Consider the following 72,089-nt stretch of genomic DNA (forward strand, 5'->3'; position numbering starts at 1 on the left):
ATGATTCCGATATCCACTTAGGAGTGTATGTTGGAACAACTGCTGAAGAATGCCTACAAAACAATCACAAAAAACAAAATAAAAGTTGTTATGACTGAGTCGTGGACTAGGTCGCTTTCTTTAAGACGTTTCGCGGCTCTGTCCAAGATTGTGCAACCAATTCTTCCGTGTCGCGTCGTCCTCAGGATTAAACAACCGAGTTAAAATATCTCTTTCACAATCACTCTTGCACCGTGAGGATTGTGATACTATTACACTTCATTCTTGCTCAGAAACTCTTTTAGAAAAATCAAGAATGCTGACACACTTATTTTCTTTCTAGCCAAAATAAAAAATATTTTTCCTTAAAACTCAAGAGACATAAAAACAAAAACTCTCTCTATGGAAAAAGGTTTCAACCACTCTCTAAATTCTTTTCATCAAAATCTGATTTATAATAGTCAAAGAATTAAATAAGATTAAATGAAATACATTAATAAGTTGGTAATTAGGATCATTAACCAATTCAACAAAAAACGGTTTTTGACATTAAAAACAAAATTAATTTATTCTTTAAAGGAAGAATAAATGTCACAATAAAACCATTTAAATGAGACACTAATTAATTGGAGACTAATAATGTTTTTAAAAAATATATAAAACCCCCACTAGGGAATATAAAACCCCCACTACAAAATATATATATATATATATATATATATATATATATATGTCTAGTGAAATCACACACAATCTCAAAAGCATTAGCACTAAACCAAATGAGTGAAAACTAGTTTACGGTCAGACTATATATATTTTTATCTCTTTTAAAATTTTATTTTCATCGAAATGAAATATATCCAAAGAATTTTTTTATTTTTAACACCATACACCATCTTCATTCAAGTCTTTCATGTCAAGTAGTAAACTAAGGATGTTCTCAATTTCATTTTCATCCTATAAGTTAGAACAAAAATTCAACAAATCACCTATGCATACAAAACAAAAAGTATTGTGCATTTCACTTTCATCATTTCTGAAATCATCCGAATAAATCAAGTAAACCATTTATTTCTTTTAAATTGTTTTAAAGTTGTTTTCAGAATATAAACGATAAATTATATGCATTCTTTTATGGTAGTAGCTACACAGTTTTACATGCTTGGTTTACATATATTCTCATCTTTGACTTACACAAAAGTATCTATTTCTGCTTATGACTATAGCAATTCATATATCGTAGAAACAACATCAACAAAACAAGCATGCAAGTTAATTTAGAGACAAGAATGCAAGTTTCAACAATTTTCTGTTTGCTTCTCTAAAGATAATAGGTTCACGAATTTATTTTTTCAAAGATCAAATTTTTAAAGATCAAAGTTACTTTCTACAAGAAGTTATCTTTCAAATTATAAGCAACAAAATATTCATGACTAAAATTTAGTCTCACTGTACTATATGCTTTTCTAGTTTCATTCTTAATGAATTACTTGTCACCTTCATTTTTCTAGTTCCTCTAATTTAAATAAAAGTTTGTAAAACATAAGGTATGGAGCCCCCACTATTTTTTTGACTCAAACAAGAATTTCAAAACAATATCAAAAGACTCCAAGAGTTGTGAAAACTAATGAACCAATGATTTAAACCCAAAATATTTTGCACAAAATAGTGAATAAAAATTCAAACAATTTTTGTGAAAACAACATTGCCTAATTAACTACTCAAAAGATCTTATTTGATATCAAGACAAGTTACTCGAAGCATCTTTATAAAATTCTCAAATGTTTTTTTTCATCCAATATCATGGCAAGTTACGTAAGATTTCAAAAAATTACATACATGTTACTCAAAAAATTCACCAAGTTTATAAGAAAATATAACATGCTCACATTCGTTACTAACTCATTGATTTCTTAAAAGTATGACAAAATCTCATATTTCAATTATTCAAAATTCAATTCCTGTTATGATAAAATTGTAATATAATATTCAAAAAATTTATCCATAACATACTATTTGTATTAGTGCAATGATCAAATTCAACAAATTTCTAATATCAATCTTGTTTATAACAAGATATGCGGAAACTGAATTCTCGCTCATTTCGGAAGTATGAAATATTTAACAAGATTGATGTACCCAAAGTAAACTTTGAGATCGTACCAAGACCGAAAATCCTAGTGATGTGAGTATATCTCACCACCACTTTCTTTCAAACAATTTGGTTCAAATATTGAACCATAACCTATCAAAACAAATATGGTGTAAACCAACATATACCAACCTCTCACCGTATCCATAATTCACATTAACTTAGCTTGAAAAGTGTTGTTAATAACATTTGATATCCTTGCAATTCCGTGCAAGAATAGCAAATAAATTCATAATCAATATGTTCATTTCATGGTGAGAGTTGATATTCACATTAGTTTTGACTAGGTTTCTAATTATTTAGGTTTTTGGTTCGTATAAAATTCCATCTCATAAGTTCCAAACTTACATGAGTCACATGTTTATTGTCATACACAATAATTCTCAATAACTTTTTTCCATTAATTTATTCTAAGATTGAACAACAAATAGTTCATCAAACATACCTTAATTTCTTTTAAAGCTCAATTGGTTATAACCCATTGTCCATTCTTTGCACCAACAAAAATCAGCAAATCCATTACTCCACGCATCGAGTAATCTCCCGCAATTTTTATTTCATTGGAAAATAAAAACTTGCTCAAGTAAGTAAATTTGCACCTGTCACAACCACTTACATGTGAGCATTTGAAATCAAAAAATAAGTAATTTATGCACTTACATAATTACTTAAAAATCAATCGAAATATAGTACTCCAAGTTTCTCTTTAGTGTCAAACAAAAATTTAAATTTATCTAGTTATAAAATCGTACATATAATTATAACTTTCTACTAAGCATAACATCAAACACATATGGTGCATTAGTTTGATTTCTAACAATAATCTTCCTTTTCATTACCAAAACGATAACATAAAGAAATAAAAATCCAAAGATATTTTTAATGTAATTTATTACATTTCTCCAATCTCAAATATCATATCTCCTATTTTAGATAAACATACACAACGATTTTGAAATCACCACATTTCTCAATCTAAAAATTCAAATGGAAAACTTCAAATTGGGTTTCGAAGATTAGTTCCTGATCTATGAGTTTCATGTTACACTATTTCAAAATATCTACACAAATATTGCAAAAACGGATTCAATTAGCAATAAATTTCTGCCCCGCATAATTTTTCAGATACGTTTTTTTAGTATTCTAAAATACTTTAAATTACTTTTAGTTCTTCAAAAATTCTGAATTTCGGCGTGGGTTATCCTCATGATGTTTAGTATATCAAGTAAAAATTTCTAGACCCAATTCATTTTCATGTAGGAGATAAAAATTCATTTTCGTGGGTTATCATCAATAACATTTTCATATCATCCATATTATTATCCTAGTCCATCAAAATTAGTCATAAAATTAACTTTAGGTACCGGGTTACCTAAAATCTCAAGCATCATGTTCAATAGTTAAATTAAAATTATACCGGTTATAATTCTATAAAACGAAACAAACAAAAACAATGATACTTATCACGTTTCAGCAATCGTTTTTCTTTTGATTTCCATGGCAGAATAAACGTCTTAAAATTGTTGGAACAATTGCTGAAGTATGCCTGCAAAACAATCACAAAAAACCAAATAAAAACTGTTATGGCTGAGTCGCGGACTAGGTCACTTTCTTTAAGACGTTTCGCGGCTCTGCCCAAAATTGTGCGAGCAGTTCTTCCATGTCGCGTCGTCCCCAGGATAAAACAGCCGAGTTAAAATATCTCTTTCACAATCACTCTTGCACCGTGAGGATTGTGATACTACTACACTTCATTCTTGCTCAAAAAATCTTTTAGAAAAATCAAGGATGCTCACACACTTATTTTTCTTTCTAACCAAAATAAAAAATATTTTTCCTTAAAACTCAAGAGACATAAAAATGAAAAATTCTCTCTATAGAAAAAGGTTTCAACTACTCTCTAAATTCTTTTCATCAAAATGTGATTTATAATAGTCAAAGAATTAAATAAGATTAAATGAAATACATTAATAAGTTGGTAATTAGCATCATTAACCAATTCAACAAAAAACGGTTTTTGACATTAAAAACAAAATTAATTTATTCTTTAAAGGAAGAATAAATGTCACAATATAACCATTTAAATGAGACACTAATTTACTGGAAACTAATAATATTTTTAAAACATATATTCCCAACAGTGTACACGAACGTAGGGACGTTGCTTCTTTGGTTTCTCGATATTGGCACATTGTTCAGCTTTAAGTGTTAGGAAGTCATGTTCTAAATTCTTATTGATTAAATTGGAAGACTGCTATATTTTGGTAACCCGCTAGCAACCTTGACACGGACTATCTTATGTATTTCCCATAGTAGGGCTTCCTTCCAATAAATTCAATTGACATTGGATTGCTATTGTGTATGTGGAAGAGTCCACGCGTTGATACTTTTCTATTACTAATTACTTTCACTATCACTCTGTCAGCTAGCTATTCAATTATTTTCTCAGTCACTCGATAAGTCCTTATGAATTTGCAAGTCTTTTGGCAGAAGTCAGGATTATTTTTGATTTGAAAAGCTAATGCTTGAATTTTGTTTATGGATCATTGTAATATCCAAATTTTGAAGTTCTTATTTTTCATCCATGGACCAATGCAAAGTGTTGCTTGAACGTCCAAAGGTGCAATTCAAGAGGATTTGTCTGCACCATTATGCACGCCTTAACTCAATTCCTCCGTAGAAATGGACGTGGCGTAGAAAACACTTGACGGGAAACTACTTTTTTTTTGGTAGGCCTGTCAAGACTGTTTGGAAATTTAGTAGATTAGAAAACTGTTACTTGTTTCTAAAATATATCAACCGAAGGACCTAAGTTTTTAGAGTCAATTTAGGAATCCTTATTCCTTTAGAAAAGGTAGTGTGACCAATCTATGTATATAGGTATCCCATGAGAGAATCAAGTTAGATACATCAAAAATATCTTATTATCTGCTAAGAGTTTTGCATATTGCGTGCTTTCTCTTATATGATAATATATAAAATTATTATTGTTTCCTAAGGATTCAATTGCGTTAAATACTTTCTTCTTCTTGTGTGTTCTTCACAATGTTGGGTACCATTGTGCACTACACCAAAATCACTTATTTGCGACCATTATTTTCAGTCTCCAAGCCAGAAACACAAATATCTATTGCGAAAATGGCGTTACAAATACTATGCAACATATATATATATATATGTTGCTTAAGTTATTTAAAGCAACATTTGTATAACTTGCTTAAATTAATTAAAAGAACAGTTATATAAGTTGCTAGTTTAATTAAAGCAACGGATATATGAAATTAATGTAACGAATAAATTAATCAAAGCAACAATTATATCAATTGCGAAATATGTAATGAGATAAAAAATACTCCCTCCGTCCATTTTAGATGAAGGAAAAGGTATTTTCACACAAATTAAGAAAAAGGGAGAAAGACTAACTTTTACCCAAATATATCACTTATTATTTGATTTTTAGAATGTGCAAATCTCCTAATTTTCTGTTCATTGTTTCTAGTGTCAGTTTCCAATGTACTGACAAATAAGGAAAATTCTATTAAAATATGGAAACCTTGTCTAATTTGATACTTGAAAAAAATCCTTCCCCTTCATTTAAAATAGGACGAGGGAGTATAAATTTACAATATCTTTATTTTTATTTTCAAAATTCAATTAGTACAAAACCTGCACTTGTAGAGATTTTAAAAACCTAAATCTAGTCGAATATATAAAAATCTAAATTTAGAAACTCCAAAACTAAGTGATACCGCACAAAATAGGTAAAAGAAAATTTTACCTAACTTGAGATTTGAAGAGACATGTGGAAGCGTAATTTAGATTTGATGCACATTGGGAAAAAAAGTAAGCATGGACAAAAAAAAACTATCTTTTACTCCTTCTGTCCCAAAAAAAATGAAAGTATCTCTTTTCTTGGGACTAGGGAAATATGTTGCAGATATGATTATATTTACATTAGGTATCGAAAGAGATAAATTTTATATGCAATGGTATGGTTTGTGCAAGTTGATATCTAGCGGTTGTGATACCTCACCATCTATTAATGGTAATCTACCTATCGGTGAAGGGTGTTCATACTGTAGTAGTGGAGATGAAGATACCGTTGATGGATCTTGCACTACAAAAATGTCTGGATTAAGCGACTAGGCGTATTTAGCTGCAAAAGCCCATTTCAAATTACTCTAACCCTTAGATTCATTACAAATTGCACCCTCTCACTGGTTGCAAAAGTGGGATTTTGTATAGACCTAGAGCAGCTAGACACCCGTTCTAAATATATTTCAACTACCATCAACGATTACCTAATATCATTGCTTTAAATTTATACCAATTATCCTAAATTGAGTCGCTCTAAATATGCTTCACCTACCATCAGCGGCTGACTAATATTAGTGCTTTAAGTTTATTCCAATTATCTCTAATTAAGTCACTCTAAATATGCTTCAACTACCCCTGCCATTAACCAATATCATTGCTTTAAATTTATTTCCACCATCCTAGTGAGTAATATGTTAGCTTGACAAAGGTTTAGAGCGACTTAACTGACTAATAATCGGTTGCTCAAGGTTTTTGAAGTACAAGATTAGAATCAGTAAAGACTTTTAAACTTGTCCGAGTTAGTTGCTCTTTGTTCACCGATGGAGGATGTTCCAGTATGTTAAAGTGGCTGCCCGACAGATTTTGACTCAGATGAATAAAAATAAAGTTAAAATAAATACAGAACACAAATATGAACAAAATTAAAGGCAGAATTAATTTTACTATATTATTACCAAATTCGATTTACAACATCATTTATTATATCTCGGCTGACTCGGCTGAGTTCGGTTGTTTTCCGGAATTTCCCGAGACAGTATAAACCAAGCTTAAAAGTTGAATTAGATGCAAAATCGTGATAGATACAGAAGAAGATGATGTATAGTGAAGAAGATAGCGTGTTTAATGATCAAATTAGTTGGCTACTTTCCTTTTTAACTTTTACCATATTAGTTGTATCACGAATCTTATAAACTTTTCCCTTTAAAAAATAGAATCTTATAAATATATACACGAACAAGGGGACTCCGTGTTGACCTTAAAGTCAAAATTAAGTTTAAGACACACCATTTACACGGAGGGCTACTTGGTGGTATCGGGAATGATGTAGTTATTTTAGAAGATGATATCCAAGATGATTCAAATTATCTTGATTACAATTGTAATGTTTTTGTTTGATAAACATTTTAGATAATGAACTAAAATTGTATTATTTGTTTCTCTTGTATTCTCATTTATGTTTTTAAAAAGAGACTTCTTTCCATTTTTGTGTTTTCTCAGTGAATATATGTTTATTTTTATGAAACTAATGATATTTTATTAGTCTTATAGCATATATAAAGATTATATACGTAAAACTCGGAAACGAGATTATGCCAAAATTTGGAAATGAAATTTCCACGAGACAATGTTGTACCAGTGTCTCGGTTTCGGCCGAGAGTAACCGGAATTCGAAATCCACTACATTGATTATAACACGTCTTTATGGAAAACATGGGAGATGTATCTAGATGCAGATTAGTATAGTGGAAGAAGAATCGGAAAATGTGAACAAAGAAAAATCATATTAACAAAACCCATACTTTAAATGGATAAACCAAACCAACATTTAAGATCTGAATCATTCGTTTTCGCTTTAACAAGAACTGATAAAAATCTTAAGTAAATCTCGTGCTAAATGAGAAAGATCAACGGAAAATGTAAAATAGCTGCATCACTAAACATAAAGAGATCAATCGATTGATAAGATTAATATACGAACCGTGATTTAGTTTTGTTGAATGGAAGTCTGGATATAATTGACCTTGTTTCTTCATGATCATCAGATGTTGGGTCCTCTTCTGAATCATCATCAGCAGTTGTACTTTCTTTGCTTCATCAGTCAATGATAGCTTCTGGTTGGTCTTATCAAATTTTTTTCAATCAAATTAGGATTTAGATAAACTTAATTGTTCTCTCTATCTGTTTAAAGGATTTCTAGTTTCTATAAACAGAGAAATGAATCATATTTTTTCCAAACTTCAATTAACAATTTTGATCATTAGCACGAAATTTACTAAGACATGGTAAAGATGAGGAAAAAGAAGATGAAAATACTGGGAGAGTGAAAGGTTCAGCTTGTTAGAAGAGGGTGAGAGAGCATAAAGAGAGCCACTAAATGAGTGGGGAAAATTAGAGACCGTAGGATTAGATAGAAGAAAAACCAAATTGACGAATGAGGTTTATCCCATCATTCACGTCACGAAATTTCTAGTCGGTTCTTGCTGCACATGTACCACGAGACATTACTCCACCTTGCTCGTATATCCGCATGAGTTAATATCCGTTGGATTATACATCTTAGTTTTTTATTGGTCGGATTAATGCCACACAGATCGTGATTGTCATCTTTCAAGCAGATTTGGGTTTTACATCCATACGTACATAATTCGTGATAATTTCATATCATAGTGATTTAATTCTAGGGCTGTAAATAATACCCGAAAACACTCTGTCTGTCTATATCTGTAGGAGCCCAAAGCTTATTATAACCAGTTTCGAACAGTCTTGCGTAGTTATCTTAAATGAGCGGGTTCGAGCTTTCACTAAAATTTAATAGTGTACCTGTCCAAATAACCCGACCTGATACGCGTTTGAATTTTCTTAAGAGTTTTAGTTTTATATTGAAGTAAGTTGTTATGTTTTTTTTGTTGTATTTTGCATTAAAGATTTTATTTTTATTTCTATTATAGATTTAGAAGATTGTTTTAAATTACAATCCATTAAATCTTCGAATTCCAAACCGGAGCTAAATTAGTTTTTACATACTTTAGAAGTATAAAAAACCCGTTACTCGTTAGGCCTGTTTGGCCTGGCCTATTATTAGAAGTGAAAATTACAGCCACACCCATTTTCTCAACTTCCACCACTATCAAATCCACGGGCTGAAAAGTTCAGGTGCGCACCCATTTTTACGTCAAAAATTCGTAGCAGACCCATAATTTTCTGAAGTTCTGCTTCTCAGTTTTTAAAAGGCTAAACTACCCTTTTCTTCGAGAGACGAACAGAGAGAAGCGAGAAGAAAACAATGGTGAACTCCGATTTTTCGTTTTTAACATTTGGATCTTTCCCTTTGTCAAATATTTCTCTAGACCACGAAAATACCTTTCTCTTTGTTAAATCTTTTCCCAAATCCTTTTCTGAATAATCTTTTCAATAAAACTAGGGTTTCTGTTTCAAAATCTGCGGTTTAAATCTGGGGAATTTGGGTTTCTGTTGTCTTTGATTTCACATGCATAAGATGTTATGCACATTTTTTTTGTATTGCATAACTAGTTATGCACATTTTCTTTGTATTGCATAACTAGTTATGCATATTTTTTTTACATCTGCAGTGATTTATGATAAGCATAACCTTTGATGCATCTGCATAACTAGTTATGCAAATTGTATTGTACTGCGTAATGTCTTATGCATCTGCACAACTTGTTATGCACATTTATTTTGTGCCACATAACAAGTTATGTACCTGCATAAAAAGTTATGCACATTTTCTTTGTACTGCATAAATAGTTATGCATTTTTTTTGTATTGCGTAACTTGTTATGCATCTGCATAACTGGTTATGCACATTTATTTTGTGCCACATAACAAGTTATGCATCTGTATAACTGGTTATGCACATTTTCTTTGTACTGCATAACTAGTTATGCGCATTTTTTTTGTACTGCATAACTTGTTATACACATTTTCTTTGTACTGCATAACTAGTTATGCATATTTTTTTTGCATCTGCAGTGATTTATGATAAGCATAACCTTTGATGCATCTGCATAACTAGTTATGCACATTGTTTTGTACTGCATAATGTCTTATACATCTGCATAACTGGTTATGCACATTTATTTTGTACTGCATAACTGGTTATGCACATTTCTTTATACTGCATAACTGGTTATGCACATTTTTTTTGTACTGCATAACTAGTTTTTTTTGTACTGCATAACTAGTTATGCACATTTATTTTGTACTGCATAACTGGTTATGCACATTTATTTTGTGCCACATAACTTGTTATTCACATTTATTTTGTACTTGATAACTAGTTATGCATATATTTTTTTCATCTGTAGTGATTTATGATAAGCAAAACCTTTGATGCATCTGCATAGCTAGTTATGTACATTATTTTGTACTGCATAACTTGTTATGCATCTACATAATTGGTTATGCACATTTATTTTGTGCCACATAACAAGTTATGCATCTGCATAACTGGTTATGCACATTTTCTTTGTACTGCATAATTAGTTATGCACTTTTTTTTTGTACTGCATAACTGGTTATGCACATTTATTTTTCGTTAACTGAAAGTGAAAGTATCAAAGGAAAATAAAATGTTGTTAACCTGATTTTGTTTGTGTTTCGTTCATTTTTGTCGAAATATTGTTTCTAGGGTTTGTAAACTGTAAGTAGTTTCTAGGTTGGTTTTTTAGAGTATGAAATTGATTTTCTAGGGTTTAAATGGAGAAGAAATTTACTGTGCAAATCCGTTACAGAGTTTTTGGAGGAGGAGAAAAGAAACCACTGAGGGTAATAGAGTAACTACGCATTTTCTAAAAAACTTTGGGTGCGACCGTATCCAAAATTAATTATGGGCCTGGCGGTAAGAAAATAATTTTTTTGGACCTGCGCCTAATTTTCTCTTATTAGAATGGGGTTTCGGCAAGATTTGGTCCTGCCCGGTCTGGAGGGCTCTATTAAAAAGCGGAACAGGCTACCCGATCTAGCGCAATTTACACCCCTATTTAATTCCCCTTTTTCATATGAAAATTAATTTTATCATGTCTAATTACTCTAACTACTAACCTAATTTTTAAATAAAATAGTTAGAAGTTCGTGGGTGGACTAATTTTCTTTTTTGGACCAAAGTCTTCCTGAATAACTATTTATTTTTCGTCCGACGGATGGTTAACAACTGTATTGTCCATTCTTTTCATTTTCTAATCCATTACCATTCATGTTCTTACTGTTCAATAGTACAATTTTTACATGTTTTATGGATTTTTGGCGATAATAATTCTGGGGTTCATTCACATTCCCCTTCATATATATAGTATTCGACATTTTATCTTGAAAATAGATGACAATTATCAATTTGTTTCTCATCATTCTCTTTCCCAGATACTCTTGGTTTTATGTTGAGCGGATAAACAATTTAAGAATCATAGTCCTTGTTATTTTGTAGTTTACACCATCTTGTATGACCTAAAATATCATTTATATCCTAATTTCGTGATCAAAAAAGTTAGGAACACAAATGTGGAAGAATCCAAAAGCCTTGATTCCTAAGATTTAAAATGAAACCGATTTATGGGATCTACCAAACCGTGAAAATTTTAAAATCAAATCCTTCAAATTACTTGATTATTCGTTTTGTCAAAAAATGAGCGGAACTCGGTTAATTTTACCATTTTACTGATTTGTTCTCGTCTTGGCCGAGGTGAAATTTTGGGCAAGTAATAAATTTTGGACCTCAAACACAATAACCTAAATATATCCTCTTTTTGTACGGTTGTCTATAAGTTTCGTTGAGTGCCCATCTAGCTCGTTACATTTTACTTTTTATCCATCAATTGTACCTGATATCACTCGACCTCATTAGATTTTTTCTTAATTTCTTGTGTTTATACAGTTATCTATCAATTTAAACTGAATTTTCATCGGTTTGACTCAATTTTGATGTAGTTCTTTAATCCTACATTTTGAACATAAATTTCCTTATGATGGGTTTGGATGTAGAATTTTAAAGGTGGAATTAATTGGTCCAAGGATTTAGTGGAATTACATTTCCCTCTGTATGTTTGGTTGTCCGAATCCTCGGAATCATGTTTCTTACGGGATTCAGTTTTCTAGCAGATCCTCCATATGGAGTCCGACCCCTATCCTCTAAAAATTGCTAGGAAACTTATCAAGGGATTTATGGACCCACTTTTTTTTTAACCTTAAATCCTATATATGTGCAATTTTAAGATTTAAGGGTAATGACAAACATGACAAACGGTACAAAGACTTTAATACAAAAAGAAACTCTATAAATCTTAGGAATTTTAATTGAGTTACCAAACACACAAAGAATTACATGAATCCCAAAATTTGTAATCTCATGGGGTTATAAATTTCTGGAAACGATGAATTCTACAAACAAACCCACCGTTAATCTGGCTAGAATGTAACTTTCATTTTCCCATATTCAGGTTCTTCGTGGGCCACTCTCTATGCAAACGGTGTCTAAGGGAATTTGATTTTGCTGGGAGCTTCCAAATTTGCTTCTTAAACATCACTTGAACTCAATTTGTTCTCGTCAAACATCTATATAAGAAACAATTATTCTCCCAATGTCCATCCACCTCACTAAATTTTAACATATATCATTAATTATATATGTTGCCGCTCGATCTTACTAAAACTTTCCTCGATTCCATAGGTTTATATAGTTATACCGAATTTCTATTGTTTTTTACATCATTTCACTTATTTTCCGTCAATCATACTGAATGTCGATCGGCGTCGCTCGATTTCTCACGGATTTCATTGGTTTGGATGGTCATCTCTCAATATAAACTGAATTTCCATTGGCTTTATTTAATTTCAATTGTTATTTGACAATCTTATCCAATATTTATGGGTTTCACTCATTTTCTTTCGTATTTCATCAGTTTCTCTAATTACCAATCATTTTAACCGAGCGTTAATCAACCTTAGTCAATTTCACCAGTTATCTATAAATGTTATCCAATATCACTCATCCGAACTGTTGTAGTCTGAATACTCATAAGTCTGATACCATTTATGTCCAATAGCTTTTAGTCAAATTCATCTGAAATTCATCTCGTTTTCTTCTTCCACTAATCCTAAAAAATTCACAATGATTTACACCAATTCCACTCAAACTCTAATCCAATCGGTACATTTTCGGTTTATCGTCGGCCAAATACCGTAAAAGCGGTCATTTAATTTATAACATTGAAACCAACGCATTTACAGCATTCCTCTGTAAAGAGTTTAATATTATCTTTTGATCATTTTAGAAAAATTATTTTCTGTCAAGAATTTTTTCATTAAGATCATAGTACCTTTGCGAGTCTCTCATAAATAAAAACTTACTTCGTTGATCTATTGTTTGTCATCCGTCAATCTTACCTAATGTCGTTGAGCTCATTCAGTTTTTCCCGAGTTCAATCAATTTCTTCACTTAACTATCATTTCAACCAATTTTCCAACGACCTTAGGAAATTTCACCTATTATCTATCAGTCTTATCCAATATTGCTCGACTTTACTAGATATTACATGGATTCCATTGATTTAATGGTTATCTATTGATTTAAACGGAATTATCATCGACTTCAAGTAGATGTACCATTTTTGAAATTGATTAATGCAAATCCCTAATATATATTCCAATCTCTTACAATCAATATATATAAAACCTCCAGACATCCCCAATTAGATCGAATGGATTATAAGCCAATCTATTATAACTAGTGATCACAAAATATAATTTTGGTCTAATAAAAAAAGCACAAAAATTAATTTTTGATAGCAACATACTTACTATTCTAACAATGAAATGATCCATATAATTTTAGTTCGCCAATGGAAAACTGAAGACTCTAAACAAAGATAACAAATATGATCTGCATGGTATATATCTAGCTAATAGAAAGATAAAATATTCAATATACCAATGGTTATATACGCAAAACACACAGATTACTACCTTATCCAACGGTAGCAAAATTGTCTACTACAACTTTTATGTGGCGCGAAAACATCTTGGGACAAATGGATTAGAGGAAATGCTGGCGCTCTTTCTGGGGTGAAATCTTCTTTTTTTTTTTGTATGTGAAATCTTAAATTGATGTTCGGTAAATCTCAAATTGAAACCCTGAGTTAGAAACTCTGGCCTACTCACCTCTTTTTCTTTCTTTTTGAGTTTCAATTTGTATTTGTGGAAAATCACACAACTACACCCAATTCTAATTATGAAGGTTTGAGTGTGTTTCATCCATATAAGGTAAAAAAAAAGGTGCAATAAATGTAAATTTGCACAAGGGTTTTTCATATGGTTCGATCAATGTGATCTACATCCATGGTTTTTCATTATGAGTATGAAATTACATTGAAGTTTTCATCTAGACTCATGTTTGTACCGTGTATAAAAACACGGGAGGCCGCAAATCAAGCCCGTGAAGGAAGTTTCCAGAAGTCTTGTTGCCCAAGTTGCTTGCACATTAAGTTTACCTAATTAGGGTTACATAAACTCTATAAATACATGTATTCTAAACCCTAAGATAAAAGGGAATTTTAGGTTAGCTAACCTAGGGAAAATTATTGTATCCTACAATCAATAAACTATTTATCTGTTCCTCCGTGGATGTAGGCACAACTTGCCTAACCACGTTAAATCTGTGTCCCTTTTATTCTTCTTCAATGCTTTTTCTAACCCTAATATCCATCATCATCATCAAATCATCGTGTTTAGTTCCTAAAAGTAATTTCGGGTACAAACATTAGCGCCGACTAAGGGGATTCGAGTAAAACGTTCGAGTTTTACCAGTGAGAGAAGTCCTGGAAAAATCATGCACGAGATTCCATGCAAAATCAGCACATAAAAGAAATTAGGGTTGAAAAAACCGTTGCGAGGTTGAAGAGAACCGTTACGAAGGTTGAAAACCCGTTGCGAGGTTGAAGAAACCGTTACGAAGGATGAAGAAACTGTTTCGAAACAGTTTAACAAGTTGTTACGAAAAGTTGAAGAAAGCGTGGCCAAAAATCTTAAGGAAACTGTTGCCAAGGGTTTCTTTCATCCAACCTCAGGTACAGCTCTATATCCAGCAAATATGCACCGTCAGATTCACAAGATCTCATCTATACGATATGTCCGGCCTTCGATCCAGATTCCTGTTCACCAACCGGTTCAGCAGCAGACCGGTTCATCCATTTCGGTACGATTCAAGTTCAACCAGTTCAGCGATCCTTTACCCGAACCAGACCGGTTTGGTCCGACCCGTTGACCGGACTTGCCGCGTCAGTGTATAGTCAGAATGACACGTCAGCAGCCTACCACGTCATCAACCAGTCAGCTGATACGTCAAAAAGATGCCATGTCATCACTTCGTTGATCTAATGTTGCGATGTGTGTATTCTATGGCATACTATGTTTATGCGATGATATGCTATTGTCACTTTGAAAATGTTGTGGTTGCTGTAGAGCATTGTTACTATTTTTTCCTTAGCTTTTCGCATGCTGCAAAACAAAAATAAAGAAAAGGCAAATTCTGAAAAGCAATTAATATGTGCGAATGAAAATAATTTCTTGTGCGAAGAAAAACAATTAATATGATGTTATACTAGAATCTATTGTTGATGTTTCAATTTTTCATATGAATCAATTATTGCAATGTGATTTTAATAATAATATGTTATATTTAAGAGCGATATAGTTTCGTTAACAGGCGAGTGATAAAGCTATGTGAATTATCAAGATACGTGAATAATAGTCTTACACGAAATACATGTTTACGCGTGTTAAATGTTTATATTCATGTGAATTATTATGTAATTCATGCGATAAGAATTTGAAATATTATGAAGTATTCCTAAGAAGTATAAGAAATTTACTAATTAATAAAAGGTGCAAACTTTCTAAAGTGTGAATGCCTTGAATTATACGAAGCGATATTAATGCGAGAAACAAATTACTTGACTATGCATGTGAATTGATAAAATGTGAAAGATACATTATGTGAATATTAATGCGAAACGATACTATGCTAAGGATAATATCTTAAATTTCAATGCGAAATGCTACTATGGGAAGAATAAGTTATTCAAGTATCCATGCGAAATTATATTATGATTTTGAGATTTAATGTTTATGTGAAGTTAATCTCACTATTGTACTGTAGTATTGTAAATCAATTGGATATAGTATGTATCGCATAACAATGGCATGAGCATAACGATATGGATATTTACTCAAGTATTACTAGCATGTTGGATTAAGTAAATGATGTAAGTATTTCTCATGCAATAGGTTTTTTTTTTTAAATTAAAATTTGATAATACTTAGCTCGGCGAGAGTATGTCTCCTTATAGCTCCTTCGTGCCTCAGCGCGATGTTTCATTCATCTTTATTTTTCCTTTATAATCCCATGCCTTAGCATGAACATTTCGTGCTCTTTTATCATTTTCTCATGATGATTTCATAATGATTTCATATATTTCCTTTCGTTTTATATTCACTTTTTTGTGCTCTCTGATTCCTTAGGGCGAGGTCATTGCTTTTTGAAATGTTTCAGTGACCCAATCCTGTCGACGAAATCGCAGTTCCATGTGATATTGCGAGTCATTGGCCATTGGTCTCGCCTTATCTTATTTATCATATTTTTAAGCTCGCCAGATTATCGTATTATTGACCTAGTTATATTATCGTATTGTGAACCTCGTAACATTATATTTGCGACAATCCAGTATGCCTTAAATATTCTCGTGAATACAATCCACAACGCATCGTCGTCTTTGACACTATCAGCTCCCTAATGGAGGGTGTCGTCCCTTTAATTTCTTCCTGAGTTTCCCATATTATTCTTTTCATGGACATTCAGTTATTTTCGTGATCTTATTCCTTCCACTGATATAGATTTTGAGAATAAGACCACACCCTAGGTGGGTTGCATCAGGACCGAGTGTATCCGATGTCAGGACTCCTTCTACTCCACTGAACATGTTCCAACACCCCTTGACGGAGAACTTAGTCGCTGGGTGGTTCGTTCTCAGTTTGTTTAGCTCTAATAGGCAATCTTTGTGCCCCATAGTTCTTCTAGGATTTCCCTTTTCCCAGGTTCCTAGCCTCCTAGCTAGGTTTTTAATGTCTAAACTTTCCGGGGTTTCCCCTTTGACGGGTGCCCAGCCTCTCTGTTGGAGGCTTTAATGTATACAAAGTATGAAATATTCTTTTTCTTGTTGAAGGGGTCTTGAATGTGTTGGGTCTTAATGCCTGTTGAAAAGGATTTATTGCCCCTGTCGATGAAGTTTCTCGTGTTTGTCTTCTTCTTCAACAAGCAAGGAAGATATTTATTTTACCTTTTAATTCTTCTAGTATGGTTGCCTCTTCGTGGATTACATATGCATGAAAGTTTTTATGATTTTACAAAGCATTTTAGTATTGGATGCGATGAGAATGTATTATGAGAGAAATCATTTGCGAAAATGAAAACCGTTTGAAAAATAATTTTTGTGCGAATATATACACGAAGGATGATGCTTTGAAAATAATTTCGCAATAATTCTGTGCGATAGAAAATGTTGGTGAATATTGTTTTATGCACAAATGTTATGCAATTGAAAAATATTTAAAAAAATAAATTTATTAGAAAATTTTATATGCTTGAAAATGTTTCTGAAAATAATTTTATGCGAAAAATTTGTATGCGGAGATTTTAATAATATTTCCTCCTAATAGTCTCCATGTTAAATACCATATTATTTGAAGAAAATCGTTATTTAAGAGAAATGTTAATAATTGATGATATGTGCGGTATTTTTCGCGGATCTTTGTAGTTTTATAATTGTATCACATTTTATATCAATAATTTTATCCGATGAAAAATGTTGGTGAAAATAGTTTTTGCGAAAATATTATGCGATTGAAAATGTTGATGAAAATAATTTCACCCGATTGAAAATGTTTGTAGGTAAAAATAAATATTCAAGGAAGGTGGTACTTAGTTTTAATAGGATCCGTGTTGATGTTGTGTGAGAAGTATCCGGTCAGAAGCATTTTTGCATGAGGTTGTTGTCGGTCTCGTGTGAAGGAAATATTTCATTCAAAATTGTAGTGCGAAGGAAGATGTTTCTGAAACAAATACTCGCGAAGCAAAATGTAGTAAAAAATATGAGTTAGACGAGACTTGAAATGGGGGTTGATTGAGAAATCCTTAAAAACTCTTTTAAAGATGGTATTTGATCTAAAACGAACATCATGGATTTATATTTTTTACATTTTTGTTATAGGAAATGCTTATTTTTTTTAACAGGAAAGCTACTATTATCCAATACATGTAGGGGGAAACAATAATTGAATTTAACTTTTACATATTATTTTGTATTACCATATCATCCTCTGAGCAAACCATATTCAACTAATCGTGATTACTGTAATAGCTGACAAAATAATTTTTACAGATATTCTTCTTGATTTTCTTCCTTATATTCTTTGAAAACTTCAAATTTATTTTATGTTACCAACGAATCATCTATTCTTCTAGATTTTTTCCCGTGTACTCCAATATTTGTTTTACCAAAGTCTGCAACCTGTAGAATTTCGACTATATGTGGATGATAATTTGACTTTTCACATGGATGATAAATTGATAATTTGCCTTTTCACTTTATGGACGGATGATAATTTAATATATCATGGTGGAATTTTTTTACCTGCACCAATGGGGATCAACTGTGTTTTTTATCTGTTGAATCTCGTTAGGTTTCTGGATGAAAAACGAATACAACGAGATAAGGGGATTTATTAATAGATAAAGCATCTCGATAGGGCGTTATTTAATGTAAACGTTATTGTACGGCGTAATTTGAGATGATAGTCAAACAATTGCCTGTTCAGGAGCGTTTTAAGGGACTGGGATATATAAAACAACATAATATATGAGAATAAATAGATAATTAAATTAATTTCCTTATTTAAGCTTCAGGTTATATTTGTAATGAAATGTTATTAAAATTAATTATGGGCTGGACATATATGGAATCTAATTGGTGGGCTTTAAAAAAAAAATTAAGAGATTGGACTACAAATATTTTACCACTATCAAAATAGTGTTTATATATAAGGTGAAAGACTAAATTATCATCCAAATTTACGATGTGAAAGACCAAATTTTCATCCAAATATACAATGTGAAAAATAAACTTATCATCCATATATATACATGGTGAAAAATCAAATTTTACTTAAATTAAATTTCAAAAATTGATCAAGTTAATTCTACAGGAGGCTACCCAAACAAAAAAAATGGAAGTAATGCGGTCACAAATACATTGGTATTGCATCTTTTGGATATTCCATTATAATTAGCCTTGCCTCCACCATTTCCGTGCTTACTAAGACTGTACCTTGCTCTGCCTCTCTAGGTAGGGTAACATATGGGGATCTATTCTCTGATCCCTACTACTTTAGTCAATCGAAGATGATGATGACAAGTGATAGCTACCGCTGCCCCAGATAGCTATTATTTTCTCAATAGGATTAGTAGGGTTCGTAGTAGTCACTCCGTCTCCAATGGAGCAAAACAGGCTATGAAGCAATTCTATTGTAAACACATAAAGGTTGGTATCAACTTCTTATTCGCCTGTTAAGACCATTAACAAGGTCCAACGATGGAGTTCTTTACTATAAACAAGAAAAGAGGGGGAAATAGAAACAGGTGAATAAAACAGGGAGAAGGAAAAGGGGTTTTCCTATGAAAAAAAAAAGAGAACAGTGCAGAACCGGAAACAGGGAGAGAATAAAAAAAGGTAAGTGAATATCTTGAAGAGAAATGGACGGAAAAAAAGAAGGTAACCGTAATGAGAGTAGAAACCCTAAAAAAAAAGGAGAAACTGCCGCCCTAAAAAACGCCCATAGAAAGCGCCCAGACTAACGACTCATTATTAAATTTAATTTTTTATCAATAATATATATAACAGATAAAGGTTAATTTAATATAAATTTAATCTAATACTATTATTTTCAACCGTAAATTATATTTTTTGGGCTACATATATATACAGTTTTAATGATGGATTTTTTGAATAGGGAGGAACCAAATTTGGGTTTCTTAGAAATTTCTTTCACCTTATATATATAAATGATAATTTGGTCTTTCACTTTATATATAAACATATATATGGATGATAATTTGATTTTTCACCTTATATATATTATATATATGGATGATAATTTGGTGTTTTACCTTATATATATGGATGATAATTTGGTGTTTCACCTTATATATAAACACTATTTTGATCTTTCACCTTTATATATGGATGATAATTTGATTTTTCACCTTATAACTTATACTTCCATCGATGTTTCCTTACCTTCGACTAAGGAAGAGAATGAGACCAGTGTCTATATGAATTCTTTGGGCTATAATGACAAACGTTTATAATTTCGTTTATCATCGGTTCATCTCCCATGAAATGTGAAAACTCTGATTTTCGTTAAAGTTGATCATTGTGATTTTCACACGTTATCAAATGTGAAAATTTTGAATTTCTTCAAGAGTAATTTGTGAAAGCTAGAATTTTACAAAATCTCATAAGATGCTTAATTTAATTAGACAATAGACGCTTTCCTTTATTTATTTCCACATAATGGATGTGATCTGTGGAGGAGGGTGTTGAATCCTTTGCTTGTACAAGCCTACAAAAGTCAGTATAAGTCAAACTAAATATACGTGTACGAGAACTTGATTCATTACAATTTACCTTGGTATATATGAAAAGGAGAAAAGTAAAAAATTCGCCAGTATTTATGTTCCGTTTAAATACTTAAGTTTACTTACCTAAACCAACTAGGAGAGATAAACAGACTTAATTTGACTTACCTAAGCTAACAAGAGAGACAAACAATGAAGAGTAATTTTAGGAAAAGAATAATTCTAGAAAACTTAAAATTTCCACCGTGGAGTAATTTTAGGAGTAAATTTTGATACTTTATCTCAACTGTTTTATAATTAATTTCCTAATTCTGTAGAAGGCTATTAGTGTAATCAACTAAAAAAAATAATTACTCACGAATTTCTGATATATGTAAACTTATTGATGGGTTTCTAATATATAAAAAAAATAGGAATGGGATGGAAATAATTTTCCCTTTTCATAATCTATATCTTATCCGTTTGATTATTGTTTTGCCAATGTCCTGTATATTCAGTTTGGCATGTCTCAACTCTCAAAGAATAACCGGTCTGTATTGAAAATGAGACTCGAGTAATGAAAATTATAAGGGTTAATTTGTGATTGGTATCTACATTTTTCCTAATATTAGTGTTTCATCTAATTTTTATCCAATTTAGGGGTTGGTACTTGGAAATGACGTTGACCATAATTGATTATTTATGACCAGAACTTAATTAATTTTTTAAAATAAAAATACCGAAAAATACTGGGTTTACAATAGTAAATTTCCACAATTCCATAATACAAGGCTTGAGATATTTTTTATTTAACTTGATATTCCCATTACCACCTAACTCTTTCTTGAGAAAGCTAATTAATGGTGATGGTGAGAATTGTTTCACTTGAGGACCTACATGTGGTAATGCCAAAACATCCATTTATCAAACACGAAAACTAAGGTGTTTAGCCTGAAAGCTGAGAGTAGGATTACGAGGGAGAGAAGTAGAAACAAGCAAGAGATGGTAAATACTTGGTCTGTGTGATTAATCATGCTTATACTGTAAACCTGGTTAGGTTAAGACTTGAAAACGATCAAATATTAGGTTAGTTCAAGATGAGGACAAACGGTAAACTTCAGTGTTTTATTAAGGTGAAAGACAATTTTTACTCTTCCCCTTTAATGACCAAAAGTCAAAATAAATACACCGTAGTCAAATATATTTTTAGCTATTCCAAAAAATAAATAAGCTTTTCCTATTTTTTTACTCTTCCCCTTCGTGAGTTAACAGTTCTCCACGCATTTCAGCCAGCTCCAAAGCCTATTTTTTAATAAAATAGGGTTCAAGCACAATTTTCCTCTATTGCTCGCCTATCTTTAAAGTAATTTGTTTCGAGTCCATAAGAATTTGGTCGGGTACGTAACAAAACTAAAATTCCCTTCCGTGTTCTTCATCCCTTACTTAAACTAGCGTAATATCTAAGAAAACAAGGGACACATTGAACTTATAAACTGTGCTAAAAACGCGATTGTCCCTCGTGTCTTCATTTTCCCTTCAATTTGTGTTGTAAATTTCAAAAAAAGAAAGGGATAAATCTTTCTTTTTTTTTTTGATCGAAAGAGAAGATATTACTAGATGAAGAAGAATATACAACAAGCTACCCTGGGAAGCAAGAAATATTGAAAACAAAAAAGACTATCACATGAAGATGGATTCCAAGTATTGTGCAATGAACTTGCAAAGTTTAGATGCACTTTTTTCCCGCGACAACTTCCCAGCTAAGAACTAAAGATTTAACATCAACAACCAGGTCATCATCAGTCTTAAAAGTGTAGTTCAGATTAAAAGTTCTGCAATTTCTTTCCCTCCAAATTACCCAAACAATTGCTGCAGGAATGAGACCCCATATGAGATTTCCTTAGCTGTAGAAATAGTTATGATCCCAATACTGTGCCAAAGAATACATTGTATTTGGAAATACCCATGCCCAACTACCACCGGGAGAAAGTGAAAACCATATATTTTCGAGCCACCTTACACTGAAGAAACAGATGCTCTTGAGATTCCTCAGCATCTCCACAGATAGAACAACCTTCTATCTTTCTGAACAACAATTTTCTCCTGTGTTTCACTTTCTGAACAACAATTTTCTCCTTCAATCTATTTTATCTCTTCGGCACCGTCAGCACCAGGAACAAAGACACGCCATCCCCTCTAGTAGTAACACCACCATTATCACCACAAGAATCTCCATAGCACCACCGACATGTCAAGAAAAATATGCTAACATTTCTCTAAGGAAAAATAGCCAAAAGTTCTCTATCGAGAAAAATAAGGTTTAAATCGTTTCGATTTTAGGACATTGAATCAAAACAAAAAATAATGCACAATAGTACGAACGGAATAATTTCATATTTCCGGGCAGGGAAGACAGTTCCTCGGGTGAGTTTTTTTATCGGAACCCATATAGCCGATCCGTGGTATTTCACATTCTACTGTACCCGTATTTTTAAGGAAAAAACGAAAAGTACCCATATTCTTAAGGAAAAAACGAAAACAAATTAAATAAAATCAAATGAAATGAAATAAAAAAATTATGGATGAATAAAATATGGATGAATAAAAGGTAAGTACGTAAGTTGGTATAAGTAAAGGTTTTTTGCATTTCAACGTTAGGAACCTAATTATTTCTGAAAATTAATAAATTTAAGATTTTACTTGAATATTAGAAACTAAGTTATGGGTGAAGAATATTCGTTTCCTGATGACGCAGTTTATACCGAGAGAGTGATGGGATAACAATTTTTAAAGATGGACGTAAGAAAGGGAAGAAGCATAACAAGATGTAATGCAACCTAGATAGCACCAAATAAATCAGAGACCATATAGTCACCACCGGGCTATCATGGCACCGGTTATCCACTAGTAATAATATGAAAGGATCCTTGAATAATCTTATATGAACAATATCTTATAATAGTTGACCTAATATATTTTTTTAGAGTCCAAAAGACTACGAATTTGGAGCTAATTCTTTGGTGATACCTTCTAACGAAATTCAACAACCCTAAAGAAAATGAGCAACGATAAAAAAAAGAAAACAAAAAAATGAGCACAATTTGAAACATACAACATCATCATCTACCACTTCCAAAATAAACCGTTAAAAATAAACGGTCGAAATTAATATTGGTAGAAGGGGAGGTTTGGTATCTTGAATTGTACTAATTTTGGAAGGAATCTAGAATTTAATAAGAATAAAATATCATAAAAAACGTTAGTTTTAAATTCATTTCATTTAGACTCCAAAGAAAAATGGGTGGAAATCTTGTACAATAGTGTCCAACTGTCCCTGTAAGATTGTTAATGGACCCTCCTTAGCAAAGATTTTATTTAGATTTTATTTACCCAAACACTCAACTGTCGTTCTGTCAAGTATTGGACCTTATCCCGGAATTTCCATTTGGATTGTTTCGGATGGTGAAGAATAACTGTGGAAAATTAAATCATCCGCATCTTTTTTCACTCTTGTTGTTGTGGATATTAAAGTGGCTAGTGATGCTGCTGCAAGTACATGATCTCGCATTCCCAATCCCTACACTCCAGCAAGCATCAATACTGAACCCATGTCGGACAGGAAATAAAAAGCCAAACAAGTATTTAACTCCTCCCCTCGACTTGCATGCTGAGAATACTGCAATGGAAGATTAATCAAGCCATGGTTACTACAACTATATTATGCCGGTATCAACATGTTATATTTACGTGTAGGATGCTTTATAATGCAATTTCATAGACATGCTAATCAAGAATATACCAAGTAATTTTCCACATTCTGAATGGACGCATTAGTTTTTCTGTTGAGAATGAGAATGGTGGGTAAATTACTGTCAATTAACAGTATGAGGGATTTGGGGGCAATGTTTGTTGTTTCTCATGAAATTAAGCAGGTGGTGATATTTTTGTAAGACTGTTTGGTAAGTGCAGTGTAGTTTAGTCGGCACAATAAGAAAGCTAGCGCAGCAGCAGATGCTACCTGGTAATGGGCAAGCAGTAGATTTAGAATTTGTGTATATATACACCACATGATGATGATGATGAATATATAACAAGCATCAAACATGAGTACTACCACCTTTTGCATTACCATTTTATTATCTCTACTACTTTCTTTTTCGTTTTCGCAAACATTATCTGTTGTTAACTAACAGGTTATGCAGATAAATAACGGGTTACGCAGATATTCTAACAGGTTATGCAGATAACTAACAGGTTATGCAGATACTCTAAACAATGCATAACTTGTCATGCAGTCAATGTTGAATCTGCATAAGATGCTATGCAGGGTATGTGTTGTTAACTAAACAGATTAAAGAAGAAGAAACACAGTTTAACGTGGTTCGGCTATAGCCTACGTCCACGGGAGAAGAATGATTAGGTTTCTTATTATCAATGGAGGTTTTACAAGATGTGTATATATATATCCTATACATGCCACATATTCGTATAGATAGCAACATATCTAGAGAATGTTTTCTTGCAGTGTAAGCCAAACATAAATAGAGAAACCAAATTTTCTCCTTTGTTCCAACACTCCCCCTCAAGTTGGTGCGAAGATATCAATGGAGCCCAACTTGGATAGAATTCCATTGAATTGCTTGACAGGTAAACCCTTAATAAAAACATCTGCCAGTTGTTGATGACTACGAACGAAGGGAGTGCATATTACTTTGGCCAATACCTTCTCTCTAACAAAATGACAATCCACTTCTATGTGCTTTGTACGCTCATGAAAGGTGGGATTTGATGTGATTTGTATCGCTGCTTGATTGTCACAGAACATCTTAGCTGGCTGAGGTGACAGAAAACCCAAATCTTTAAGTAATGCTCGCAGCCAGACAATCTCACATGTTGTTGAAGCCATGGCTCTGTATTCTGTTTCAGCACTTGATCGAGAAACAATATTTTGTTTCTTGCTTCTCCATGTAACCAGATTACCACCAAAGAATATGCAATACCCTGTTGTTGATTTACGATCAACTGGACATCCAGCATAATCAGCATCTGAATATGCTGTTATACAGTAGATAGAACTTGAATAGGCTTCATTCTTTGTCATCAAAACTCCTCTTCCTGGTGATCCTTTTAAATACTGTAGAATCCTAGTTACTGCATTCAAATGTTTAACACGAGGTGTATGCATATAACGACTGCCTAAGCTTACTGCATGTGCTATGTCAGGTCTGGTAAAAGTGAGATAAATTAACTTGCCTACTAACCTTTGATATGACCCAATGTCACTTAACACATCACCATCATTATCAAGTTTGTTGCCATTTTCCGTAAGAGTATCACAAGGCTTTACTCCCATTTTTCCTGTAGCCTTCACCAGGTCCAACACATATTTTCTTTGATTCAGAAAAATACCCTTCTTTGAGTAAGCAACTTCTAATCCCAGGAAATACTTCAGTATTCCTAAATCCTTGATGTCAAATCTGGAATGAAGCATTGCTTTAAGATTTCAAATTTCTTGTTGATTGTCTCCTGTAATCACAAGGTCATCAACATACACTAGAACTATAGTTGTACCAAGATTACTTCTTTTAATAAACAAGGAAGAATCGGCAGAGCTCCTTTTGAACTTATTCTGGATGAGTAATGAACTTAGCTTTGCATACCATGCACGTGGTGATTGCTTTAAACCATATATTGCCTTCTTAAGCTTGCAAACCATATTGCTCTCTCCTTCTCGAGGATGTCCAGGTGGTATACCCATATACACCTCTTCTTCTAGATCACCTTGTAAGAATGCATTCTTCACATCCATTTGAAACAATTTCCAATCTTTATTAACTGCAAGAGACATAAGAACACGAAACGTATTCATCTTTGCAACTGGTGCAAAGGTTTCTGTGTAGTCTTCTCCATATCTCTGAGTAAAACCTCTTGCCACTAATCTTTCCTTATAACGCTCAACAGTTCCATCACTTCTGTATTTAATTTTGTACACCCATCTACATCCAACAGTCTTCTTCCCGGGAGGAAACTTGACAATACTGTATGTATTATTTACATCTAAGGCATGTAACTCATTCTCCATTGGTTCCCTCCATTTTGGGTTAGACTTTGCTTCATTGTAATTTTTAGGTTCTTGATGACTGGATATAGCACTTAGAAATGCAGAGTGTGAAGAACCTACATGATCATAAGTTAAATGTGCTTGTATAGGATACGCAGCGGAATGATATGTAAAGAAATATTTGTATTTCTCTGGAGCCTTCTTCTCACGACTTGAGGTTCTGACAATTGGTACCACTGGTTGATGATCTTGTGGAACCATAACCTCAGTTTCTGGAACTTGATGCGGCACATCTTGTAGTCCTGTATTATCTTCAGTAACACTAACATTATTGTCTGAAGCTTCTTCATGAACTGCTTCATTATTCACATTCAACATTGCATTAGGTACGTCCACCAACTCTACCCCATCACTATTATCTCTGTGGGAATCTGTTGCAGTAGGTATCTCATTAATAACTGGAAGTGGTGCCAAATCTGTATAACACTCCCCATGAGACCGACTGCCAGAATCACACTGAAAATAAGCCATTGATTCATCAAACACAACATCACGAGAAATTTGTAGCTTCCTAGTGGGTGGATGATAACAAATATATCCTTTCTTTGTAGATGAGTAACCAAAGAACACACACTTAGTTGCCCGTGAATCCAGTTTATCACGATGCTTAGCCTGTAAATGTAAATAACAAACACAAACGAAAACTCTGAGATGAGAAATGCCAGGCTGATGATGTTTTAAAACCTCTAATGGAGATTTGAACTCAAGCACACGACTAGGCAGACGATTGATCAAGTAAGCGGCCGTCAGAGAACCATGAGACCAGAATTTCTTTGGAACATGCATCTGAATCATAAGAGAACGAGTTGTTTCCAAAATATGACGAAGTTTCCTTCCAGCAACACCATTTTGCTGTGAAGTACCAACACAACTAGTTTGATGGATAATACCATGACTACGCAAATAACCTGGAAGAGGGCCTTTGACAAACTCAGTGCCATTATCTGATCTAAAAATTTTAACCTGTGCATCAATATGGTTGCGTATCATACAATAAAAATCCGCAAATACAGATGAAACTTCAATTTTGGATTTGAGTAAATAGATCCATGTAGCACGTGACCAATCATCTATAAAGATAACAAAATATTTATACCCATCATAAGCATCAATTGGAGCAGGACCCCATAAATCAGAATGAATTAATTCAAAGGGCATTGTAGCTCGAGTCACAGAGTTAGGAAATGGAAAACGAGATTGTTTAGAAAATTGGCAAACATCACAGACTTGAGATTGAACAGAAAATGTGGGAAAAATCCTAGACAAAACACGACTAGAAGAATGTCCAAGTCTTTGATGTTAAAGAAACTGCGGAGTTGATCTTTGAGTGAGACATGCCATGTCACTAGAGCGTAACAGGTACAATCCATGAGAAAAAAAGCCTCTACCAATCGTCTTCTTCGTCTTTCGATCCTGAAAGATGACCGAGGTAGGGGTAAATGTAACATCACAATTCAGAGAATTAGTGATTTGACCAACAGATAACAACTGAGTAGGAAACGAGGGAACAACAAGTGCATTATATGGCGAAAAATATGGAAAAAAATGCACTTTCCCACTGCCCATCACAGGAGCAGTAGAGCCATTAGCAACAGACACATTTTTATGAGAGCTGCGAATAAATGCATGAACTGAGGAAGGATCATTTGCCATATGATCTGTAGCTCCTGAATCAATAATCCAAATATGACGGTTGGAAACAGGCGTAGTAAGAAAGGCTAGCAGGTTACCTGAAGTATGGTTGGCCTTGCGCTCATTCTTATTACCCAACTGGTGAAACAAATCCTTCAACTGGTCTATAATAAAGGATGAATTATCAGCTACAGCAGCTCGAGCAAGCTTATTTTTGTCAAAATTAGCTTTAAGATGAGGATAAATATCCCAACAACGATCCTTGGTGTGACCAGTTTTATTACAATGATCACAATGAAAAACTTCTCTCTTACCCTTAGCACGAGAATTCTTGTCCTTATCAAATGGCATGGCTCTGCGTTTATCATCTCTGGAGATCAGAAGAGCACTGGATTCAGCAGCATCCAGGTCTACAATGCTTTTAGAAACAGGATTCATAACTTTCTTACGTGTCTCTTCACGCTGCACAGTCGCACAGACACTAGATAAACTTGGCAATTCAGCACTCATGAGAATAGTGCTTCTAAGAGATTCATACTCTTATGTGATGCTACTGAGCACATCAAAAATTTTATCCTACTCAACCCTCTTCAAGAGAATGTTGGCATCAGTTTTATCAGGACGATATGTATTCAGTTCATCCCACTTCTTTTTAAAATAACCAAAATGCTCAGTAAAACTTTTTGTACCTTGTGCATCCTCGGCAATCTCACGTTTCAGCTCAAACACCCGAGCAGCATTATTCCGTAAGCCATACAGACTAGCAACAGACTTCCACAAATCATTTGAAGACTCTGAAAACGAGAAAATTTCAGAAATATGTGGTTCCATCGACTGGAGCATCCACGTGCGAACCAGTTGATCATCAGCAATCCAATCTTCATACTTTAGATCTTTAGCATCTGGAAAAGTACAATTCTCACCAATATACCCAGATTTTCTTTTACCCCCAAGAGCAAGAGCAGCAGCCCTAGACCAGCTGACATAATTGACATCATTCAGCAAGACATAGGTTAAACACAAACTAGTATTATGATCTGATTGTGCCATAGTAAACACACATAGAAACGAAACTTGATTACAGAGAAATGTCCAGGATCGTTAACGATCCCCTGATACCATGTTGTTAACTAACAGGTTATGCAGATAAATAACAGGTTATGTAGATACTCTAACAGGTTATGCAGATAACTAACAGATTATGCAGATACTCTAAACAATGCATAACTTGTCACGCAATCAATGTTGGATCTGCATAAGATGTTATGCAGGGTATGTGTTGTTAACTAAACAGATTAAAGAAGAAGAATGATTAGGGTTTCTTATTATCAATGGAGGTTTTACAAGATGTGTATATATATATCCTATACATGCCACATATTCGTATAGATAGCAACATATCTAGAGAATATTTTCTTGCAGTGTAAGCCAAACATAAATAGAGAAACCAAATATTCTCCTTTGTTCCAACATTATCATCATCATTATACATTGATGAACAGCCAGATATCTACATTGTTCATGTTTCTAAACTAGACAAGCCATCCATTTTTTCATCCCACCTTGATTGGTGTACTTCAACACTTCAATCTCTACCTCCTTATCTTTCTTTTTTTTTATCATCCTCGAGAGGTTATCATCTATACATACAACCATGTTATGCATGGTTTCTCTGCTCGACTCACACCTTCTCAAGCCTCCTACCTCAGTAGTTTCCCGGGAATCCTTCCGATACTCCCTCAACAAATTCACCAGATCCAGACAACTCGTACTCCTAGGTTTCTCGGTATGAATTCAATTTTTGTTCTATGGCCCGACTCATATTACGGCAGTGACATCATTATTAGAGTTCTTGATTGTGGAATCTGGCACGAAAGTCAGAGTTTTAATTGTTGGAATTTCAGATTCTTAATCTTTATGCTTTACCACTAAACATCATATAAGCTGACTACATGGTGAAATTAGACTTGAACCTAGTATTAGCATACACAACAACTCACTGAAAACAACACCACACATAGCTATGACACTACATAGTTCATAGTAAAACAAGTTAATAACAAAGAAAATAGAAAAACTCAAGACACTAAACCTTCATGACTTATTATCTACTTCTATTTCCTCACATTACTTCATGATGGATGAAAAAAAATTCTTTATAAAACATATGAGGCTAGAAGTGAGTCCTAGTCATGCTTGCCACCTGTCAACTCCAACCTTTCCATCATGATTTGGATGAAACTTCATGGCTACGTTGGACACCACAAATGACATGTCAATCTAAAGGACATGTCATGCTTTGACTCAACCTTATCTAGAATTAACCTTAAGCTAGTCCTTAAGGCATGATTAAAACCATAAACATGCCTTAATGTGGATTAAGACTATTCCGACTTAATATAGTATAAACAAGTTTAGTTTAACCAAATTGAGATTTGTAGCGCAAAATACAAAAAATTCTAACATCTCCCACTTGTTTAAGCAACAAAACTTTTGTAAAAAACTTTTTATGCTAGCCGCACACTCGAGTCAAATAGTTACGCTAGCCTTCGACTATAGAGACCTACACGCCATTTTTAAGAAGCGTAAGACATTTCTACAATAAGAAAAATAGAGGGCCTATTATTCCCAAGTAAAACATTTTATTTTTTCAAACAAAAAAAAGATTTGTTGGCTTACCTTTACGCCAAAACTAAACTGAACTCGAAAACTTCATTGGGCGTAGCCTTATGCCAACTGAATTGCACTTGTAAATTTATTGGCTTAACTTAAATCCATACAAGCAGCACTACATATGCTCTTTGCGCCACCCGATTTTTCTCCTTGATGATATCCCCATTGTCTTGCTCGAATTAAGAACTATGTTCGTATTCCAATGAGACCAAGAACTTTAGAACATTTAATGATATCGAATGAGAATCATTTTTCATACCAGAAATATCTTTATGAGCATATACACCTTACAAAAGTAAGGAAATAAACATGATGATAAATCCATAAACATCATATTCTCATTGACTTTAACTGTAATATGCTTAATCTCAAACTAGATACTACTTTATAAGCATATAAACCTTACAAGAATAAGAGAATGATGATAAAAAAGTTACAAACACCACTCCCACTGAATTTCAGATTCAAACACTACATGGAATAAACTTGATGATAAAATACAATCACAATTCCACTGAAATTCAGATTCAAACAACACACACATGCTTATTATCACTTTATACAACTATAACATAAACCAAGTAAATAACATGTCAATAAGCAAAATAATAACATATTAAACTAAAAAACAAGACTTGGTATCATCGTAAATCACCTTTGGGCAGAAAATACGACATACAATGAGTCCTAGTAAGTTTAAGAATAAATTCTCATATGAGACTTGTTTCACATCAAATTTCACAAACACAAAACACCTTTGGGAAAGATTCGTGTTTATAATTTCTGAATGAATCAAAACAAACTACCACAATCACATAATTCTCATTAAAACACTTCCAGATACTCTCAAAGCGTCACTTTGGAAACACTTAAACGAGTCATGAAAGTTACAAATTGTACAAGTTATAATTTTTCAAAAACAGGAAAAATGCATACCTTATACTTGTACAAAATACACCATTTGAGAAGCCCAAATCCATCTCAGATGAGAACAAAACTTGATTGTGACAGAATAATCTTCTACAACTGTTCCAATACTTGCTTTACTGATTTTACAATCCCACCAGATCAAGCATGAAGTACTAAACCACCGCATATAAGAAGAACTACAACCTTACAATCACCCTAACTGCTGAATATGTAAATAACTAGGTGAAATAGAAGTTGAATATTGGAATTTCAGCTCCTTAAACTTTATGCTTTACCACTAAACATTATATGAGCTGACTACATGCTGAAATTAGACTTGAACCTAGTATTAGCATACTCAACAACTCACTGAAAACAACACCACAGGAAATAGAAACACCGAAGACACTAAACCTTCACGACTTATTATCAACTTCTATTTCCTCACATTACTTCATGATGGATGAAAACAGATTTTCTTTATAAAACATATGAGGCTAGAAGTGAGTCCTAGTCATGCTTGCCACCTGTCAACTCTAACTTTTTCATCATGAGTTGGATGACACTTCATGGCTACATTGGACAACACATATGACATGTCAAGCTAAAGGTCATGTCATGCTTTGACTCAACCTTATCTAGCATTAACCTTAAGCTAGTCCTTAATGCATGATTAAAACCATAAACATGCCTTAATGCGGATTAAGACTATTCCGATTTAATATAGTATAAAAAAGTTTAGTTTAACCAAATGAAGATTCGTTGCGCAAAACACAAAAAAGTCTAACATTAGTGACTCGGGTATAACTGATCATGTACCGAAGAAATGGAAAGGTCTATGTGAGACTGCACCTGATTTTCCCATCACATCTTGCAACAAAAAGATAATATGCGCTCGAGCTTTTCACTGAGGAACAATATTAAACAAGACGAAAGACTCGAATTCACCAAGTTACACAATTACATGGTACGCATGTGGCATCCACCGCAGCTGGATCTTTTCTTAAGAATGTCGGATTCAGTGAATACGTAGTTGGAGACGCCAAAGGAATGGCAACTAAGGCCGGACTTGCTAGGTATGCTGGAGTGCTGGATGTGGTACTGCAGATATTTCAGTGTCCCTTGGCCGAAACGGACCAGAAGTTTCGTATGACAAAAATCCAATTGCCATTGCAGCGTTTGGTGCTGTAGAGAAAGGAGTACTAGTTTCTGCCGCTGCAGGCAATAATGTTTCTGATTCTTCCACGGCCAATAATATCGCACCTTGGTTTCTAACTGTTGGAGCATCAACAATCGACAGATATTTTCCCTGTGATGTGATTTAAGGACACGCTAGGACCTTTACTGGTGTTTCATTATATTCCGGCAAACCACTTGGAAAAAAAACATCGAATTAGTCTTTGCTTGTGATATTGGTAACGAATTTTGCAGAGAAAGGCAACTTAATTCAGCCCAAGCTGCGAGAAAGATTATCGTTTGTGCTGGTGATGATATTGTAGCCCAGGGAAATGCAGTCAAGATAGCAGGTGGTGTTGGGTTGATTTCGGCAGATGCGCTGGTGGCAGGAGTAGCAGGATATGGATTGATGGCTCATTCACCTACGATTCCTGGAGTTAAGATGACCTTCAATGACGCAATTGCAATTTTAAACTATACCAGAAATCAACCAAAACCAGTTGCGTCACTTGTGTTCAAAGGAACTGTGATCGGATCTTCACCTTCAGCTCCTAAAGTTGCTGCATTTTCAGGTCGTGGCCCAAACCATATAACACCAGAAATTCTCAAACCGGATGTTATCGCACCGGGTGTTAATATCTTAGCTGCTTGGACCGGAGCTGCTGGTCCGTCAGGTTTAGAATTCGATAAAAGACGGGTCGCGTTCAATATAGCTTCTTGTACTTCCATGGCATGTCCTCACGTGAGCGGCTTAGCTGCAATGCTTCTGAAGGCTCATCCTAATTGGACTCCGGCTGCAATCAAGTCTGCTCTTATGACTACAACTTATGATACAGACAACTCTGGTAAGCCAATTATTAATCTGGCTAATGGAAACATTTCAACACCATTCCAAGATGGTGCTGGACATGTGACCCAAACAAATCCTTAAACCCCGGCTTGGTATATGACATCCAGCCAAATGATTACGATGCGTTCCTCTGTTCCCTTGGGTACAGTCAGAGACAAATGTCTCTTTTTATCAAGAATAGGATTGTCAATTGTGGGTTACACAAATTGGCTGGAGGTCCAGGTAATCTGAATTACCCATCATGCTCTGTTGTTTTCAAGACATCTAAAGACTCGGTTGTCAAGTACAAGAGAGTGGTCACTAATGTTGGGAAGCTGGGAGCTGCAACTTACAGTGTCAAGGTTAACAGTCCACCTTCTATTAGAATCAGTGTCTCGCTAAGCTTACTTCGATTCACCTCGACAAATCAAAAGTTGTCTTATGAAGTAACATTCACAAGCTTGATTAAAAAAGATCCTAAAGTTGATAAAATGGAGTTTGGGGCAATCCAATGGAATAATGGTTTGCAGGTTGTGCGCAGCCCTGTTGCTGTAAAGTGGAAAGCTTCTACCACTATTTCGATTTCCTCATTTTGATTGCCTGTTGATGCTGTATGTAAGTCATTGAAATCGGGTGCCTATGTATGCTGTCCGAGATAAATAAAACTTTGTGGAGTTTCTACTTTTTAATAGCACTTGCTTGATTGCTTCACTAATTTATCACTTGTTTTTGAGGACTAATATACATCTATTTGAGAGCGATATGCTCGCCCATGTGAGACAGCAATTATTATTCTTGCACCTTTCATGGCCATGGCCAATATATAAGTGCTCATTTTACAACAATGAGAAGAAATGTTCAAACTTCAAATCCCATTATAATGTTCTTAGGAACGGTAGTAAAAATCATTCTCAAAAATAAATACCCCGCAGTCAAATACACTCACAAGTTTTTGTCTTCTCAAACCTGAAAAATGGATTTGATGGATTATCGTGCCAGATATGGCGTGCTTATTTCTGAGAACGATAAATGGCACGGATAATGTTGTTTCGAACTGGTATAACCATGTCTAGAAACATTATATGGGACGAATATAAGCGTACCCATTATTGATTCAGGAACGATTACCTTGGTGACAAACAGAATACTTTCAGTTACTCTATTTCATCTTATAGGAACAGATCATACAAGTATATTAACTATATTATCAATGGAGCAGTAACTACAAAGATAATAGCGTTGAAATCACATATTAAGTGGAGCCACTGAAGTCCAAAACGAGCTTCATCACAAATTCCCGTGCTGACAATATGAAGGGGCAAACCACACCATTTTTCTTGTCGAACCGAGGAAGGGGTACATGTATCGGTTCTAAAACTGAGAACCGAGCCTAAAGAAGTACAGGTACACGATCCTATTAAAGTCCCGCACCGTCTCGTCCCGATTAATAATAACCATTAGCTTTAAGGATTTAATCTGAATATCTTTCTTTTTTTCTTTTTTTCTCCATCTTCTTTGCAGGTCCTCTCTCTCTCTCTGAGCGAACACCACACCAGTTACAGGGTGGGGGTTATTCTCTAAAACCCTATTGTCATTAACATATATGTTTGTTTCGATCATTTTTCTAGATGCATCTCTTAATTTCTTAATCCCTTGACTTCTTACTCTTAGAAACCAGGTTCGTCCTTTCTCTCCCATTTAGGGGTTTCATCAAATCAATATCTCATTTTTGGCTTCATTTATATTCAGTTTCGTCTTTTTTGTTTAATTTGTTTTTAAGTTTATTATGCTTGTGATTGACATATTTACATTATGCGCAGAGTTCTGTTGTATCATGACTTTAACTCCACGAACACCAGCTACACCACCTCTCGATTAGGACTACTGGGTTCATTTAATCTTTTTAATTTGAGCTTGATTTGGTAACATGCAATCTGTTGGAAAATTAATGAAAATCTTACCCTCTTCAATTGAATTTTTTATTGATTTTGAGAATATTGAAATTGATTGCTCTTCCTTTAATTGATCTGTAACTTTTGTGATTTCAGTAATCTTATTGATTTTTCTTGTTTTTTTCTCTCATGATTCATGAAGGCTTGTAATCAGTTCAAGCTACTTCATTTAGGGCTATAATTTTAATGTGCTCTGACTTGATCAGTTGAATGGTCTTTTGTGTTATACTATAATCTTTTCTTACCTTCATGTTTATGAATGCCCATGTTCATGTTTTATTTCAGTTCTGCTTAGTTTTGTGTAAGTTTGTAGTTTTTGTGTAATAGAACAGTGAATTGTGAACTGAACTGAGCTTAAACTTGTTTGGTTTGTAATTATAAATGAGAGTTGAATAGTCAATTAAGTTGATAATCTTGAATGGATTCAACTGAATTAGGAGTAGTGGAGATTTGATTTGATCTTATGCATTTGATTAGCTGTATTAGTCAAGAGTGATTTTGTTTGCAGTTGGGATGTTTTGTGTTAATGTACATATAATGGGTTGAATTTTTGAAACTGCTCGACTGTGTAGTAACCCTTACATATTTATACAAACTCGGAGTTGAAATTTGTCGAAAACTAGGTGTACCTTGTGTCTTGCTGTAGTTGCAGACTTGCAGGTTGTTGAATTGGAGGACATTTAGATGGGTAGAGGAGGGGTTAGTGAACTGAAATATCTATTAATCTATTAGGGGTGTCCATATGTAGTAGACAAATTTATTTATTAGTTCCAATTGGTGAGGGAAGTTTGATTGTGTCTGCAAACATGAACATGTGTTCTACTGTAATCTTTTGCCACTTTATGAATGCAGAATGCTTTTAATTTCATGTTGTTGTTGTTTTTGTTGTTGTTATGGATTGTGAATTGAAATCATGTTTGTGTATATATTGTTTGTAAGTGATCAATCATGGATGCATCAAATCCAGCTAGGATTCAGAACATTATATAACGCCATTTAACTAGGACAAATGTTGCAGAAGCCACTTGTAATTACCGTGAAAAAACATTTAGGGCTCACATTTGCAAAAATGGAACATCTTTATTGTGGAAGCACTTAAATAGATGCACCAACATTCCGAATCCTAACAGAGCTCACATAATGCTTAGAACTTAGGCTTAGTGGTTTATGTGTAATGTGTACTGCAGCTTTACTATTTAGTATTTACTTTGAACTTTGATGTTTTATGTCTTTAATCTTTATGAACAATTTTTAGTATTTAACTTTATAAATTATATGTATGAAATTCACTTTTATTTTCAGTTCTTATTTTATTTGTAGTATGCTTTTTGGTTTTGGTGGTTTTAATATTTGATTAGTGGCTTAGTGCATTGTGTTTGTGTATATGTAGTATGTACAGTGTACTTATATTTATGTATATTTTTGAATCTCAGTGATAAATCATGGATGCATCAAGTCAAGCTGCTACACCTACACCTACTTCAAATGTTACACCTACACCTTCTACAGATACAGTTTTTGGATCCTCTAGCCAACCAACAGATGGAGCATCAGAGCAAGAGACAACAGCAACAGATGTAGAAGCTACTTCTACTCAAATGGGTGGTAAGACAACATTTGATATTTGGAAATATTTCACTAGGAAAAATGCTCAAGAAGATGATTGTAATTACTCCAACAACACAATAAAGGCTCATACTGGAAGGAATGGTACAAGTGGAATGTTGATGCATTTTAGCAAATGCAAGAAGAATCCTAACAAGCCAAAGCCAAAAGGAAAACAAGATCTAACATTAAAACCTTCAACACTGGGTGAGCAGGAAGGTCAGTCGATCTCTACTATTTTTAGTCAAGAAAAATGTAAAAGGGAAGTTTTTGAGTTTATTATAATTGATGAGATGTCCTTTAGAGCAGTTGAGGGTGAAGGGTTTAGGAGATTGATGCATGTCTTAGATCCTAGATTTTTTGTACCAAGTAGAATGACTGTTTAGAGATGTTTCTTAGAAATGTATGTGGATGAGAAAGATAAGTTGAAAAATTACTTCAAGTCAAGCAAGTAGAGGGTTAGTTTGACAATGGACACATGGACTTCACCAAATAATTTCAACTACATCTGTGTAACAATTCATTTTATTGATCAGCACTAGAAGTTAGAAAAGAGAATTATTATGTTTTCTGAGGTTAGTGGTCACAAAGGAATTGATATTGGTGAGATGTTGGAGAACTGCTTGTCAAATTAGGGGCTTAAAGATGTTTTTTCTGTCACTTTGGATAATGCTAGTGCCAACAAAGTTACAATGGATTATTTGACCACTAGTATTGTTTCAATGATAAGGGAAGAGGAGATATCTAAATACTTGCATATAAGTATATGATTTATTTATTTTTACTTTACATTTAGAATTGTGTTTATTAGTTATTACTTTGAACAAAAATCTAATACTTGTATGAATCTACATCTTTTCAGGTAAGGTGTGCAACACATATACTTGCACTTGTTGTAAAAGATGTTGTAAGGGTATACAACAAATCCATTGCAAGAATCAGGTCAGTTGTCAAGTATATAAGGGGTTCTCCAGCTAGGTTGGCTAAGCTTAGGCAGTGTGCAAATTTAGTTGGAGTAGAGTCCAAGATAGCACTGATATTAGATGTTAAGACTAGATGGAACAACACATTCTTGATGCAAGAGGCTGCAAAAGTGTGTGAAAGAGCTTTGACTAGGTTAGAAAGGTATGATAGGGAATATCAAAATTTGTTTTATTTCCCAAAAGACAGTGAGAAAGATTATCCAATGCTGATGATTTTGGTATTGATGTTAATGTTGGTGAAGAAGAAATAGTTTTTAGTGAAGAAGAAGAAGAAGAAGAACTTGATATAAAAGGAAAGAAGAAGGCTCGAAGAAGAAGAAGGCAATAGTGAAGAAACCTGCTCCATGTCAAGAGGACTGGATCTTTGCCAGAGGCCTTGTGAAATGTTTGAAGGTATTCTTTGATGCCACTGTTGTATTTTCAGCCTCAACTAAGGTAAAAACACACACTTTCTTATGTCAATTAGTTATCATTTATGAACAACTAGTTGAGTTTAGAGATAATGTAGCTGAAGATCCTTTTATTGCAACTACGGCTGCCAAAATGTTTAATAAGTATAACAAATATTCGGGTGACTATGCAAAGATGAACTCTACAACTTCTTTTGCCATGTTGTTGGATCCTAAAGAGAAAGAAAAAGGACTAGAATTTTCTTTCAAGTGTTTGTATTACTAGATCTTAAGATTCTATTGAAGAATATAAGGATGTGTATTCAGTTCATGAGGAGGAGTCAAGTACTTCTATGCAGGGACAAGCAAAATCAGTGTTAAGTAAATCAGGTACAGGGCCAAATCGTATGAAAAAGTTGATGTCAAGGAGTAAAAGGCATAAGAGCAACCCAAATGATGATGTGGGCAAAACAGAGTTGGATAGATATTTCATAGACAAGTTTGAAGAAGGTGAAGGAGAAGATGGTGATGAGGATTTTGACTTATTGGGTTGGTGGAAGACCAACAGTAACAAGTATAAGATACTTGCACATATGGCTAAGGACATACTAGCCATTTTTGTATCTTTTGTTGCCTCTGAATCTGTTTTTAGTACAGGAAAGAGAGTGTTAAGTCCTTATAGAAGCTATTTATCTACAAGGACAGTTGAGGCATTGCTTTGCACACAAAGCAGGCTAAGGAAGCCAATACAACTTGATATTTTAAGTGACTATATACCAGATGACAATGTTGTAGTTGAAGAAGGTAACATATTCTATTCATTCCAATTTTTTTCCTTGTTACTTTTTTTAGTAATAGTTACTAACTGGCTATTATTTTTTTTTGCAGAGTTACCGGGTCCTATCAACAATAATGCCACCACCAGTGCATCCATGGAATAAATCTCCACAACCACTTTACCACCACCACTACCACTTCAATTCTTCTTTTCTTCAGTGTAGTGTGTAGTACTACAACTATTAGTTGTTAAAACAGTAACACTTAAGAGTTAAGACTATTGTAGTATTGTTTGTGTGTGTGTCTGTGTGCTTCTGCTGCCTGTAGTGTACTGCAGTCTGCAACTTTACTACCTGTTATTTTTTTAGATTCTCAAGACTCTGGCACTTTGTTTTGCTAGTATTATTGTTACTTGTTATTCTTGTTACTTTGTGCTTTGGTGGAGATATTGCTTAATATATTGTTGCTTAGTAAAACAGGTATTTAGCTGCTTAATTTGTCTGGAAAACTGACAGGAAAATCAGTCTGGAATTCTGACAGAAAGTACCTATTGGTACCGGAACCGTGCCTGGTACCATACTTGTCCCGAATGGTACCGAAACCGAGGACAAAAGTACAGGTACCGGTCCAAAATCTACGAACCGAGACTAAGGAGGTACAGATACTCGGCCTCGATAAAAACCGAGCCAAACCGTACTGTGTGCACCCTTAGTTCATCTAATTTGGGACGGAGGAGTATAAGAATTAATCCGTTCTTTAACATTGTACTTGCCGCTTCCCATGAGGACACTGCTCTATAAGGTTATTATATTGTTGTCCCTCCTTTTTTGGCTCTAGAATGATGATAATCAAGAGAGGCGAGAGTTGAAAGTGATCTCCGGTCCCTAGCTGGACACATAAACCAACTACCACCATAATATTACTTCTGATACATCTCAATCTCGCTCAGATATGATCATATGATTTGTGATTAATATTTTTATTTATTTTTAACATAATTTGATTGGGAGTCAAATTGGAAACACTATACTTAGTTAATTTAGTAACAGTACCCCATCACCAATGGCCACCATACAATAATTGAGAGTCCTCGTAATCTTTAAACATGAAATTATTCATGAACCGTTATTTCAAACATACTTTTAACTTATAAAAAATAATTTTTGATAGAAATTCTTAAGTGTCCGTCACATCAAACTCACCCAAGTCCTAGCTACCATTCGTATAAATGGTTTTGCTCGTAGGTCATATGGTTTTCGTGTAAGAGTCATTAGCATTCGTAAAGATTATTCATTTTCCTTATGGGGCAAATGCGGTTTTTGGATTGTTTGATATGACAGTATTTAGAACCATCCTCTTTTTCTAAACTTTGCTAAAGAAAAGCCACACAAAAAAAGTCGCATTGGTTCTTTGCAAACATTTTGAGCTAACCATTTCAGATAAAGCTAAAACCCATTGAATTTCAAGACATTATGAAGTTAATATCTTCACAATGCCTTCATAGTAAATGTCAAGTCAACTAACAAAAAAACAATATTATGAATTATATCCAAGACGTGGTTCCATCACCCATGAACTGGTGGAATCATTCCTTTGTTTCTTTACCTATTTAATATTATTATTATTTAATATCTTTTTTGAGGATATCTGGAACTTAAACCTTTTAATACACCTGATTAATCTCTAGAAATAATGCGCACAGTAAACTAAGCCCGTGATTTCGTGTGTTCGGTTGTGATGGACTTAGAGATATAAATTGGATCGGGTTAGTATGTTTATGGCACATCACAGCACGTTAAAATTCGAGCACAACACATCATAACACGTGACCTGGCACGATACAGGCACAACATGCATGTGACCTGGCACGACACGAGCGCATAATATTAGCTTAGTGTGTTGTGTTGTGCCAGACAAATACGCACACCAACACAATACATCACGTGACACGTGTAAGCATGCATCACAACATAACATGACTTGCGAGTAAGTTACTCCATATCATGAATAAAATATTACACAATATATCACATCATGCATATTTAACAAAAAAAAAATCTTCATTTTAGCAAGTTTTCGTTATGCTGATTTATTTTTGTGACGACGTTTACTAACATATCAAGAAATATTTACTTTGGAAAACATAAAATAAGCGTACTAACACAACATGGCACAACATACCATGATTATTTTTGTGCCACAACACGACACGACACAACACAACACAACATGTCTGAATCTCTATCACAGCCCAGTATGGCATACAACACACTAAACACGTGACTTTGTGGAGTGGACTGTGCCAGACCAGCACGTCTTACACCGTGAACCGGCAAATTTTACACCGTGAAGTTTTATATAAGCGTTCGCCTAATAAGAAAATAAGAATTCACTCTTTGCAAGAGTTATTTTTTTTACCATATCATAAAATTACTGTCGCTGGCTCATGCTCATCATACCACAAAATTGGACATTCCCACATGATATCCATGTGGCATGGCACGATGCAAGCATATAACATTAACTTAGTGTGTTGTGTTGTGCCAGACAAATAGGCACATCAGCACATCACATCACGTGGCACATGTAAGCATGCGTCACAACATAACATGACTTGTAAATCACACCATATCATGAGTAAAATACTACATAATATACCATTTCATTCATAATTAACAAAAAAATCTTTAATTTAATCAATTTTTGACATTTTATTTTCATTATGCTAATTTATTTTTATAATGATACGTACACTAACAAATCAAAAAATATTTAATTTGGAAAACATAAAACAAACTTACTAAATGAACTGACACATTAATATCAAACTTTATAAATATACGGTGGGTTCATGATAAACCTTCTAATCGTATTATGCAACGCTTCACCTTTGTTGAATATTAAGATCAATAAGTATCTATTTCCTTTAAAATAAAATAAAAATGAATCGGCACATTTCTGAATCTCTATCAAACATAATACGATTATTTTTCTGACAAAGCACAGTATAACATGTTCGAATCTCTATCACAACCCAGCATGGCATACAACACGTTAAACTAGGGGTGTCAACGGGTTCGGGTCCTCCCGGGTATCACTAGACCCGGACCCGTACCCTACTTATAAAGGTCGGGTCCGGTTCTTAACGGTTCCGGGTCCGGTTCCTAAATTTGTGGACCCAGAAGCGGACCCGTTTAAATACCCGGGTACCCGTCGGTTCCGGATACCCATTGGGTCTAAAGAAAACTATTTAAAAATTCTCAAAAACTTAATATATTTCTCTTTTTAGCTTGGATTTAAGTAATTTTTATAAAAAATTATTATTATTTCTTATGAATGTACTAAATAAAGATTAAATGTAAGAGAAAAAATTTAAATGAGTAAAATATCAAAGCTAAAACTAGAAAAAATACTTATAATTTTGGTAAAAACATGAATAAACGGGTATCCGATACCCGCGGGTACCCAACGGGTATTACCTGTTTGGAGCCGTTTAGATTCGGGTCCAATCGGGTAATTACCCGTCGGGTCCTAAGTAGCTAATGGGTCGAACTTTAGGATCCGGAACCGGACCCAAATCTACCGGATCCGGTTCCAGTTTCGGGTAATGGGTACCCATTGACAGCCCTACATTAAACACATAACTTTTTGGACTGTACCAGGCGGGCACATTTTACACCTCTAAATAAACCGACACATTTTACACCTATAGTTATATATAGGTTCGCCTAGTAAGAAAACAAAAATTCAGTATTTGCAAGAGTTATTATTCTTTTTACCATATCATAAAATTACTGTCGCTGGCTGATGCTCATCATACCACAAAATTGGACATTCCCACATGATATCCATGGAGACCGTATCCCGTCCCCATACAAAACATTATCACTGCACCAGACCAGATACAGGATCCAAATTCTACCCACAACAACAATAATAAGTTTACCTTATCCAAAAACGTGCCTCCATCAAATTCCTTATAATAGCCCAACCCCATCCCCTCCAATCTTCAAGGAGAGAAAAAACTCCAATCCGATCAAAGATCCATGTCTTCTCATAAAATTTCATCATCTTGTCTTCTCTTTATTGTTTCTCTGCTCCTACTTATCTCAATAGCCCTTTCTCACTATGATGAATCAGAGGAATTAAAAACATTTATAATCCATACCTCAAAATCATCAAAACCAAATCACTTCAGTACACACCATGATTGGTACTCATCAACACTACAATCATTACCCCAATCATCACAAAACCAAAAACAACACAAGATTCTATACACTTACACTCACTCAATCAATGGGTTCTCAGCTAGACTCACACCATCACAAGCATCACATCTAGTGAATCTCCCTGGGGTGATTTCAGTTCTTCCTGAGAGAGTTCATCAGCTGCACACAACTCATACACCAAGGTTTCTGGGTTTGGCTGATAACTTTGGGTTATGGCCTGATTCTGAGTATGCAGATGATGTTATTGTCGGGGTGCTTGATACCGGAATCTGGCCGGAGAGACAGAGTTTTAACGATACAGGGTTGACTCCGTTGCCGGAGAAGTGGAAGGGGAAATGTGAAACTGGACCTGATTTCCCTGTTGGTTCGTGTAATAAGAAGATTATTGGTGCCAGAGCGTTTTACCGGGGGTACGGGGAGGTTGCGGAGGGTGATAATGGCGGCGAATCGAGGTCGCCGAGAGATACTGAAGGGCATGGGACGCATACTGCATCGACTGCAGCTGGATCTGTTGTTCAGAATGCCGGATTGTTTGAGTATGCGATTGGCGAAGCGAAAGGGATGGCAATTCGGGCGAGGATTGCTGTTTATAAGATTTGTTGGAGTTCTGGTTGTTACGATTCTGATATTCTTGCTGCAATGGATCAAGCTGTTGCTGATGGGGTTGATGTGATTTCATTGTCTGTTGGTGCTAATGGTTACGCGCCTCGGTATGACCAGGATTCAATTGCAATCGGAGCATTTGGTGCAATGGAACATGGTGTTTTGGTGTCATGTTCTGCTGGTAATTCAGGACCTGGTCCATATACTGCTGTGAATATTGCGCCTTGGATTTTAACAGTGGGCGCGTCCACAATTGATAGAGAATTTCCTGCTGATGTGATTTTGGGAGATGGGAGGGTTTTCGGCGGTGTTTCATTGTATTCTGGTAAGCCATTAGAGAATGATGATAATGAATTGGTTTACTCCGGTGATTGTGGTAGCAGATTTTGTTATGAAGGGCAATTGGATCCGACGAAAGTTCAAGGGAAAATTGTTGTCTGCGACCGCGGTGGGAATGCTAGAGTTGCGAAAGGAAATGCGGTGAGAATTGCTGGTGGAATCGGTATGATTCTAGCGAATACTGCAGAAAGTGGTGAAGAATTGATTGCCGATGCGCATCTATGTCCTGCAACTGAAGTGGGTGAAGCTGCAGCTGATAAAATCCGAGAGTATGTCAAATCGAGTAAGTCTCCAACTGCTACAATTAAGTTCGGAGGAACTGTGATTGGATCTTCACCTTCAGCTCCTAGAGTTGCTGCTTTTTCAAGCCGTGGACCGAACCATTTGACGCCGGAGATTCTCAAGCCTGATGTTATTGCTCCTGGAGTGAATATCTTAGCTGCTTGGACTGGTGCTATTGGTCCAACTGATTTAGAAATTGATCCAAGACGAGTCGCGTTCAATATCATTTCAGGTACTTCTATGTCGTGCCCACATGTGAGTGGATTGGCTGCATTGCTTCGAAAGTCTTTTCCTAAATGGAGTCCAGCTGCAATCAAGTCTGCACTCATGACTACAGCTTACAATCTGGATAATTCAGGAAAAAACATTACTGATCTTGCTACTGGGGGTGATTCAACACCATTTGTTCGTGGTGCTGGGCATGTTGATCCAAATAGAGCACTAAATCCAGGTTTGGTTTACGAAATTGAAGCTAAAGATTACGTTGCATTCCTCTGCGCAAGCGGATACAGTTCTAAACGGATAGCAGTCTTTGTCAAGGAGAAAGTTGATTGCGAGGCATACAGCTTGGCTAGTCCTGGTGATTTGAATTACCCATCATTCTCTGTACTTTTTGGAAACGATACGGTTACATACAAGAGAGTGGTTAAGAATGTCGGAAGCTCAGCTAATGCTGTTTATGAGGCAAGGGTTTATGGCCCATCATCTATTAAAATCAGTGTTTCGCCGAGTAAGCTTGTGTTTAGTGAAGCTGCACAGAGCTTATCTTATGAGATTACTTTCTCTAGCTTGATGAATGAAGTGGTGGGTTCGATTAAAGCGGAGTTTGGGGCAATTGAATGGAGCGATGAAACACACATAGTACGGAGCCCAATCGCATTTAGATGGGGTATTCACTCAACTAGTATGATTTCTTCTGTTTAATGATTTTGCACAGTTTTTTACTTGTTTGTCTGTTAATAATGGTTATTGGGTCGCATTGTGTTAGGATAGGGGATTATTCTGCTTGATTGAGTGACCTCAAATTTGTATAATCTTCATAACAAGTTGATTGGATTGGTTCATAAACACAAAATGATTAGGCCAATAAGTACAGTTGTTTGAATTTTGTCTGTTTATAGCAAAATTACTTCTAGATTCACCGCTTACATGAATGTCATATCATATGAGATGCAAAAGTGCAGGACATTCACAATATATGTGCTATAGAGCTGAACTTTATGACGAAGTCATTGAACAACATTCTCCATCCTCTTTTTTGGTGTCCTATTTATAGCATGCTTGAAATGTTTGTAGTTCATATATAGATTAAGTGTTGGTAGTGGTATTGTATATCGTTTTTTTTATTGTTCTTTCCAAAGAATAAAAATAAAAAATGTTTGGGAAATCAGAAACTAAGATGTATGAGGAAACTGTGAGCAGGATATCTTAGATTGTTTTTATTCGTAACTCTTAAACCGTACATGAAGTTAAAGGTGTTAGTATCTCATATTTAACCAGCTAATTTACAGATTTTTATAATTTTCCAATTAGTTATATTCCCGGATCTTAATATTAATCAGCCGAAATTTAGAACCAGTTTTGTTAAGGATCGAGCAAGAGAGAGGAGAGCATAAACGCGGAAGCGTAAAAGATTACATTGATAATAATCTTGGTGTATTTTCTCATTAATTTTTCAAGCTATTTATACAGTCACAAGATTTGGTTCTTACGACACAAGACTTGAATCTCAAGATATTCAATTCCTAATACAACTCTCGCAACTTAATATGTGTATCTCCTAAATATAGACTCTCTTATATTATTTCCTATTACCCTCCCTCAAGATGGAACATGTAGATCACGAATGCCCATCTTGGACAAAAAAAATTTAAACTGATATTTTCCTAATACTTTTGAAAAAAAAATCATCCAACTTCGGTCTTCACCGTAGTTTTTGGACATTTCGGTCCCTTCGTAGTTTAAGGCCGTTTCGGTCCTCTTCAGAAGTTTAAGGACGTTTCGGTCCCAATGGAAGTTTAGGGACATTACGGTCCTCTTCGTAGTTTATGGACATTTCGGTCCTCTTCGAAAGTTTAAAGACATTAAGGTCCCAATAGAAGTTTAAGGACATTACGGTCCCCTTCGTAGTTTAGAGACATTTCGGTCCTCTTCGTAGTTTTACGACGTTTTGGTCCTCTTCGATTTATTAAGTAGGATATTTCAGTACCCTTTAGGCATTTCAGCAAACACCTTCTCCTCTTACCATCTGAATTACACACCGACTTTTTAGACAAGTGTTCTTCGTATCGGCATTGGCACCAACTCCATTCTTCATTTTCCATCGGCATAATTCTGTTCTCTTCATTGAATTATTATTATAGCAGTAAACAGCTCGATCTCTAAACCCATCGCAGCTTCATTCTTCCACTGCGTCTCACCTCAGTACCTTCTTAACTATCGCACAACAGGGACTGCCTCATCTTCTCGAGTTGTCATCCCAGCAACAACATCTAGCCGATATTCGTCACCAATCCATAATTCATCTGCTCGAGTTCCATCTTTGATCTGGCAGCAGCCGTCAAGTTCTTTTCGCAGTGATTAGTGCTCTTATTCTGGAACTTCAAATCTCTTTATTGCAACTCCATCAACTATTAATCGTCAGTAGTTCGAAACAGCTTATGGGACTAACATCTTACTATTATCAACAGTCGGTCACAGCTACGAAACTTGTGAGTAAGCGGCTGCCTCTTATATAAATTAAGTGTTGGTAGTGGTATTGTATATCTTTTTTTTTTTTGTTCTTTCAACAAAATAAAAATAAAAAATGTTTGGGAAATCAGAAACTAAGATGTCTGAGGAAACTGTTAGCAGCATATCTTAGATTGTTTTTATTTGTAACTCTTAAACCGTACATGAATTTACAGATTTTTATAATTTTTTAATTATTTATATTCCCGGATCTTAATATTAATGAGCCGAAATTTGGAACCAGCTTATACTTTTAAATGTTTTTTTATTTGTATTTATACTTGAATAATGAATCCAATTTTTTTTACCCGACAAACCAAGAGTTTGAGGTTTAATTGCAACAAACGTCTTACGGCTTCCATAGTCTTCCATAGTCGAGGTTTTGGATTTGGGAACTGATGAATTTTTTCAGAATAGAAGTTCATAAGTAGAGAAATTTGAAACAATGCAACTTCATAACTCGAAATGTCTCCCTTGATGGGTTGGTTCATCTTTTTTATACACTAGAAGTCTAAAATGCTGGGAATTGTGGGGATTGTGAGAAAAAAAAGCTGGTGTGCAGCTGGTGCCATCGATATTTAATCTTTAGTTTTTATTTAGTCCCAAAGTATTTCTCATGGCGTTATTAGTATGTACTGGTTCGCCTTAATCTGTTCAACAGACAGTCATCTGACAGTCTTGTTTCTTAGTTTTAGTGATTGCTGTCGAAACAAATTATGATCGATGAGGTGGGAAGTTACAATTGTTGATCAATTATGAAAGAACATGTCAAGAGAGTAGTTAAAATGCTGAAAACTAATGTTTCTTGCGAGGCAAATGTTTACAGTCCATCAATGATTAAAATCAACGTTTCACCATGTACACTAGCGTTAACTGAGGACACTTAGCTTTACCTTGCGAGTTCATTTAAAGGGTTTGTAAACACCAAATTATTTGGCCAATAAGGGCAGTTGTCCTAGGTCTGTTCTCTTTAGAGGATAATTACTAGTACATTCACATACTATAGGTTAATATGAATGTTATTTCAGTTGCTAAGTGCAGGACAAATGGGCAATCACAAGAAATCTGTTTTTGAGCTACATTCTATGACGAAATCACATAAGATTAATTTTGTGGCGGTCTCTCTATATATAAACCATATTATTGTTTGTAGATAGATTATATGAATGCTCTTACTGGAAATATCAAATAAAGAACACTGACAGCAAAATTAAGCAAAGTGAGGATGTTTGAGGAAACTGAGATGAGAGTTCAAGTCGAAAGCATTTTATATTTCATGGTGAAGACATTTAGACATCTATTGAATTTGGATTGATGTCCGTGAAGACCTCGACCAATTAAGACCTGGTTACGTCCAATGGAGCATGGAGGTGGCTTAAGCCTCGAAGACTGTTTTTAGGCATACCAAACTACTAGTCCTAACTTGGGTGACCTTATAAGGGGTATCCTATGAGTGTTTAATTACCTATATGCCCTTAAATCTTTTAAATTACTAATCTATCCCTAACCCTAATACAAAAACCTAAAATCAATAAACACAAAAATCAGTTTTATTCGCCTTATTCTTCCTCTCAACAGCAGCCGAACCCGCTTCTTCTTCTCCATTTTTTTTTCATCGTATCATCGTCGATTCGTGAAAATTTAGTCGACGATTAAAATCATCTTTATAATGGGTCGTCGTAAGCAAGTATCTCGTTCTAATCGTTCGAACGAACAACCTATTGAAGAAGAAGAAGATTTAGAGAGTGAAAAACAAACTCAAAATCGACAATAAAATCAACTGGAAGAAGAGATTGAAGCAGAACCAACTCTGGAAATGAGAATAAGAAGGTTAGTTCTATAAACCCATCTCGTATTTGATGTTTTTGATTGGTATGATAGATTTAATTCGTCAAAAACATGTTTGTGCGGCGGTTACAGAGTATGGTTCGGCGTAAAAAAAACCTTACATGTGCGCCGAGCTGTTCTAGAAACTGAACCCTGAAAGTGCATATGAACGGTTCGGCTTAAATTTGAAAACCGCTTTGAGCCGAACTTAATAACACAGAGCCTTATATTCAGGATCGGCTAATTCGATGATGTTAGTTTTGTGCCGAATACGTTTTGTAAATTTCAGAAATTTTGCATGTGCTTAGGATCGGCTTATATGGTAGTATTAGTTTTGTGTCGAATAAATGTTGTTTGAATTTCAGAAATTTTGCATGTGCTTAGGATCGGCTTGTTTGTATGACACCATTTTGCGCCGAATAAATGTTTCAATTCATAAGTCTAGATTCGGCTTATTCGATAGTATTAGGGTTGCACCGAATATCATTGTTAAAATTCCATAAATTTTACAAGTGTATAGGATCGGCTTATTTCTATGATATCATGTTGCGCCGAATACATGTTTGAGTTCATAATCATAAGTTCGGCTTATTAGACAACATAGGTTGTGTTTCGAATATAGGGATCGGCTTATAATTATTTTGTATTATGAGCCGATCCATTCACTGTGTAAGCTAATGAAAATTTCAAGACCTAGTTCGGCTCATATGTGTTGTTGAGGGTAAGCCGAGCCTTTTTATTTGTTGACAATTTTTTGGCATTTCAAATCCATATTTCATAAAGTTTATATCCCTTTATTGTTCGAAGCTTACTTTTAACTTTCATACTTGTGTCAGGACCAATGCATCTACAAAGAGGAAAAAAATGGAGGTAACACCTTCTACTTCTAAAACTCCCGATCCTCGAGGAGGAGGTAAGAAAAAATTGGGAGCGGGAGGTAGAGGAGGCATTTTAGAAGAAGAAGATGAACAAGTAAGAGTTGAAAGACAAGGAATAGCTGGAGATGGAGAAATTGATGATAATCAAGAAGACCATCAAGAAGTTCACCAAGAAACACAACCCCAAGGGAAACCCAAGAAGGGTAAGAAGGTGGCAGAACCCTAGTTAGCAATTCACCGAATCATTCACGAATGATTCACGAATTTTTTCGAACTGGTCGTTCCCGTTCGGTACGCCCGTCCTATTGCAACTTGGAACTCAATACGTGAATTATATGAGCTTCCCGTGTTATTCGTGTTTTTTCCGTACCGAACGAGATTCGGATGTACTAGTTCGTTACAATGGAACACCTAACTTCAGCCCAATTTGGTTTACCTATCTATTGGGCTTACTCTTTTCAAGGCCCAAAGCCTCTTTTCCATCTTTTTCCAAAAACTACTCATAGAAGGAGCCGAACCCTAGCAGTCAAACTCCTTGTAATTGGCTCTAAACCACTGAACCAACGGCTTGTTGGTGTTAATGGCACTTATATTAATAAATATATAACTATTTTTAGTACAACAGATCATACTCCCCTTATTTCTTCGTATACTCATATTTTTTTTATAATTACTATGTGTCGAATTTTGCGTTCCAAATTCATATCTCCAAAACGACTTATACACGTATGTATGTCGTTCCGTATTACTGCCGAATCACGAACCGCTGACCGGATTCTTGACCGAATTCGACTTTCACAAATTCGTATAATACCCGTACATATCCCGTTCCGTAGGTATCCCGTTCCACGAATTGCTAACTAGGGGCAGAACCCGAGAAACAGAAGGACGGTAATGATCAACGGATCACTGGTTTTCACATTCCTGATGAAGATGACGTAATTACACCTCGATCAGATGGTTTTCCTCGTGGTCTTCCAGAAGATGGATGAAATGTGTTGATTGATTATGCGGAATCTTGGGCGAAGAGAATTTATGAGACTCCTTATCACAACCGTGCAGTCCGAGTATTGAGACACCAGAGGGCGGCAGAATGGAGTCTTGATGAAGTGGTTCCTGAGGTGATTGCTTACGTTCAAGCCAGTGCTTTATGGCATGCCATCAATTACGGACATAAGTAATATGATAGTCTGTCGGCCTCTTCCTTTACCGAGAGATTCTGTCCAGAAACTTACACATTTCAATTACCTTTTGGAGAGATGACAATCACTCCTGATGAGGCTAGTAAAATCACTCCTGATTTTATGGTTCGGCTTATTACCATAAAATCGTATAAGCCGAACTTCTTATTTATTGGGTTCGGCTTATAATACTTGATCCATATAAGAAGAACAGTTCTCTGAGTTTGCAAACTTTATTCTTACTTTGATGTTTCCAAGTAAAAATTGTTTCTATCACTTCAATTCCTTTGATTTTTGAATGTGGTTCTTTGGATGTAAGTGTGGATATATGACCATTTCCTAATTTTGAACTTGGCAAAAGTATTTGAGAAGGATGTCGATTGAGTTGATACAGAGCCAACTGCAGCATGGTACGCATACGAGGACTCGAAAAAAAGGAACAAAAAAAAGTTGGTGGCAAGTTTGAGAGAGACGTTAGACACAATGGGTGTTGATGATGTCGTTTTTCAACCATATGAGAAGGAAGATGAAGAAGATGAAGTTGTTGAAGATGAGGATATGCCGGTAGGTATGTATCATGGGCCATTTTTTTATCCCAGTGGTTATGTTATATACGATCCTCGGCGAGTACTCCGTCAATTAGGATGTGTCCAGAAGGTTCCTTTGTTTGATGAGAAATTATTACCAAAGAGTGGTACTGGCATTAAAAGCACCACTTCATCTTGGGAACCAAAGTATGATCCTCATCCCACCCTTGAGTTTTGGAATAACTTAGACCATCACACACTAGATGTGTCCAAGTTAACACCTTTACTTGATGATCCATGTGAAGAGGAGTCGGGATATATGGATTGGTATAACCAAATTTCTCATCCCTTCATTATCAATAAGGAAAGTTAAAAGATAGCTCATAAGGGGAAGGCGAAGGCAATCAAGATCACCAACAAGTCTACTTCCGAAGATGTAGTCAACGCTTTCAAGATAATGGTAAGAATGACTTCACTTTATACTATTTTCATATATTAGTTATGGTAAAAATGTCTTCAACCTCACGGTTATAAGTTGTTGGCAAATTAAAAAATAGGTTGACGCGGGTAGGGAGATGTTGAAAAAAAATGAAGGACAAACTTGGTTGTAAAACACCAATGACCGTGGAAGAACAAAAATACCTCTACAACAAGTGGGATGCAATCATAAAAAAAGGACAAGGACCCGAGGAACCCGCACAAAGGCCTACCACTAATAGGTCTCGACAAGTTGGTGAAGGTACAAGTGGAGGTGGTGCTACCGGCCAACCCGGTAATGATGAGTCGGAATATGAAGACCAAGGTGGAAGAAGAGGTGGTCGTGGAACTAAGAAGAGGGGTCGTGGTTAAGTCCCCTTTTATGTTTCCAAGTTCCTTTTAATGTTTACTTAAGTTTTATGTACACTTTTATGGTGTCGCAAACACCTTGGCTTTTAGGTGCTGAACTTTGTTTTTAATGGTGCTGGGATTGTGTTATGGACACCTTGAATTTCATGTTTTAATCAATAGCATACCAGCTAATTAGTTACTGATTACCTGGAATATATAAAGTTCGGCTTATCCTGTAATTTGAGTTATGCGCCGAATCTGAAAAACTCTGATTCGGATTATCATGTATCATTAGTTACACGCCAAATTTTTTATCCTATAGGTTCGGCTTATTCGATGGGATTATTTTTTCGCCGAACCTATAATTACGACAGTTTTTCGATAGTAATATAATGATATGGTTCGGATTAGATCTGCAAACTAATATAAGCCGAACTCTATTTTTCCTTGTAAACAAGGTTGTTCGGGTGAAGAAAAATGGCTACATCGAAATATGTTGTTGGGGCCATAAAATCTGAACAACTCTTGTTTACAAATATTAACATGGTTCGGCTTAGATCCGCAAACAAATATAAGACGAACCTGTTAGAAGTTGCAAAATTTGAAATTCTAGCCATTACTTAAATAGATTCGGCTTATGTTCTAACCTTCTTATGAGCCAAACATTTTCTTTTTTTTACACAAAAATCTATGAACGACTCTTGTTTGAAATATATAGCCGTTGGAACCTTTATTATATATAAACATACATGATATTTTATAATCTTCAGAGCATATACTAAAAAAATGGCACCCCCAACTCATGAGTTTACTTTAGAATAAGATTTGTCTCTCTGCAGTAATTACGTAGAATATTATCCAAAGAAGGGTGAAGAACGACGAGAGAAGGGTTTTATGAGTATGTACTACTTAGTTAAAATTCATGAAGCCTTTTGCACCAAAACTGGTAATCCTCACAACCGGGATAGTGCGGCCTTGTTTTGCCGAGTTGAAACTATTAAAAAAACGGTCAAAGACTTTATATCCTTAGTTCGGATTGTGAGTCTATATTGTCTCAAGGGTGAAACAAACTCTGAGAATGAAGATCGAGCTCTAGAGGAATGGCGAAGATGGAAAGGAAAGAATTTAGAATACAAAGATCACTACAACATTCTTAGAAGGTTTCTCATTACTCGTTTTGGATATTAGAAGAATTCGACCTGAAATTTATTGTTAGGCTATTATGTAACGGGTGTGTAATCAGACTTTTCAATGATTTTGAAAAGTCTATTTTGAATGATATAATAATTATTGTGTTCATGAATCATGCAAGGTTTGGCTTATTCTATAATTCCCGTTATGCGCTGAATGTTAGAAGCCGAGTAACTTTGGTTTTTTTTGTCAGGTTCGGCTTTTAGTGAAATAATGTTAGAAGTCGAAACTGTCAAAAAAACTCTGATTTTCTTTTTGTCAAGTTCGGCTTTCAGTGAAATAATGTTAAAAGCCGAACCTGCCAAAAAAACTCTAACTTTTATCAGGTTCGGCTTTCAGTGAAATAATGTTAGAAGCCGAACCTGACGAAAAAACTCTGATTTTTTTTTGTCAGGTTCGACTTTCAGTGAAATAATGTTAGAAGCCGAACGTGCAAAAAAACTCTGATTTTTGTCAGGTTCGGCTTTCCTTAAACTAATGGTACAAGCCGAACCATATCATGTGTTCATGGTTCCAGTTTCTAGAAAACAACACGTTCCATAACCAAAAAGTAAATCATTCAACTGTTTCGTTTTGATGGGTACATGTAACTGCAATTCTAGTCAAAATATCATCCTCATCATACACGAAAATCAAAACACACAAAATACGCGGATAAATCCATGAAACATTTTTATAGAGATCCTAAACTAATCTCATCCTCTTCACTGACCTCCTTCTCATCATCTTCACTGACATCTTTCTTATCATCCTCATCACTTGAAAACGTAATTACTTGTCCACTTGGGGGATGCACATTCAAAGAAATCCAAAGATCCATTTTCGTCGCATAATTTGCACACCAATCCATCGCATAATTATTTTCAAATCTAGGCCAAAATGCTTCACTCATCAAGGGTGGTATTGGGCAACCGGGTCTTAGTTTGAGGCCGATAAAATGAAAATTTTGAACAAATCCAATAACAAGTCTTCTATATTTTACACCATCATGGCAAGGTCTTGTTGGAGGCGCGTAAGTAAAACCACTACCCGTCCACCCGAAACAATGTCCGACGCAATTGAATGCCTCCGCTATTAAAAACCCATAAATGGGCATCATCATCCAATGTTCTTGGGTGATTATAAAATCCCCGTGTAGACGATGTTCGAATGCAATGTATTCTGCTTCCACCCATGCGTCTCCTCTTGGACATCCTCTCATCATTGTCTTGTAGAATTCTTTGTTTCGGCGTAGCTTTTGTAACAATCGTTGCCTAATATAGTTGACTTCATTTTCATAGGGCACCGGATTGTTCCCGTCCTTAAAAGGACCAAGTTTTTCCGTCGTGACGTAATATCCACATTTTTCATCACCTTTTATGTCGTCCATTGTTACAATATGCTCGTGAATTATCGGCGATAGATCTTCCAAATAGTTATTGTATATAAAATTTATAGGCCTACCGGACTTATCTCTTCTTGGCCCTCTCATCCTACCAATTTCATGTACGGTCCTTTCCTCCTTTATGTTGGTTTGTGAAGAATACACCTTACTCTTTCCCTTGACATCCTCTTTAATATCCTTTGCTTGTGACGTACAATCATTCTCATCGACCTCTTTGTTACTTGTTTCGGATTTTTGAATACTCGAACGACCACGTTTTTTTGGAAGTTTCACTACTTCCTCCTTCATCACCTTCTCAATTTCCTTCTTTGCCTTCTCATATCTTGCATCATGGTATTCAACGCCGGATGGATCCCTATAAGTAGCCAATAGTTCCTTGTTGGCTTGTCTAGTTTGAAAATTATTCATTTTCTTACTCATCCTACCTTTCGGTTCACTCTTCTCTGGTTCCAAAATATTTTCTTTGGTGAAAGGATACATGACCGGCATCATGTTGTGCCCTAGGATTTTTTTTTGATCTCGGAACATCTTCCTATACATCTCCGCCAACTTTTCCCATTTTTAGTGTCCCAAATTTCTAGATCATCCTCGTCGTCTTCGGTTGGGAGAGGATCGAAGCTTAATTATTTCCAAAAATGATCAATATCCTCTAATGGTATAATACCATCCTTATTACGAAGTATGTCGTGGCGGCATGGAAGTCCCATAGATGTTTTCATTTTACAAACACATTCTTCCTCCAAGTTGGCGCCTAACATCTCAATAGCCTCTACTTCTTTCATCAATTTGTCAATGCATAGATGGGAGACTCTATGACTTAATCCCCTTATCCATTTACTATTATAATTCTTGTGTTTGAATATAAGGTTATGTTCGAAATCCGCTTTAATTCTCACAACATCACTTTTGAAATATTCATCAATTGAGTTAAATACCGTGTCAAGCGTGTCAACACTTCCAAAAAGATTCTTCTTCAACCGATAATGAGCCGACTCTACCGTACTTGTGGCTTGGTTGTCTAAGTGTTTGTGTCGATTTTTGAAACAAGACACAAACCTTTCTTTATTAGGTTCCAACACATCTTTGAGCAAGTAAGTAATGACGTCAGGGTAGTTGGTCCTCCAATGGTTAATAAGCATTTTTACATTTTCTTCGTAAACATCCTAGGTGATTTACCATACCAAAGCGTCCCATTAGCCATGGAAAGAATCCCACAACATCTCATTATGTTCATATTGTTCCAATAATTCCTTGTTTTTCTTTACTCTTGTCTCCACCGAAAGTTTAGCAATATTCTCTAATTTTTTCATCTTAAGTGGTTGAATTAACGGTTGGCATTTTTTCCTAACATTGCACCGTATATGAAATGTACAAAGAAAGTTTGAATGCTTCCAGAAATACCTTGTTAACAGCATACATCAACGATGAATCTTGATCGGAAACGAACACTTTAGGAATAGAACCCTCTGGGAAGATTAACTTCAATTTTTCTAACCCCAAAACATAACTTTCTTTCTTTTCGTTTTTCAAGAAACAAAAAGCCACGGTGAACGGTGCCTTTGTCGATGTATGCCCCACAATGTTCAACAACGGCATCTCATATTTGTTAGTCTTATACGTGCAATCCAATATAAGAACTTGTGGGAAGCATAGAGCCAATTGGACGTATTCCGGGTGGGCAAGAAAAAGGTGTGTGACTTGTCCAAACTCATCCAAATTCTTTTGGCAAGCATAGTTATGCTTCAACCCTAACCACATCACTTGTTGCATCACCATCCTACCTTGAAAATTGAGTCTTCTAATCTTGTTTCTTGAATTGTAGATAGTTTGCATAGTCGACTTGTTATTCTTGTCGTCTGCCTTCAATTTACTAAGAATCCTAGACGGTGGCAAACGTGCTTGTGTCATTTTATCCACTTCTAGAATCTCGTTGGGTTTGAGTCGCGCTACTTTTCCATGTCCATGAAGGGCACGTGTATATGGGTGGTTATGACGACAATCCATTTCTTTATTCATAACCCAATATTCATCATCTTCGTTCAAAGACTTATTCTTGTTCTTGAGGTTGAAAACGATCTTGAAAGGGCACTTTGTTTTCTTCGTCTTTGTCCTATTCTTTCTCCCGGTCTTCCCAACATATATGAAACCCTTTTTAACCTTGCTATCGCCAGTTTCACTTCGCTCACAAATCAATTCAAACTGATTCCCTCAGTACGCAATTTATCTACATCGCGTGTTCCTCAGCCCAATCCAGTGCTTCAGGTTTAGTTTTCCATCTCTACATTCATTCAAACACAAATAATTAGTTAGAAAAACTTCGGAATATTCCGTCAACATTAAGGTAAACACCAAGTTCTTACATACCAAATCATTTTGGAAATGATCTTTGGTATCCTCGTGAATTATGTCTACTGGATCAAGTTGATTTTCCATGGGTACAAGTCCGCCAAGCACGATCTACAAAGAATATCACAAGGTTCAATATTAGAAAAGGAATATAATAGCAATATTCGTCTCATTCGATAATCATATTATGCGCCGAACCATGAACATTTACAGGTTCGGCGTGTACGATATTTTCCATATGTGCCAAACCACGAACAATATTTTAACCCAAAAATTAACAAATTCAGGTTCGACACATACGATAATCATATTATGTGCCGAACCATGAACATTTGCAGGTTTAGGCTTATACGATATTCTCAATATATGCCGAACCAATAATAATATTTTAACCCAAAAATTAACAAATTCTCATATGATTTTCAATATATAAGCCGGACCAGTTATTATTTTTATTTCGGGCTATTCAAGATTTAGTTTGGCTTACTATAAAACTTTCATATAAGCCGAACTAATGTCTAGCAAAAGGGTTAGAATTGAAAATTATAGGTTCGGCGCATGCTGTAAACAAATTCAGTGAGCCGAACCGTTCATCATTTGGTTGATTCGGCTCATAGACGCGAGCCGAACCTCATCCTGGTTCGCCGAACCTCATCCTGGTTCGCCGAACCATGAAGCGAAAATCCAAACTTTTGATACATTCGAGCTATAAAAGTGAGATTAAGCATAGTATAGAAGTGTACCTGTTTACTAGAAGCATTGGGTTCCTCATATATGTACTCAACATCTGGATTTGGCACATAAAAATCATCATCTTGAGTTTGTTCTTGAGTTTGAGTTTGTGTAAAATCATTCTCATAATCTAAGAAATCAGCCATTTGGAAATCATTGTTGTAGTTGATATGTATTTTCCTAGGTTTTTTGTATGAAGAATGACCCTCCTCATCCTCCACCGTATCAAGAATTAAAACACTTTCTCCTTCTCTTTCTCTCCTTCTATAACCAAAACTTTGATTTCTCCCCCCCCCCCAGATTTTTTCATCTAAACATCCTTATAATTCTGAAAATTATCTTAATCACTAAACAAAAATTTTAATCACTAATCCATATTATTAACACTAATACATAAAAGGGCAGATTTGTCATTATAAAAAAAATTGGTTAAGGAAATTTCTTATTCTGTTATTTGACATCCTTTTTAACTTCACTTGGTATGCCCAATTTTTTTTGGGTATGCCTAAAAACAGCCTTCATGAATAAAATGTAAGCTCACCGCTTGTAGTAGGCCCATCATACTTGGGCCTGTTGATTGAACACATTTTGTCAGAGAGATGTTGGAACTTGGAAGAGACATCCCTCAACAGACTGATAAATGTAATTATCATGTCAAGATTAGAGGACAATCATCACATGCCAAGCTATTTTTCGTGTAACTTGATTAATAGTTCACATGAATTTCATTTTGTAGGTATTTATCTCTCCGATATACATGTGCATAATAATTTTTATCTACAGCGTAATTGGACGAAGATAATGAAGGAATTTGAAAATGAAAAAATAACTAAGATGTTTGAGGAAACTGAGAAAATAAATATACATTCAATTCTTATTCTCGAAAGTCATCCACAGCCACATGCTTAGCCACATACTAAGAAAGAGATGAAATATATTTCAAAAAATTTAACTATAACCAGTAGTATTGAAACATGTTAAGAAAGTTTTATTAGTTCAGTGTTGCTGCTATATTGTAATTTGTATGTTATCTTTGTTGTATGAGCTTGGGTTGGCTCTTGTATATGCACCAATGGGTACTGCCTTTACTTTCTTGTTCGTTTTATCGGCGCTAGCACTTTCACGGACAACAAATGGTAACTACACTCTTACGTGAATTCGAGGAAATGTTGTTTAATTAAAACATACATGTTAAGGAAGAAAATATGGAGATTATAATTTGAATGTCTTTCGGGTTTATTACTGATTAACAATTTAAGAGCTTATGTTTTACTTTCACCCCATTAAGGAAGAAAATATGGAGATTATAATTTGAATGCCTTTTGGGTTTCCGGGACGGATGAGCATATATTTCCAATCCAAGTTGAATAATCTGGAAACATGTTCGTTGGTTACCTCTTTCCTAAACTAATACCTCTCTTCTGATAAAAATAAATTAAAAAAATAAATAAAAGATAAATAACTAATACATCTCTCAGCAAACGATGTTCCTTGATTTCCCGTTGAGCATGTCTTAAATGTGTATTGGCTGTAGCTTTGCACAAAAGTAGGATTACTATCCTTCAATGCGGGAGACATGAACTCCTTGGAATGGTTGTTTGAAAGTCATAAGTAAGTCTATAATCAGTATGAAACAGTAAGTTCATGGGGTTATCACGTACTACGAAATAAACAATATGGAAACAACCTTGCATTTTCTCAGGAGCGTGCACAATGCTATTCGTTCGTCCTCATCATTATATGTATAATATGGGGAACTTATATTTACTCGTGTCTGAGCCCGGGTATCTACTCAGAATAAATCATTGATTTTGTTTTTGTTTTGATGTTGTAATGTATTGGTCAAACACAGTTGCTCTTTGATGCATCACAGTAATGTAAGCTTTATTTTGAGAAACAAATTCTTGAAATCCTATTTCTTTACCTTTGTTTGGTCATCTCATTATATGTTAGTTTATCTTGGTCTGTGTGAACACACAAATCACAAAGGCATCAGCGTGTTCACAAACAATATTTACATACAATCGTTCGTCTAAAACTGAGCATGGTATGCACGAAATTACGAGAAGATGTTGACTCCGAGCCTTCGGGCTCGTCATCGTCAAGTTATAGGGTATGACAAATAAAGAATAGATGTACAAATATAAAAACATAATGTAAACGCATGAATGTAAACGAGACGATGGTTTACGTGGTTCAGCACTAAGGCCTACATCCACGGGGTTGGTGTTTTCACTATATATTGAAGAATTACAAAGAGAGTCAAATGACTTTAAGTGAACGACCATACTATGGGTAAATGATAGAAGGGAAATCATTCTTACTCTCCCCGTCCCTCTCTCCTAAGCTCTTCTCTCGTTACTAAAACTTGGTCGACCCCTTCTCTCTTAGTGGAGAGGGGTATTTATAATGTTGGAACGTGGGTCCCATTTCTGAGAAGGTCATTGTAATCTTATCTTCTTGTACTTTGTGCCCGTTACGCAGAGGTCTTCGGTATATGTTGCGAAGCTGCGGACTGGGCTTGAATACGAATGGTTATCTTCGCTCTTCCACGAGCTGATTGACACGTGTATATCTCTATGGCATATCCGTGGCATGAGCTTGAAATCCAAAGAGATATCCTCGCCTATTCCACGGGTTGATTGACACGCGTATATCTCTTTGGAATTTCATGCGGGTAGATGAACGCATTCAATGCGGGTAGATGAACACATTCAATGCGGGTAGATGAACGCATTCAATGCGGGTAAATGAACGCCTGCTCGTGTCAGGCAAGTGCCCCTCTGTCTGGTCATATTTCTGTCAGCCGCACTTCCTCTCAGCCGTTGATATGGGGTCTTCCTCGGGATTGGGTGTATCAACACCCAATGGGTCCTATCTGGTGCTACTCTGAGGCATTGTATTTCCGTGATCCACTTTCCCTGATCGTTGGATCTGCTGGTCGGTGGATCTTTTGATGACATGCATGTTGTTGTGTTTTGATGCGTGCCTTCCACGTGTCTCTTTCTTGTACACGTGGGAGATGATAAAAAGTGTACATACAATCTTCCCCTCTTCTTCTGACTTGGGCGTGGCATGAGAATTAGAAGAAGAAAAGTCTCCCTACACGTTTTATCTCTCCTAAAATAACTTCCCCTATAGATACGGGCACGTTTCCCACTTTGCACTAAATTCCCCCATAACTGCTCCTTGGTACGTGGCACAGTTATTGTTTTCTCTAGCTTCATAAATAAGAGAGAATATGACAAAAACTTTCATTAAACTTTCATTCTCTTCTTTGTCAGAGTTCTCCCTCTTGTTCTCTATTCTTGTTCTTTAGCCATTTAAGATCGTCATTCTTGGTGAAGAAGATAATCAACATTTAATTCGCTGCTCCTTTGTTGTTGGCGTTTGCTGTCGATTGTTGTTGGTGCTTGATGTCGATTGTTGTCTTTTTGACGGTTATTCTATACAGGTATGGTGTTTTCTGCTGTTCACCATTGATTTATCTGTACACCTTCACGTTAGTTTCTTGCTGTTGTTGAGTCATGTGTGATGAAGAACACACATATCGAAACACATGTGTTTGCCCCTGTTCTTGCAAAGTTCGTGCGTCTGTATCTAAGTATTATCTCTGGAGCTGAATGAAGTTTCTGGTTTTTTATAGTTCTTAGGGTTTTTGATTTTTATTCGGATGAACACTCAATTATGGGTTGTTTGATCTTTGGTGATCTCCTCGTGATCTTTTCTAACTGTTTGTGTTTCCTTGTAGATATGTCTGATCATCCACGGACTCCTTACCAAACTCCGCCGTCTAGCCCACCCAGATCCCCTCCGCGTCGGGATCCTGACAGATCTTCACTCGGGAAAGGTCCTCGGGGTCAAAAGGTTTTATCTTCCTCTGGCACGAAGGATGTTCCTTCTAAGAAAGGGGACGCGCCGAAGGGTCCTTCGGGTTCTAGGTATGCTGTGAACCGCGCCTCTCCTTTTCCTCATGAAGATTCCAGGAGTACGCCGACTCCTCCTCGTACTGAAGCATTGAGCGCTCCACCCCTTCGTTCAATGGCTCCTCCTTCAGGGTCTCCGCAGAAGATTCTGCCGCCTCCTCCCGCAGTTTCTTACAAGGGGAAAAATCCCAAGGGTACCATGTCGCGGGCTGTCCCTTCTAAAAATCTTCCTTCCAAGAGGAAAGCTTTGGAGTTGATTCTTGCTTCAAATTCCGCAGACGAGGAAGAAGCTGTTTCGGTGATACGCAACCTCTCAGTTAGCAAGAAGAAGGTCACTTTCAAACATATTGACCTCGAAGCGTTCAAGGAAAAGCATGAACTTCAAGCTTTTGAGGTTCGTTTCTATGCCCCTGATGACGACATCACTTACGAGCTTCTTACAAAGTATCAGTTCGACGAGTTTCACTTTTTGACTACGGTTGGAGCTTTCGAGGCGGGTCTTATGTTGCCCCTATACAAGTCGAGTGACTCCTTTTACTACGATGTATTGGCTAATCGTGAGGGTTCTTCCACGAGTACCCATAATCGCTCCGTGTCACAACTTTCTGGGAATTATCTTCGTTCACTAAAAGAGTGTTATCTGCGAAGCAAGGGAAGGACTATGATGACTTGCTACGTTCCAAATCCCGCGGAGAGGGAGTGGTACACTCCTCAAAATTTTAACAATTCTTTCGGGGATTACGTCAATAGCAGAAACCGCAAGCCGTGGAGCGTTAGTCTTCGTAACATTGTTGCTCCTTGTGGTGAAATTCTTCTTTTGAGCGAGGTGAGTGACGCCAAGGTGAAGTATGTCCCTGGTACTGAGGGATCTGCTAAACAGAAGCTCTTTCCTGCTCGTGAAAGGATCAAGTGTGATCATGATTATGAATGACACGCTACTGTTATTGAAACAATTGGTCCTTGGGCATATTGCTGGATACCGGGTCCGCGGGGTTGGCGTCCTACTAAAAACAGTAAGCCTCGTGAGACCCCTCCCGCACGTTATGGAGATTTCTGTCCTTGGCGTATGAATTTCGCGGGCATGAATTTTCCCTAAGCTCTTGATGTCGTAGATGGGGATGAGGAAGAGGGTTCTGGCGCTACCCGTCCCACGAAGAGTGCCGCTGCTGCCAAGGTATAGTTTCTTCTTATCTTCTCTATTCTATTTGCCCCTTTTTCCTTGCTTGAAATGATTCACTTTTAAAGGAAGGGAAATAATGAGTTCTGAGGGGATGTGTACTGATTTGTAGGTATCGAAGAAGAAGAAGCTTGGACCCAAGCAATCTTCTACTGTGGTTGTCGGTGAGGCTGAGGTTCATGAGGAGGTCACGAGCCCTGTGATCAAAGAGTATGCTGAGGACGAAGACATGTCCGATGGAGAGGAGCGCCCTAACACTTCACGGCCTGAAGACGAAGGTGGTAATGATGAAGAAGAAATTGTCGCGGGTGGTGATGGTGAAAGAGGAACTGCTGCGGGTGATGGTGAAAAAGAGGTTGTCGCGGGTGGATCTTCCCCTGCTGGCGATGATATTGTTGGTACAGGTACTCTGCCTGTTATTTGTCCTGAATTTTCTTTTGGTGGGATGCATTCCGCGGGGGAGTCCTTCGATATAAATGTTGCCATGGGTTTTGCGGAAGACTTCTCCTTACTTTCTCAAAATGATGACTGAGATGTGCTTGGGGATGTTGGTAACGAAAATGCACCCGGTCAACAGGCTGAAAATGCCGGTGGCGTTGAGGCTTGCGTGAGTGATGGGAGAGCAGCCAAAGGAAAGTCTGCGGTTGGATCCCCTCCAGAGGATTTCCCTTACTCGCTAATGCTTGAAGGCGAGGATGCTATTTTGGCTTGGTTCAAGAAGAAAAATCTGATGTTCGTCCCCAACCCTGCGCCAGTAGTCTTTGGTGAGAAGGGTTCCGATGCTTATACTCGTGAGATGATGCAATTGTATTCTGAGGTCCGCGTTGCTGAGATGTGGGAGAAGAATTTCAGAGCTTCAGAAGCTAACCTAGTGGTTGACCCTCCCTCCTCCATTGCTGACATGATGGCCATAGCTGATGGGTACCAATACGGTTTTCCCCAGCAGCGCGTATTTGAGGTAAACCCTTTGTACTGATTCCCTCATGATTTTCGAACATTGTACTCTTCGTGATATCTGATCTCTTGGGTGTAATGATGTTCGTAATTTGTGAAATAGATGATGAGGAGCGAGCATTGTAACCATGTTCTGTACCAATTCTTTAAGCGAAATCTTTAAAGTTGGAGGCCAAACTTCGTCATAGGGACGAAGAGTTATCTGCGGCCGAGACGGAAATAAGTGAGCTGAAGGGTCTCTTGAAGGAAAAGGAGCGGTTGGGTAAAGAGGAAGAGAGTCTTCGTTCAGAACTTGCACAAGTCCGCAACGAATTGGAGCAAGCTCGCAGAAATGTATCGTCCTTCACAGGTTCGTATTTTTTATTGATATTTCCCTCCTCGTGATTCCCTCTTCGTATTTTGGTGTCGTCTCAGTCTCCCCGCCCTATCTTCAGTGTGTGGAGTCCCCGAACTCATATGGCTTCGGAAATAAAGGGAACGGCAGAAACTCCGCATTGCACAGTTGGTGAATAAGATTAAAAGCGAAGCCGTGAAGTGGAATGGACGTGATGATGAGCATAATGTCTTAGCGGCTAAGTATCGTGAAATGCAAACACTGATGATTGATACGCAGAATGAGTATGATCGTGACCGTCGTATGTTTGATGGCACGCTACTATGGACGCGTGATAGCCTGCGTGATGCTCGAGGACATGCTTCGGACTTAGAGGCTAGGGTACGCTTTTTGGAAGGAGAATTAGAACATGCTCGTTTATTATTAGGCCCCGAGGTTAGGGATAATATGCTGCGTCTTTCTAAAGAAAGAGATAGTGCTAAGGCTGGTGCTCTTAGTAAAGCCCTAGCAGCGTCTCGAGCTGATGTTGCTCGCCAGGTGGAATCCTAAAGAGATCTTGAGATGAACGTGTATCGTCTTCATAAAAGAATGGGGGAGATGAATGATGAAGTCAACCATCTTCGTCATTTGGATTCAATGAAGCAGGTAGACTTATACGCGAGTCAGTTTGCTCTTGCCAATCTTCAAACGGATTATAAAAAACTATCCGACGAGTATGACCTTCTTGACGAGGCTCGGGACGCAGTTGTTAATGAGTATGAAGAGGAATGTCGAAGGTATAACATCGTTTTATCGAGTGTGATTTCGTTATTTCTTCGTTCTAACATCTTGTCGTTTCTTGTTTTCATCCCTCGAGGGACAACTTCAAGCAGCAAATGATGAGCTTAAAAAGACTCAATCTTCCTTAGAGCAGCAGGAAGAAAAAGCCAATCATTTAAAAGAGCTGGCTGCGTCTCGTGAGGAAGCAGCGGGTGTTGCCTCCAAAGAGGCGGAACGCCTATCTGCGTTGTTGTCTCAGGAGAACCAGCGGACCACTGTTATCGCTTATAAGGCTCGGTGTCAGTTGGCTGAAGAGACCAACAAGATCTTGGACAAGATTGAGCTTGGCCTTAAAGCCGAACACGACCTTGTCAAGAACTATCCGCGTCGTCCCCTTCCCGCGCACTTGCTTGGCTCTTTTGGACCTTCTTCGGGTGGTAGCTTACCTTCATCCCGCAGAGACAACCCTGTTGATGGAGCTGTGTCGTCCAAGTAGATTCCTTTCATTGGTTGTAGAGAGTTGATCCTAGTTTATTATGTAATTTCGGATCATTTTTTGATGTATTTACTGCTCTATCTGAATCTTGTAATCAACTCTTTATGAAATGGATCATCCTTTTGACATACCTGCGTTATCAATTCATTTTTATTTTAAGCATTGTGAAGTGTTAAACAAGAAAAAACTTGCTTTGTAAAAAGTTTGGAGTGTCTGGGTGCGACACCGAAGGTAAATACCTTCGTGATCGTCTTGAGACATGTCACCCCGCTGGCGAATCCTGGACCAGAGGATTCCCAATCGGTGGGGGCCGAGGCAGCGTTCTAGGATATGGAATGCTTATTTGAGATATTTACATGCATCCATTCCAACGACCCGCTGCTTTAAAGTTGGTTGGGTATCTCTTTCTGCTGGGTGCCTTCCCCCTGGTCTTACACTCATAGACACTGATAGGGGAGCCCTGAGAGATTGTAGGTTAACTACTTTCCCCAATATTGTTAATTTATTATGTGATGTACACGTGCTTGAAGATTTCCCAAAAATTTCGTTCGATTGATAGGTTGAGGTTTGCTACTCCTCGTCCAGAGACAGAAACATGTGAAGCGGTTACGCTGCCTTCTTCTTCTGGTATTCTTCACGCAGATGCAAAGCTGCGCTGCTCCTACGGATAATATGGTTTGAGCCACTTAGCATTCCAAGGGTGCGGGAGGACTTCACCTTTCAGATTGCGAAGATAGTAAGAACCGTTCCCTGCAATGTCGTGTATTATAAAGGGTCCTCCCCGCGTAGGTGCTAACTTTCCCAATTTATTTTCTCGTTGATACTCCGGGATCGTTCTTAGCACATACTGCCCTTCTACAAAATTTCGAAGCTTGACCTTTTTGTTGTATTCTCTCGCTAGTCTTCGTTGATAATTTTCCATCTTTTGCAACGACGCTTCCCTTCTTTCTTCTAGGTCATCCAATCTCTCTAACATCATGTCTGTTGTGAGATTTTCTCTCATGCTTCGGTCTTTGTAGTTGGCATGAGTATCTCTATTGGGATGACCGCTTCAGCTCCGTAAGTGAGGAGAAATGGGGACTCTCCAGTGGCAGATCTTCGTGTTGTCCTGTATGCCCATAATACATTATGTAGCTGTTCACACCATCGCCCCTTGTGTTCGTCCAACTGCTTTTTTAGGATAAGGGCGAGGGTCTTGTTAGTTGCTTCCGCTTGTCCGTTGCTTTGAGGGTATATGGGGGTGGACTTGTTTTTCCTTATTTTGAAAGTGTCGAAGAGCATGTCTATGTTTTTCCCCTGTAATTGCTTTCCATTGTCAGACACGATCTCCGCTGGTATGCCGAACCTGCAAATGATGTTTCGGAATATGAAAGTGAACACCTCCACGTCTCTGATCCTGGCTAAGGCTTTGGCTTCCACCCATTTACTGAAGTAGTCCGTGGCTACTACCAAAAATCGCCTTTTCCCTGATCCTTCGATGAAAGGTCCCACGATATCTATGTCCCATTTTACAAATGGCCACGGGCTATCCACAGAATTCAACGTTGTTGATGGTGCGCGTATCTTGTTGGTAAAACGCTGACATTCTTCACATCGTCGGGACATTCTTGCAGCATCTTGTATCATTGTGGGTCAATAGTATCCTTCCATTTTCGCTTTGTCGGCTAGTGATCTCATGCCGCTATGATTCCCTGCATCGCCATAATGGACGTCGTTTAGAATTCGATGCCCTTCTTTCCTGGATAAGCAACGTAGTAATGGTCCGAGGAAAGATTTCTTGTACAGGATCCCATCCCGAAGATCATATCTTCCTACTTTGGAGGGTATTTTCCTGGTTAGTTTGTGATATGCGGGTAAGGTTCCATCCTTGAGAAACGCATGGATCATCGTTCTCCAATAATCTTCGTTGTTGAAATATTCGTCTTGATTTGCTCTTGACAGGGTGCCTTCTTCGTCACAATCTTTGCGGATGTCTTCTCCCACCTGATCTTCGATATTTTCTTCCACTGTATCTTGATTTGTAGCAAAGAAAAATTGTGATGCGACCGAAGGCTCGTATACCCTTGTTATTTTGATAGCTTCGATACTCTTGTCCTTCAGCATGGATGATATGTATTCCAGGGCATCCGCGTGCCTGAGGTCCCTTCTGCATAAGTGCCTGAACTTAATGTTTGGAATTTGTGATGCCAAGGTCTGGACCAAGGCCATGTAAGCGGAGAGGGTATCGTCGTAAACATTGTATTCGAGATATATTTGCCGTATGACAAGCTGTGAATCGCTGGTCAGTCTTACATCTGTTACCCCCATCTCTATTACCAAGCGAAGGGCATGTACGACTGCTTCGTATTCGACGATGTTGTTGGTATGCTCTTTGAATTCTAACCTGAGTGCCTGTATGATCCTTTCTCCATTTGGGGTAGTGATTACAATGCCTATTCCTGCCCCTTCCTTATTTTTGGAACCGTCAACGAAAACTTCCCATTGTTTCTGACTCGCAGGCTCGAGAACGTCAATCGGGTCCTTGCTTTCCTCGTCAGCTTCTGGTATTCCCCCAATCTCTTCATCGTTGTCGAGGGGGAGGTCTGCTAGGAAATCCGCCAAAACTTGGGATTTTTGGGACTGTTGAATTTCATGAATGATGTTGAACTGGTCCAGGTGGGTGTTCCATTTTTCTATTCTACCCACTTTTCCCGCACTTTTGAGGACTGCTTCCAATGGTGCCTTGCAGGGAACGCAGATGAAGTGAGTTAGGAAATAGGTTCTCATTTTTTGAGTAGCCCATACTAGTGCTAGGATGAGTTGTTCGATCTTCGTGTAATTCCTTTCCGCAGAATTGAGGGTCTTGCTGACATAATAGATTGGCTGTTCTATCTTCCTATTGGTTTTGACCAACACTGCGCTAACCGCATCTTCCGTCGCTGCTATGTACAATGATAAAACCTTATCAGGATCTGGCTTTTGTAGGATTGGGATTGAAGCCAGGTGTTCCTTGATTCTTTGGAAGGCTTCTTCGCATTCTGCGGTCCATTCAAATTTACTTCCTTTTTGAGAATATTGAAGAAATGTCTGCATTTGTCCGAGGAGTGGGCAATAAACCTACCCAAGGCTGCTAAGGACCCATTGAGTTTTTGCACTTCTTTTAAATTCTTCGGAGATGGCATTTCCATTATGGCCTGAATTTTCGCGGGATCTACTTCAATACCCCTTTTGGTCACCAGATATCCGAGGAATTTCCTTGAGGTGACACCGAAAGTGCATTTTTCTGGATTTACTTTCATGTGATGTTTTCTCATTGCTTCGAAAATGTCTCTGAGGTCCTGGTGGTGATCTTTGCGCATCCTACTTTTGACGAGCATGTCGTCAACATAGACTTCCAGGGTATTACCAATCCATGGCCTGAAGATAACATCGACCATTCTTTGGTAAGTTGCCCCCGCATTTCGAAGTCCAAAGGGCATTCTTGTGTAGCAATAAAGGCCATGCAGGGTGTAGAACGTTGTGTGTGTTTGATCTTCTTCTGCTAGGGCCACTTGGTTGTAAACAGAATATCCGTCCATAAATGAAAACTCTTCGTACCCTTGCACAGCTTCGACCAGTTGATCTATGCTTGGCAGGGGATAGCTGTCTTTAGGACATGCCTTGTTGAGGTTTGTAAAGTCGATGCATATCCTAACTCCTCCATTCTTCTTAGGAACGTTGACCATGTTGGAGATCCATGTGGGGTATTTGACTTCCTTGATGAAGCCTGCTTCTAGTAATTTCCGGAGTTCTTTTTCCACTGCCTTGTGATATTCTGGTGCAACTTTTCTTATTTTCTTCCTGAAAGGTGGCGTGCCTGGTTTGACGCGTAGCTCGTGTTGGATTATTTTTGGATCAATCCCCAGCATGTCTCCTAACTTCCTACCGAACACATCTGCGTATTCTTTAAGCAATTTGATCAAGGAATCTTCCCTCTTTTCGTTCATTATGGTCCCTACTTTGACCATCTTCGGGCTTTCTTCCGTTCCTATGTTGATCTCTTTTACGGGCTCTACCGATGTGAATATCGGCTTCGGGTCCCCAAGGACTGGGAATTCTTTAATTGCTATTTGGTATGTGTCTGTCCTTCGCTGGTTCCTGAAGTACTTGCCTCCATGTTAAGGACATTATCATCCTTTGTCGAGCCCTTTTCTGTGGTTTCTTTGAGGAAAAGATCTATGGCTTTTTATTTCGCGGCTTCTCTATTTTTGACCCTTCGGATTTTTCGCTGTTCTTCCTGTTCGTTGTTGATACGATTCTGAGCGGTCAGGCAATATTTGGCAGAGATCCGATCTCCCTTGATTTCCATTATTCCCTCGGGTGTAGGGAACCTGAGATACTGGTGGTAAGTCGCTGCCACTCCCTTGAGTTTATGTACCCACTTTCGTCCAATAATGGCGTTATAAGGGGATGGGGCGTCTACCACGCTGAATCGTGTTTTTACTTTCATGGGCCCGACATTCACCTGCAACACAATATCTCCCAATTGCTTTGTGGGTGCTCCGTTGAACCCGTAAATAGTGTAGTACGAGATCATCAGCTGTTCATCATGGAGTTTCATCCGTTTGAAGGCATCGTAAAATAGAAACGTTCACTGAGCTTCCCCCATCGATGAGGATTTTTTTGAGATTACATCCAACCACTGGTAGTGTGAGAACCAGAGGATCGTTATGGTCTTCCATATTTTCTTCGATATCTTCATTATCAAAGATGATAGGTGTGTCCATCCGTTCTTCGTGCTCATCCACCTCTATTCCATCAACCTTATATAGTTTGCAGTGGTCTTCGAATTGCTTTCGTAGCCTCTTTCCTATCTGCGCTGTAAGTGAGGATCCTGTGACTTTGAAACATGAGATGGCATTGATTGTACGGTTTCCCTCTGGGAGTTGGACCTGCTTGGTTCGTTTGGATCTGTCCTCGGTGACTTCCCTTCGTATGTATTGTTTGAGTTCGCCAGCATCAATCAGCTTTTGGATCATTATTTTGAGATTCTTGCATTTCTCGGTCTGGTGCCCATTGAAGCAATGATACTCGCAGTAATCCTTAGACTTCCGGTCCTTGGAGGTTGTTTTCCCTTAGACCATGACCACTCAAAATTTTCCTTCCCTTTGATTTCTCGCAGGATTCGAGCGTAGCTAGCATGGAGCTTTGTGAAAACCTGATCTTCGAACATCTTTTCGTTCCTTCCTATCTTCGTGTGATCGTTCCACTGTGTTATTTCTTTTGGCCCCACTGACTTGTTCTGCGGAATTGGTACAGTGAGACTTCTGCATTTGCGCCCTCCGGTTCTCACACTGAATTTCTTCAAGACGAGCGTGTTTCTCGATAATTATTCGAAGATCTCCTTCTGTTTTAGGCACGCTTCCGTGGATCTCAACAAATAGTGGACTCATTCGGTCTAATCCCCACTTATAGCAATTAATGCTTACCACGGGATCCACACTCCCTATGGCCTGGCAGATCCTGTGCCATCTGTTGGTATATTCTCTCGTGCTCTCCTTGTATCCAATTATCATAGAAAAAAGTTTATCCATTCCGGTGTTGACAGCCTTGTTGTACATGTAGGTTCTCAGGAATTTCTCTGCGAGTTGATCTTAGGAGTTGATGGAATCAGGTGGTAGGTTGTCAAACCAAGATAAGGACGATCCCTTCAGGCTGGATGGGAAGTA

At 36.5% G+C, this 72,089-nt stretch overlaps 1 protein-coding gene and 1 pseudogene across 1 annotated transcript; both read left to right on the top strand.

Annotated features, from left to right (window-relative positions):
• The first annotated feature begins 33,015 nt into the window (after window positions 1-33,015).
• Window positions 33,016-34,566, top strand: LOC113337216 (annotated as a pseudogene).
• Window positions 34,567-43,605: 9,039 nt separating this feature from the next.
• On the top strand, window positions 43,606-46,280 carry LOC113337148 (subtilisin-like protease SBT1.4). The gene has a single exon (XM_026582838.1). It carries the CDS (start codon window positions 43,723-43,725, stop codon window positions 46,054-46,056), a length of 2,334 nt encoding a protein of 777 aa, XP_026438623.1. The 5' UTR covers window positions 43,606-43,722; the 3' UTR covers window positions 46,057-46,280.
• The last annotated feature ends 25,809 nt before the right edge of the window (window positions 46,281-72,089 follow it).

This window comes from Papaver somniferum, unplaced genomic scaffold (assembly GCF_003573695.1).
Source record: "Papaver somniferum cultivar HN1 unplaced genomic scaffold, ASM357369v1 unplaced-scaffold_158, whole genome shotgun sequence".
Taxonomy (NCBI): Eukaryota; Viridiplantae; Streptophyta; class Magnoliopsida; order Ranunculales; family Papaveraceae; genus Papaver; species Papaver somniferum.

Bases quoted from the DNA above. Each gene is read 5' to 3' on its own strand.
- LOC113337148 (XM_026582838.1), top strand. From the start codon at position 43,723: ATGTCTTCTCATAAAATTTCATCATCTTGTCTTCTCTTTATTGTTTCT.